At 37.2% G+C, this 72,089-nt stretch overlaps 2 protein-coding genes across 4 annotated transcripts in view; both read right to left on the bottom strand.

The window, feature by feature from the left end:
* Nucleotides 1–24,321: 24,321 nt before the first annotated feature.
* KERA (keratocan) lies at nt 24,322–32,137 on the bottom strand. 2 transcript variants are annotated; one of them, XM_040234429.1, is made up of 4 exons: nt 31,945–32,137; nt 31,726–31,777; nt 29,503–30,396; nt 24,322–25,417 (listed from the first exon to the last, which is right to left on the bottom strand). In XM_040234429.1, exons 3-4 carry the CDS (start codon nt 30,386–30,388, stop codon nt 25,245–25,247), a joined length of 1,059 nt encoding a protein of 352 aa, XP_040090363.1. In that variant the 5' UTR covers nt 30,389–30,396; nt 31,726–31,777; nt 31,945–32,137; the 3' UTR covers nt 24,322–25,244. The 2 variants fall into 2 exon arrangements, with proteins under 2 accessions (XP_040090363.1, XP_040090362.1); XM_040234428.1 differs by lacking the exon at nt 31,945–32,137 and having other exon boundaries at nt 31,726–31,921.
* A 34,716-nt stretch (nt 32,138–66,853) lies between these two features.
* LUM (lumican) overlaps nt 66,854–72,089 on the bottom strand; it is a 9,604-nt gene continuing 4,368 nt past the window's right edge. For both annotated transcript variants that reach the window (XM_040234427.1, XM_040234426.1), the window contains exons 2-3: nt 70,718–71,611; nt 66,854–67,711 (exon numbers count right to left, since the gene is read on the bottom strand). In XM_040234427.1, the coding sequence (XP_040090361.1) occupies nt 67,557–67,711; nt 70,718–71,591 (1,029 nt within the window). In that variant the 5' untranslated portion in view covers nt 71,592–71,611 and the 3' untranslated portion in view covers nt 66,854–67,556. The remainder of the gene's footprint in view (nt 67,712–70,717; nt 71,612–72,089) is intronic.

Raw genomic sequence — 72,089 nt, 5'->3', positions numbered from 1 at the left:
AAGATCCCCTGGAGAAAGAAATGGCAACCCACTCCAGTATTCTTGCCTGGAAAAGTCCATGGACAAAGAAGCCTGGCAGGCTATAGGTCCACTGGGGTCGCAAAGAGTTGAGTGCAACTGAGCAGACACAGAAATATACACAACGTCATTCTTCACTGATCTTTTTACTGACAACTTCAAGCAGAGGTCTTTGGTAAACCTTTTGGGTAATCTCATTCCATTATCTTGAGATGACGATAAATACATGCGTGTGTGCTAAATCGCTTCAGTCTTTTCTGACTCCTTGCAACCTTGTGGACTGTAGCCTGCCAGGCTCTTCTGTCCATGAGATTCTTCAGGCAAGAATAATGGAGTTGGTTGCCATGCCTTCCTCCAGGGGATCTTTCCTGACCCAGGGATCAAACCCATATCTCTTATTTCTCTTGCATTGGCAGGTGGGTTCTTTACCTCCAGTGCGACTTGGGAAGCCCAATGACAGATGTTGTTGTTGTTCAGTGGTCCAGTTGTGTCCGACTTTTTGCGACCCCGTGGACTGCAACATGCCAATCTTCCCTATCCTGTGCCATCTCCCAGAGTTTACCCAAGTTCATGTCCATTGCATCGGTGATGCCATCCAACCATCTCATTCTCTGATGCCCTCTTCTGCCCTCAATCTTTCCCAGTATCAGGAAATTTTCCGATGAGTTGGCTGTTCACATTAAGTGACCAAAATACTGAAGCTTCAGCTTCAGCATCATCTTTCCAGTGAATATTCAGGATTGATTTCCCTTGAGACTGACTGGTTTGATCTCCTTGCTGTCCAAGGGACTCTCAGGAGTCTTTTCCAGCAGCACAGTTTGAAGGTATCAATTCTTTGGTGGTTTGCCTTCTTTACAGTCCAGCTCTCACAACCGTATGTGACCACTGGGAAGACCGTAGCCTTGACTCTATGGACCTGTGTCTGCAGAGTAATGTCTGTGCTTTTCAACACATTGTCTAGGTTTGTCATAGCTTTCCTGCCAAGAAGCAATCATATTCTGATTTCATGGCTGCAGTCACCATCCACAGTGATTTTAGAGCCCATGAAGAGGAAATCTATCAATACTTCCACATTTTCCTCTTCTATTTGCCATGAAGTAATGGGGCCATGATCTTAGTAGGTTTTTTTTTTTAAATATTTAGTATTAAGCTGGCCTTTTCACACTCCTCCTTCACCCTCATCAAGATGCTCTTTAGTTCCTCTTCACTTTCTGCCATTAGAGTGGTATCATCCACATATCTGAGGTTCTCCATGTTTCTCCCACCTATCTTGATTTCAGCTTGTAACCATCCAGCCTGGCATTTCTCATGATGTGCTGTGTACAGGTTAAATAAACAGGGTGACAGAAGACAGCTCTGTTGGACTCCTTTCTCAGTCCTGAGCCCATACAGTGTTCTAACTGTTACTTCTTGACCCACATATAGGATTCTCAAGAGATAGGAACATGGTCTGGTATTCCCATATCTTAAAGAGCTTTCCACAGTTTGTTATGATCCACATAGTCAAAAGCTTTAGTGTAATTGATGAAACAGAGTTAGACATTTTTTCTGGAATTCCCTTACTTTCTCTATGATCCAACAAATGTTGCCAATTTGATCTCTGATTCCTCTGCTTTTCTAAACCCAGTTTGGATGTCTGTAAGTTCTTGGTTCACATAATGCTGAAACCTAGCATGCACGATTTTAAGCCTGACCTTCAGTTCAGTTCAGTTCCATTGCTCAGTCATGTCCAGCTCTTTGCGACCCCATGAACCACAGCACACCAGGGCTCCCTGTCCATCAGCAACTCCCAGAGTTCACCCAAACCCATGTCCATTGAGTCGGCAATGCCATCCAACCATCTCATCCTCTGTCGTCCCCTTCTCCTCCTGCCCTCAATCTTTCCCAGCATCAGGGTCTTTTCAAAAGAGTCAGTTCTTCACATCAGGTGGCCAAAGTATTGGAGTTTCAGCTTCAACATCAGTCCTTCCAATGAACACCCAGGACTGATCTCCTTTATGATGGACGGGTTGGATCTCTTTGCAGTCCAAGGGACTCTCAAGAGTCTTCAACACCACAGTTCAAAAGCATAAATTCTTCTGCACTCAGCTTTCTTTATAGTCCAACTCTCACATCCATACATGACCACTAGAAAAACCATAGCCTTGACTAGATGGACCTTTGTTGGCAAAGTAATGTCTCTGCTTTTTAATATGCTGTCTAGGTTGGTGATAACTTTCCTTCCAAGGAGTAAGTGTCTTTTAATTTCATGGCTGCAGTCACCATCTGCAGTGATTTTGGAGCCCCCCAGAATAAAGTCTGACACTGTTTCCACTGTTTCCCCATCTATTTGCCATGAAGTGATGGGACCAGATGCCATGATCTTCGTTTTCTGAATGTTGAGCTTTAAGCCAACTTTTCCACTCTCCTTTTTCACTTTCATCAAGAGGCTTTTTAGTTCTTCACTTTCTGCCATTAGGGTGGTGTCATCTGCATATCTGAGTTTAGTGATATTTCTCCCGGCAATCTTACTAGAGGATAAATGATATTCAGATAAATAATGTATCCTTTTCAGGGAAGAAGGGAAGTATAGAAGAAAGTATGAGAGAAGCCTCACATGCATTTTCTCAGCAGACATATCTGAGAACAGGTTTAATTAGAAGAATCTGTGCTGAAAGGGAAAAGCATGAAACAAATTAGAAACAAACTAAAAATCCACCTCATGTCTGCCCAGCTTTCTCAAGCCAGCCACTTCCTAAAAAAAATAAAATAAACCAAATTTAAAAATTGATAGCTAATAGGAAGCGGCTATACAGCACAGGTAGCTCAGCTCAGTGCTCTGTGATGACCTAGAGGGGTGGGATGGGGAAATGGGATGGAGGCTCAAGAGGAAGGGGAATATATGTATCCTTACAGCCGACTACCGTTGTTTTACAGCAGAAACCAACACAACATTGTAAAGCACTTATCCTCCAATTTAAAAAAATATTTTAATAAAAGGGAAAACAAACACAAAACCTGCTGTTGTTCAAGAAGATGGGGCTGCATTAAGAGTCCATGTGAGTTCCCATTCTCCAGGCTTGGCCAGTAGACAAGAGATAGCAGGACAGGGGCTCATCAGGGATCTTTAGAGAGAGAAGCTTGGACAAACACTGTCTGGGCAGGTAAGAGATTGAAGTCATTGCAGCTGGAATGATTAAGAAAACATCACCTGATTCCTAATCCACTACTTGTATGGCCCAGTAATATCATGCTTAAATATATGAATCAATACGGTATTTTCCAAACTTCCATATTCCCAGACCCTTAAATGAGTTTTGTCGTATCCCTATAAACCCATTGTTTTAATTATAAAAACTTAATATTTTTTCAAATCAAATGCAACTTGATTTCTTTAAATGTTTAGCCTCATACTATCTTATGATTTCTGTGAAGTTGTGTTTTTGTTAATGTTGTGTGTGTGTATCACATTAAAAATAAATTTTAAAGCTGCCTATGTAAACTGCCAATATATGTGTCTATAAAGCACTTGGAAGTATATCATGCTTTGGGAAAAAATTAGTTTTATGTGGATGAAAAGATAGCTTTTAATAAAATATGTATATATCCTGGACTCCTATTGCTTCAATAAATATTTGTGAATTATAATATCAGGAGCTGTTCTATGCACTACCAATGCAGAAACAATCGAGGCAGTCAAAGTGATATGTGTTATAAAGGAAATAGAACATGTCAAATGAGGAAAGTTCCCAGGAAGGTGAAATTTTTATTTAAATATGGCCAAGTATAATCAGGAGGCACTAGTGGTAAAGAACCTGCCTGCCAGTGCAGGAGATGTAAGAGACGTGGCTTCCATCCTTGGGTCGGGAATATCCCCGGGAGGAGGGCATGGCAACCCACTCCAGTATTCTTGCCTGCAGAATCCCATGGACAGAGGAGCCTGGCAGGCTACTGTCCATAGGGTCGCAAAGAGTCGAACGTGACCGGAGCGACTTAGCACACACACAAGTAAAATCGACATCCCCCTCTTTTTCTTAGTAATCATCCAGAGCTAACAAGGAGGATAAGAAATAGAAGCGGGAAGCCCATTAGCAACTAAATGAAAATAAATGAATAATATCTTAGATGTATCAACGAGCAATCCTGAATTGCTAATTAGGAGAGGATTGTCCAAAAAGTGAAGACCAACAGGGTAATAGAGAGAGAATCTTTGTGGCTGCAGAACTGCATGAAAAAACCACAAACACTGCTTATTCTTAAGTAGGTGGTAGAGTCTTGAAATTCAAAAGCAACATTTTCTTGTTTGCAAAAAAATGGCAACGGGGTACCTGGGGCCCCTGGGGAGTTTCCTTGGAATTGGCCCTATTTTAAGGAAAAGAAGATGGAAAAGGATGTAATCACACAGCTTACATTTCAGGTCAGCCCAAAGAGAGGTGAGAGGCACTTCACATCATTGTGAGCTGCCTGCCAGTTGCTAACCTCAATATTTTTGGATCAGTAAAAGCTAATAAACTTCTCACATACACCAACCTAGAGCATAAAAACTTTCTCAGCAGCCTGGAATATAATATTGGTCCATCCTTCAGGAAAAGCTCACTGAGGTCTTTAGGGGAAGAGGCTTAATTTCTGAGGGCAGCACAGCAAGTCTTCCCATTGCAGTAGGTTCCAAAGTCAGCTAACTACGTAAAAGACTTCATCTTCTCCATTTGCCTGAAGACTGCATGCCTTTGTATCTATAGCCTACACCTCACTGTTATGCATGCAAACAAATGTGTTTGCATCATAAAAATAAATATATAGATAAATGTGTGTGTACTCAGTTGTACCCAACTCTTTGTGACCCCATGGACTGCAGCCCACCAGGCTCCTCTGTCCATGGGATTCTCCAGGCAAGAACACTGGAGTGGGTTGCCGTTTCCTTCTCCAATGGATCTTCCCGACTCAGAGATTGAACCCGCATCTCTTGTGTCTTCTGCATTGGCAGACCAATTCTTCACCACAGTCCAACTGGGAAACCCCAAATAGATAAATAAATAAATAAATAAATAAATAAACAATTGTTTTAAAAGAGATGAATCACTGCCCATAAATACAGCTCTTCAAATGCATCTGGCCTTTGCAGTCACCTGTTTCTGATATAGTTCATACTGCAGGACAGTTTAAAGATACAGATGTCACTTCAGAATTGAAAAGTAAGATTTGAATGCATTAAGGAATTGCCCATCATTTTATGTATATAATCATCAGAGCTGAGTCCTATTCTGGCCTTTGGATACAAGATTCTTCAAATCAAGACTTATTGCCTTTAACACATCACTGAAGTTACAAAAACCCAAATCACTGCACAGTTAGGATTTTTATAAATTATGACCACAGGACAGGACACAGAGTTGGAATATTGGGGTTCAGGGTATAAAACGTTCCCCTACCCACCTACCACTAGTTTTTATACTAAGGTTTCAGTACTAATTGAAAGAAAATCTACAGTCCTTGTTTGTGCACTGTTAAATCATTAATGCAATATAATTTCCCTAGAAAATGTGTATTTGATCTTTCATGGAGGGAATATTTTTTCATTTAGAACAAATTCACTTCTTTAGTAAAAGTCACTTTTGTAAGACGTTTCTTCGCAAAGCATTGGTTTTTAATTAAAAAAGAAAAAAAGAAAATTACCCCCAAATTTGGCAGCTTAAAGCATCAGTTGTTTATTCTCATGGATCTAACGTTGCCTAAAACAACAGACTGCTATAACTGCAATGGCTGTGCTCCACCTGAGACCAACAGGTTAGTTGGAGTCTGTTCATCTGAAGAATGGATATTAGGTGGGTAACTAACAGTATCACAAGGGTTAGGTTAATGACTGAATTTAGCAACAAGGGTGACCCTGGTGACACTAAAAAAAAAAAAAAAAAAAAACTGCTTTAGTGATACTAGTTGGGTTAGGAGACAAATTAGAGAAACTAGAAGTAAAGAGAAAGGAAAAAGAAAGAGTATGAGGACAAAATTTTCATGAAATTTGACTCTAAAAATAGCTAAAGGAAGTTGGTATAGGGTAAGCTTCAAACACTACACAATTATATAGATGTGCAATATTTTATTTTTATTAATTTTCTTTAGATTTACAAAATTTTGAATTAAAATGTCTTTCAAATTTTAAAATGTGTATATATTCCCAAGTATGAAAATGACTCAATATAAATAGTGACTCAGTAGTAAAGAATCCATCTGCAATGCAGGAGACTTGCAAGAGACATGGGTTTGATCCCTGGGTTGGGAAGATTCCCTGGAGAAGGAAATAGTAACCCACTCTAGTAGTCTTGCCTGGGAAATCCCATGGACAGAGGAGCTTTGTGGGCTACAGTCCATGGGGTCACAAAGAGTCAGACACAACTGAGCAACTAAACAACAAATATTTATATGTATAGACTTTCATGACTCTGTTTGCAAGATCTTATATGTCTTAAATTGGACAATTAGAGGAAGAGTCTCATAAAAATGACATGTAATAGCAGATCAAGGTTTAACTGAAAACCAATTTACCACAAATATTACATGGGAGAACTCCAGTTCCACAGTGGTCACTGGCCTACCTGTGGACTTGGAGAAACACGGTCTTTCTTGGAATCCCTTTCTATTCTCATTTGTGGAAGCCTAGTTGAGTACTTTGCAAATATTATACCCAAGAAACCACATGATGAATTTGGCACTAGTGTTGTTATAAAAGACTTGTAGTGAATACAGCAAAATTAAATACTGTGAGGAAAGTTTTTAGTGACAGACTCTTCTGCACTATTTCTTAAAGACGGTAAGGTTGTGGAATATTTCAGACATGTGGAGTGGAACTGGGAATTTGGGTGAACTTTTTTCAATGTTATGGAAAAGTTCTGTTTATACAAGTGTTTATGATAAGTGAGTAGATAAGTACAATCATACCTCTTCCTGTGAGGAATTTTTTGTTGAGGAAAGAGAATTTCCTGTTAATTTCACTGAGAAAGCTTTAGAATTATTGAATTCTAAACTTGAAATTTGCATTTCAAAGTTAAGCCCTTTCCTAGAGATAAAAATGAAAGGAACATTGATTTTCTTGTGTGCTTTGTTTTCTGAATGAAATATTACTTTTTATTCATTTGGTATTCAAACTGCTTATGCCTCAATTATTTTACTGAAAATATTTAAAGATATGAAACATACCTCAACCCAGCTGGTATCCTATTTTATATTAAAACCAGACACTTTTATATGGTGCTTTTTTTCTTTTTTATTTAATTTTTCTATGCATTTTTCCTAGACACAGTTTGCTTTGAACACTTAAATATTAAGTTATAAGAACATTCTGAATTTAAGCACATACTAAGATTTAGTACAAATAATATTATAGACATAATTCTGGATGAAATTTCTTCTACCATTTTCCACCTCTAAATGTTTATTTCTGCACAGACATTATCTTTGGCTTCAATAAAGATTTATAACTCTTGGAATGGTTTAACTTTATAAAATGAATCACAGTCAATCCAGGATTCAAATACTTCCTTAATAAGAGACAATTTGCTGATTATTATAACTCTATTCTTGCCTCTCTAGTCTACCTAAATGTTAAACTTCATCAAATAGGGCATGTGACAATATGTTTACAAAAATGTCAATAATAATGTCAGAATGATAATATTTTCATTTAGTAAGAGTTAAGGCATAGATTTATAGACTTGTTTGTTGGACTTCTTAGATGGAAATTAAAAAAGAATAATACTGAAGTTTGTTGTTTTTAAATGTAATGTAACCAACTGACATTCCTCATCTGAAATAATAGTTAAATGACTATTGTGATATCTTCCAAGCCCACAAACATTTTTAAGGGAAAAACAATTCCACTCTGAGCTTTTATCACTGATATGCTCTGTACACCTGGTTTTGTACAGTGTGATATTACTGAGAAGCACCTGTGAATAGACGATGACTGAACGCTGCATCCGAGAAGTATATCCATGCCAGACTATGAGAGTCGACCTTGGAAAAATGCCCTGAATGGCAACGTCATCGTTGTCAGAAATCTGAACTAGGAAATATGGAGTATGCTAGCCTTCTTTGTGTTTATGTCCAGTAATTCTTTCTACATTTCTTCTAGGGCTATAATAATTTTACTGTTAAAAACTTACTGGATATGGTCCAGGAGGAGCTGACATTCTCCTTGTTTCTACTGCCATAGGTATGAAACAAATATTGATTTAGAGATGGGCACTTAATATGTTATATTAATTAGAGTCTATCAGAGTATGCCTACTAGCTATTATGTTAAAGCTGTTGGGATATACACTGTTTTTCATCCAGGTCACTAAGAAAATATGATATAACTTACTCTAGAAGGGCTAATGTCAATATGGCCATCCCATGGAGCAATCTTGTCTTATCTCTATCTATCAACCTACCTATCTATCTACCTATCCAGAGAGAGAGAGAAAGATTGAGAAAGATTTTAATCTCTGCATCAATCATTCCTAAATGCAGTGGTAAGCCTTTACTTATATGTTATATACAGCAATAAATCATTTTATATTAATGGTAATTTGCTTTGCATTTTTATTAATTGCAATTGAAAGTAACCCAACTAATAGAGAGAAAATATATACAAAGGCCAAGAAATCTGAAATTTAAAGGAAACAGAGATAGAAGCCACTTGTAAGGCATAGAAAACGAGTCATAACAAAATAAATCAAAGTTTTGAGGAAGCAAAAGCTAAAGGAAAATGATTGGTAGGGGGAAAAGAATGAAGAGCCGATGTTTCTAAAAATTCACTAAGGCTAGTCACTGCTGAATCACCTAGAGCTGCTTAGAATCCAGTTCTGGCCTTTGTGATACCAGGCACTGCAATGATTTCCATTATACCTCAAGTCAAGTTGCATACCTGAGTGTAATATTTCCTTATATTAACTTGTATCCTTACAGTAAGCCCCCATTATTTGGTGATAACATAAAAAATTCTGTTTTACTTGCATTCACAAGGGACTAAATAATTTTAAACTTTTTAATGAAATAGTAGAAACTTTCACACTCCTTTTTTACCTACCATAGATTGATACCAGTTATGAAAACATTGGAAATTGAAATGAGGAAAAGTTAATTTTCATCTGTAAGATTTTATATGATGGCAATGTAAAATAAAGTTCATTTTTAACATAAAGTTTCTGGATCTTGGCAATTTCATATCAGTCTTTATTCTTACTCTATTCTTAGTCAAGATGCTCTCAGATAAAAATGTGAATTAAATTTATGTTGTTATTAGGTAATATGATATAATCAACAACTCAAAATCCAGAGACAAATTAGGCACCAGACTTTATGGAATATCACTCAATAATATAAATGAAAGACTCAGGATTTCTGCCAGTAAATTTCACAAAACCATATGAAATAAATGGTTACTTAGAAAAGACAAATTGTTAAAGGTGACCAAAAGAGAGAACACAAAAAAGTATTAAAAAAAAATCTGATGTGTTGAATAGCTATGTTTAAAATTAAACTATTATTGAAAACCCCCCTGTAAATTTGTATCCCAATAATGTTAAAGTAGCTGAAATATGATTAACCCTAATTCAGGTAAAAGTATAAAAGCTGAGTAAAATATTAATATTTGAAGAAATAATGAACAAAGTAGATAAAAACTAGAAAGAGTTGACCCATGAAAGAAGGAAACTCCACTAAATTTTTTCATGAGGGCCCTCTCAAATTAGTGTACTAGCAAACTTTGACTGGGTTGAGGAAAGTAAGGAGAAAGATCCAATAAAGGAGGGATTAACAGAAGAGAGAGCCAAATCTGTATATAAACTTTATCCAGATTCTTTGCTAACCACTGAAGCTCACATGTTCTGAGAATAGTTCAGATTTCTCAGTGAAAAGCACAACCAGAAGACTGAGATAAATGAGTAGTTGCATTGACTCCCCCTTCAGCGGAGCCAAAACCTTGAGTTTGGATCAAATCAATTTAATTGCCTACTAGAATAATAATAAATAATTTTTAGAGCAAGATAACAGAATCCAGTTTCTACAACGTGTCATTCACAATGTCCACTATCCAATAAAAAATTAGTTGACAATGAGAAGAAATTATGGGGGATTATGGAGGGTAGATGACAGTGAAGTGACATCTTTAAAATGCTGAAAGAAGGTCTACCATAAAGTTCATTCTCGGAAAAAAAAGTTTAAAAAGTAAAATATTAACACTGTCAATAATTGAAACCTAAGAGTATTTGTATCCAGTGGAACTGAATAAATGAATAAATGCTTTTATGGGAACCATGAGATATGTAGATGCTTTATGTATATGCATATATATGTTATTACATTAGAGAAAAACAGTACAAGGATGAGAGGTAAATGAAACTGTACTCTTTGAAATATGAATCTAAATTTTAGACACGCTACACTTTGTTTTTTTCATTTGCCTCTTTTTTTTTTTTTTTGACTTGGATTATGCTGTGCCACTGCCTTTCTTTGTACCTTGGAAAATATAACTCAACATTCAAGACTCAAGTTAAGTGACTTTCTCTGAGGTAACTTCTTAGCAATTGCTGAGGAAAGAAGTGTTCAGGGCTTCATTAAAGCAACTCTAGCATTACTTTATTTTATTATAACCATTTTGTGCAATATTGCCCTGCTGGACCATTCAGCAGCAGGCAGTGTGTTTTATTGTTCTTTGTGTCTGCCTTAGCTCCTACCAACATATCTCTTGTTTGTTGAATGAAGGGATAATAAATAAATGAAACAATGCTTGGAGGAAAGGATGCTTTGTTGAAGGAATGGGAAATCAGCAGAAGGAAAGAACTTTTAGGGCATATTAAGTTTGTGGTGCTAAAGTAGCCATCAGCTAAAGATGTTACAAAAGCTGTGGAATGTGGGTTTGGATGATAAGAGAAAGGCAGGATTTGAAGACATAGCTAGTGACCATAAATGAGACTAAACCCATTGTAGAAAAATAAAATACAAAAAAAAAAAAAAAAGATGAAAATGTCTCCCAAATCTCTCAAGTTATAACATTTTGTGCATTTATCACATAGCCAGTAATCTTTACAAGTCTAAGGCATTTATCCAAAAATTTAGGTATTTTTGTCCTGTAAAAATGATTTTGAGTATACAAACTATGGTTCACGGAAATATATTTTAATATTTTACAGAGTCTTATTGGATAATCAGACTTGCCCTGACTCATTACTTCCATAAGTTAATGTCCTACTGTTTAAAATAGAACTTTCTCCCTGTATAAGTTCTCTATCTTCTGTTTTCATGATGAACATCTGGCATCAATAGTATGATAGTTTAGGAAAAAATTTTAATCATAAGGGTTTTTTTGAGGATTTAGTTTGTTTGGGATTCTAGCTTTATTACTTACACATGGTATCTTTCTCTTTAAAATTCAGAATTAAAAACTAATTTTTTTTCAACTCTTGAAGTAAAATTGCTTGTACTACATGGACTATTATAAAAATTTGTGTGAACTACGTCCAGTCACTTTAATAGATAATTTGGCTTCTCCTGCAAAAAGATTTTGTTTTAGACACATTAATTTATTCATATTACAGAGGGCTTTCTGATAATGCAAATGCATTCTATTTTCTATTTAGTGAAAAAACAGTAAGGGTGGCAATGAAAATTTTTAGGCCTGATAAAGAAAAGAGTAAAGTTATTGTAAAAATCATAAAAGTGCATTTAATTCTTTTGATACGTAAACTGGAAAAGTAATTAGTTTCATCGGCAATCCAAGCTTATCATTTCTCAACAGGATTCTAAGGCCCAGACAGAGAGGCCACTCCATTTTGTTATCAGCAAAGCCAGAAGGAGATAAAATTCAGGTCTTCTGATCAAATTCTGTACTTTTCTCCTACCAAGACAAATTTGCAGTATTGCACAAGCACATGATTTTAAGATGACTTTTTAAAACTGTGCCTACATGTCCAGTTACTCATGGTGCAGTCATGTTGAATTGTCTATTTTAGAGAGATGGAAAGTTGAATTGGTAAAAAAAAAAAAAAAAAGAGTAGTTATACCAGAATCCCCAGCTTTCTCACCCTTCACTGGATAATTCTGGGAGGACTTCTCCACAATTTCCCTGCATCCCCATAGTGTCTGATCACTAGTTGTCTCCATGGTGATTGCACCCTTTATTGGCTTTTCTATTACACATCCCTCTAAATTATTTTCTTTCTATCCAAATCTTTGTCTCAGAATCTGCTTTGAGGATAACTGAAGAGAAGACAAAGGGAGAATTAGAAACTAAATGTTTAGCCTTTCCAGTCTCTGTAGAGAAGTGGTAAACAAAAAATGGGAATCAGCAGCCAGTGTTGACATAAATGACCAACCATTTTGTTGCAGCACCTATTATTGATCTCACTAACAAATAAGAAAATTAAAGTCTAGATATGTTGTAGTTGCATGAAACAATACAAGAAGTCAGTGGTGTGTCAGTATAATCTGACAAATATAATCTGCTATTTACTTGCACCAATTGCAGGATGTGAGAGCATGTTCCCTGTGGTTGGAGTCAACCAGAATAGAAATGGGCTGAACTTCTTTTGCTTTAGTTGATCCTGCCACCTCTTTCCTTTGCTTTCCAGATTGAGAAATAGTATCTTTGATTTTTGAGTTAGTATAAATTTGTTAATTTGTTTGTGTGAATTGTGCAAGTTGAAACTTCTATTTATTAGTTTGTATTTGATACTGAGTATTCATAACATTATCAATATATATTTAGCAATTTATTTTTGGTGGTTCAAAACAGCAGCCATTTGGGGGGTTTTTATGTGTATTTTTCTTCTTCTTCTCAGCCTAAATGTCAGAACTAGATTATATTCGCTTAGACAACAGGCTAATTATAAGAAGGCTGATTATAAGAAACAAATTCTATCAGGAACCAGGACTCTGGTAGGACTTTTAATTCTACTTTCTAATTAAAATAAAATCTCAAAAAAACATAGCATAATATTTTTGACACATTATTTTCCATTCAGATCAGATGGATTAGTTTCTTTGCTATGTAAAGTGTGTTAGCTTTTTTTTTATTTTAGCTACTACACTGCATAGCCCTTCAGACTTCTCTAGACAAAGGTACATAGATCAAGAAATGCTTTTACAAAGAATCATTAGTAAAAACTAACTCTTTACTTGGAAAGAATAATTAGGGATGTCTCAAGCTTCCTTGCTTTTCAAAGATACTGTTATCTCTTGCGAAAGAAGCAAGAGGATAAAAAAAGAGAAACAACAAAGAAACTTTAGAACAGTTACTTTTTTGCATAAGAGTTTTATGTGCTTGGAATCACATAACTTTTGATGAATGGTATTGTGCAATATGTACCATCTGGAATTAAAATAGTTATCATTTAGTAAAGTAGATAAAGAAAGAACATTTGGACATTTTTGCAATATGTTCATAGAATAAGCAATCATTTGATTGCAACAAAAATATATAGAAACCGTGTTTTTTTTTTACCATCATGTATTTCTTCTTGTGTGCATGAAATATGAGAAATTAAATGTAAGACTAGTTTTCTTGTGAACTTTTTCTTTGGATTTGCCAATAAAGAGATGATATAATTATTTCCAGATTTGCACTGGTTTAATTCTGTTCTGTATGTATCTATGTGTGTGTGTGAAAATGTTAAATGAACTATCATATTGGAATATTGATTCTCATTTACAACTGTGCACAGTTTAAATTTAGAAGAATTACAACATACTTTTGGCATGAAATCTCTAAACTAATTATGTGATATTTAATTGCAAAGTGGATCAGTATATATTTATAAGGCATCTGTAAAGATCATTTCAAATGGGTGTGAGCTTATTTTCTTATGAACGTGTTCAAATTCATAACTCCAATTCAGAGAGATAACAGAATATTAATTCATTGCCTTCAACCACAGCTGTTTTCTGTTATATAAACACAGAAGCTTTGATTTAGCAATTCTCATTTTATTCTGTTGAGATCTTTCTCCAAATATTTGGAGAAATATTGGAATATTTGGAATTATTACTTTGGACCAAAAGATTATGTTAGATAACTTAGGAATTGTTGACTGATCTTGGCCATTTAATATTGTTGTTAATTTATATTAACATTCATTCTTCGTAAAGTCTATTTGCTTAGATTCTAGGAGTATCAATTTTCATTTTCCTAAGCAATGAACTATTATTAGTTTTAGAGACCACTTCACTAATTAGTTGTATTTCTATCAGAAATTATGCATTCTGTATTTAAAATTTGATATATTTTGTAGGATTGATAACTGAAGGTTGAATTTAGTAGTATCAATGTATTTTCCTTTTTCTGGGCTCTATTGTATGCAAAGATTTTTATAGCAATAGCTACCAATTCTGTCAGATTTTCCTTTAAGCACTAAAAGCACCTAGCAGATATACCTATATATATTAATGAATGGTAATGATTAGTATGATACAATGTGTGGAAAACACTCAAACTATTTTAATGTACCTTTATTAGTCATTCAATACAACACTTAAACAATTAAGAAAACATTAAGTTTTCTGATGACTACTATTATAGACTGCATTGTGTCCTCCAAAATTTGCATGTTAAAGCCATAACCCCTAGTACCTCAAATTGGACTGTATTTGGAGATAACATCTTTTAAAAGGTGAGCTTTTAGAGTATTTTAAAAATAAAGATGCATTAAATTGCTCAGTTGCTCAGTCATGTCCGACTCTTTGTGATACCATGGACTGTAGCCCACCAGGATCCTGTGTCCGTGGAATTCTCCAGGCAAAAATATTGGGGTGGGTTTCCATTTCCTACTACAGGGGCTCTTTCCAACCCAGAGATTGAACCTGCATTTCTTGTGTCTCTTGCATTGGCAGGCGAATTCTTTACCACTAAGGCCACATGGGAAGTCCATTTTTGGGGTAGATTCTTATCTAATCTGACTGATATACTTTAATGATGAGGGAATTTGAACATCCTGAATGACAATAGGGTTCCAAGTGCACAGAGGAAGGACTCTGTGAAGACACAGGGACAAAGTGGCTACCTACAAGCCAAGGACAGAGGCTTTGGGAGAAACCAAACCTGAAAACACCTTGCTTTTGAACTTCAGCTTTCAAAACTGTGAGAAAAGAAATTTTTGCTATCTACGCTGCCTAGTATGTGGTATTTTACTTTGGCAGTCCTAAGAAACTAATATAACTACCAATTATAGAAATATAAAGATTTTAATGTTTTGAAAAAAAGTACATTTAACTACAAATTTTAAAAGAAGGATAAGTTGTTTCGAGTTCCATAAACTAAAGGTCAAAGATCATTCAGATTCAGTCACTGTGGTCATGTGACCCAGGTACCAGGCATAATTCCATTCCCTTTTTTCTGTGGCTCTTTATGACTCCCAACTCTATAGACCTTTACCTATCACTACCCTCACATCCTGCCACTTTCCCTAAAACTTCTCTTTCCTGCTTCATTTTTTTCATCCCAAGATTCATATGGAGCTTCGACAGTGGCTTAGTGGCAAAGAATTCACCTGCAACGTAGGAGCCGCAGGAGACGCAGGTCCGATCTCTGAATCAGGAAGACCCCCTGGAGGAGGGCATGGCAACCCACTCCAGTATTCTTGCCTGGAGAATCCCATGGACAGAGGCGCCTGGTGGGCTACAGTCCACGGGGTCTCAAAGAGTCAGTCGGACATGACTGAAGCGACTTAACACACATGCGCGACTCCTGAACGCACTCCGGGTAGAAGATTTCAAACAGCAACATGACGTTAAATCTTTAGTAGCATAGCAATGGACCAAGAAGATGCTATCTAAGCATATTTGTCTCATGTTTTCCCAGAATCCCATTGAAATCATTGCACAGAACTTTTATACAGACGAAATCTATCATGGGCTTCCCTGGTGGCTCAGAGGTTAAAGCGTCTGCCTGCAATGCAGGTGGACCTGGGTTCGATCCCTGGGTCGGGAAGATCCCCTGGAGAAGGAAATGGCAATCCACTCCAATATTTTTGCCTGGAGAATCCCATGGACAGAAGAGCCTGGTGGGCTACAGTCCACGGGGTCGCAAAGAGTCAAACACGACTGAGCGACTTCAATTTCACTTTCACTTTCACTTTTAAATCTATCATAGCAAAAAGAATTGAGGTCAACTGTGGGTGGCAGATTTCAACATCTCTTTGGATGATAGTGGAAATAAATTGTATGTGTGTCAATTGGTGTGTTAGGACAAAATTCCATTTCAGTATTTGCTGAAGACAGATATGGAAAAGCAGAAGCATCTCTTATCCTAACCTTGGAAAAAAAGATATTTGTAAATCACTATACTCTAAACTATCTTTATGATAGCAAAGAGAGGGAAGGATTTTCTTCTCACATAAAGTTGAAATAATTTTCTAGAGTTGTTGAAGCTATAAATAGAACTATAGGTTTTTATTCACGTTTTTTACCCAAATTGAGAAATACAGATAATAAGATAGCTATCAAAATACAGAAATAAGGGAGTAAGCAGACATGAGTATGCTAAATGGTCTTCTATATCAGAATCAATAAAGAATGCTTAAACACCCTAAATCAAGAGAGATAAAAACATGTTACCAGCAGTATAAATAAAACTACAAAAAATTAAGCCACTAAATATTTAAAATGTCATTTCTAGAGAATTGGACTGGGTTGAAAGAGTGGGGCAGGAAATCATTGAATTTTATTTATTGAAAACTTTTCTTAGCTATTTTTTTTTTACCAAGGTTATGTAGCACTTGAAAATAAAATTTAAATTGAAAATATTATATTGATTATATAGCACTGTATTCAAGATGTAACAGTTTACATCACTGAAAAGATATACAGAATATGAATGAATTATTAAGGATAGGCTGTAATGCCATAAAAACAAATATCACAAGTTTCAGTGTCTTAACACCCTCCCCCAAAGATACTTTTCCTCAATGCTGTCTGTCCTATAGCAGTTAGCGGAGCAGCTCAGTCCCACAGAAGCCCCCAGAGAACTACAGAGAGAGCTGACTGAGTGGCAGAGAAGATCTACGAACATGGGAACCTGTTGGGATTGGAAGGAGGCTTGCACCTCAGTGTGAAATCCTTTGACCTGGAAGTGATACCTGTCACTTCCACTCATTGCCCAGTGGCCAGGCTTATCAAATGGCTTCTTTCTTTCAAGGAGACGGGAAAGTTTAATCTTTCAACCTACCAAGAAAGAGAAGGTAATAATTAACATGATTCTTCATTACAATAAAGAACTTTGCATCTAAGATTTTGATACCTGCAATATTATAATTAGCATTTTGGAGCCTCAATTCGATATATTTGCTTTATCACATTTTCTTCCTGATATATTAGTCTAAAACTTCTTCAGCATATTTTTGCTCAAGAACTTCAAATAATATTAAAATACCAGTAATACTAATGATAATAATATTCATTGAATAACCAACAAGGACATACTGTATAGCATAGGGAACTATACTCAGTATTTTGTAACAAACTCTAAAGGAAGAGAATCTGAATAAAAACATATGTGTATATGTGTATGTATGTATATGTACATACATATATATACGGGGGGGCAGGAAATCATTGTTTTTTGACTGAATCATTGTACTGTACATCTGAAGCTAGCATAGTATTGTAAACCAATTATACTTCAATTAAAAAATATTGTTGAGGACCTACTATAGACATCTTGCTGCTGCTGCTGCTAAGTCGCTTCAGTCGTGTCCGACCCTGTGCGACCCCATAGATGGAAGCCCACCAGGCTCCCCCATCCCTGGGATTCTCCAAGCAAGAACACTGGAGGGTTGCCATTTCCTCCTCCAATGTGTGAAAGTGAAAAGTAAAAGTGAAGTTGCTCAGTCGTGTCCGACTCTTAGTGACCCCATGGACTGCAGCCCACCAGGCTCCTCCGTCCATGGGATTTTCCAGGCAAGAGTACTGGAGTGGGTTGCCATTGCCTTCTCCTATAGACATCTTAAATATTTCTTATCCTCGGAGGACTATCCTGTAAAGTACCTTTGATTCTCTGCCTACTTTAATTAAAGCCTTCCCAGGTGGCACTAGTAGTAAAGAATCCACCTTCCAATGCAGATGTAAGAGATTCAGATTCCATCCCTGGGTCTGGAAGATCCCTTGGAGGAGAAAATGGCACCCCACTCCAGTATTCTTGCCAGAAGAATCCCATAGACAGAGAAGCCTGAAGGAGCCTGTCAGGTTACAGTCCATGGGGTCTGAAAGAGTCAGACATGACTGAGTGTCCAAACACTTGAATTAAAGAGCTGATGATCAAAGAGTTTGAGTAACTTCCTCAGGTTCCTTTAGCAGATCTAGGATTCAGATTTATTTGTATGTGACTCTACATTTTTAATGCTCTTACCACTGTATCTCACCATCCTTGATTTTAACATCAGTGACTACCGAGTCACCCAAATCACTTTCTGACTTTCCTCCAAACTATATAAAGACTGTGTGTTTTATCTAAATTTGCTAATCTCATACAGAAAATATAATTGCTCCATATATCTTTCCATCCCTCTGAAGGCAATGTTTCTACTTCTCAACTTGGATAGTGTTCCTAGTCTATATTCCCACTAACCAATAGCTTTGTTACGGCACATTCAAGGAAGATTGAAGGCCAGCAAATGGAATATATGGCAGGGCTCTTGCCCTATTGGAAAAACAAACCCTGGCATCATTACATACACTATAGATAGCTTTTCCTATGAGTTTTGCAAAAGGCATTCCTGAAAGTCATTGTACTCTTCTGATCATTTTTCCAGGACAATCTTAAGTTGTCTTAAGAAATCTTTAAGAACTGACAATGAGTCTTTTTTATGCTTGAATTGTGTTTACTCAGCTGAATGTCACAAAGAAAGTGATATTTTCCCAAAGGTAGAACAATAAATTCAAAATTGAAGGTAATAGTCCTGTGATTTTACAAATTATGTGCTATATTTACTTAACACTTTTGAATTATACAATATGCTCACACTATATCTTTTTCCTACTTTTCCTGTACAGAAATATACTGAGCAAAGTATTCCTGAGATCTGTCTCAGATATATAAAGAACAAAAATTTCCTACAGTTTTTTAGTGAACATGACATTTTTTTGTTGTGCTAAATTATAAGTTGCCTTCGATATATGCAATGCTTCAGATATTATGCAAAACATCATTCCACAGAATACAAACTTTTGAACTGGTATTTAATAATCAATTACTATAAGTATATATATATGTGTATATATATATATATAATATCTTAGAGTAACTTTGTTAATTTTTTCCAACCATAATTGTATATTTCATCATGAGAGGTAATATAATGATCAAAATCAAGAGCTCTAGAAACGTGGTACAAATGAATCTATTTCAGGGCAGGAGTAGAGACACAGCTATAGAGAATGGACATTTGGACACAGAGTTGGAAGGGGTAGGTGAGACAAATTGGGAAATTCTGATTGACATATATACACTTGTCATTGTGTAGTGGCTAAGTTGTGACCTACTCTTTTGCAACCCCATAAACTGCATAGCCCATCAGGCTCCTCTGTCCATGGGTTCTCCCAGGCAAGAATACTGGAGTGGATTGTCATTTCCTTCTCCAGGGGAGCTTCCTGACCCAGGCATCAAACCCGAGTCTCCCGCTTGGCAGGCAGATTCTTTACCACTGAGGCACCAGGTGGCTAGTGGGAACCCTCTGTGTAGCACAGGGAGCTCACCTGATGCTCTGTGGGGACCTAGAGGGGTGGGATGGGGAAAGGCGTGGGCGATCTAAGAGGGAGGCGATATATATAGCTGATTCACTTCGTTGTACAGCAGAAAGTAATGCAACATTGTAAAGCAATTATACTCTAAAAAGATAAATAAGTAAAAACAAGAGCTATTAAGCAAGATTGCCTGGGTTTAAATCCCATGTCTGCCATTCGGTAGCTCCATGATGCCGAACAAAATTATTTAAACTACTTATATTGCTCAACATTTTTGTCATTTTGCTTTGAATCTTCTCTGATTCCAGGATGCTAAAATAGACTGGAAACCCTTGCCTCTGAGATTCCTACAAATTCATAGTTTCTTGGCCTTTTTGACCTCTGTGACATATACTTCCTCTTTATTTTAGCAGTTCCGTCCTATAGCCACACCCAGAATCTCATTTCTTAGCCCTGGGACTTGGGTTATTCTAAGGTGTAGTCTCCAACTTAGCACTTACAACTTGAATCAGTTCAATCATTTTTCTCAGTTCCTTGTTTATAAAATGGTCTGGTTTGAAGAAAATATGTGCCGTTTTATGTATTAGAGTCCTTGCTAGTAACAAAATTTCTACCTGTCAGTTACTGGGTACTTTTTACATGTCAAGTGACACAAACTACATATCTGTTCTCTCTCTTATCTTCATAGCAAAAGTGGAAGGTAGTTGATATTGTTCCCTATTTTGCAGATGAGCATCCAATGTTTAGAAATGTTAAGACATTTTCCAAAGATCAAAGAGTTACTAAACAGCACAGGCAGAATTTGAAACTCAATCTTTTCCCTCCAAAGCACAAGTTCCTAACCAGTGTTCCATGTCATTACCAATATACAAGGCTTCAAATATACCATTTTATTAGGTGCTGTCTACTTGCCCTTTTTTTTTTTTTCAAACTTTTGTCCTTGCCTTCTTTTGGCCTTAGTAAATACTCTTTGTCATTCTATTTTTCTCTGTATTAGTTTAAAAGTGTACATGCTTTACCTACATATTGTGGTTAAGTTTATTTAAAAATTCATTCCTTATATATTATGTACAATTCTTACTTTAATCAATAAATTTTATACTTCTCCTTGGCGACATATGATTCTTAGGACATTTTAAGTATCTACATATATTCATCTGTCTTCTGTCTACCTATCTATCAATATCTATACACGCACACATTTACATTCGACAATTTGGGGGAATGCATTGTAAGGAAATGGCCACCCACTCCAGTATTCTTGTCTGGAGTATTCCATGGACAGAGGAGCCTGGCAGGCTACAGTCCATGGGGTCGCAGAGAGTCAGACATGACTGAGGAACTAACATAACATTGCATTCTTTGACACCAGTTTTTTCAAAGATGTCATCCACCATGTCAGTTGTTCTATCTAGGTTGTTTTTTGGGTTTTTTTTTTTAAGGCAAATCAAATAAGCAATTCTATTATAAAATTGTTGCTAGCAAAAGTCATCTTTATTTTTTTTTAACATTATTGCTTGCAAATACGGTGCTCACTGTCATTGGACACTGCCTTTTTCTTTTCCTTTTTTTGCGTATGAGATAATTCATGATATTTACATGGAGAGGTCATAATAACATTGGTTTGTTTTGTTCTGTGTTTTAGTTAGGGCCGAAGTGAGGGATTGAGCATTTATTGTTGTTGTTTAGTCACTCAGCTCTGACCGACTCTTTTGAGACCCTATGAACTGTAGCCCACCAGGCTTCTCTGTCCATGAGATTTTCCAAGCAAGAATACTGAAGTGAGCTGCCATTTCCTTCTCTGGGAGATCTTCCCAACCCAGGGATCAAATCCTCGTCTCCTGCATTGGCAGGTGGATTCTTTACCACTAAGCCACCAGGTAAGCCCCTGAACATTTATTATGATCCCATAATTTAAAAAATGACTTGGGTTCTTCTAGTTACTCTTCTTGCTTTTTAAAAATAATAACAATATATACACCAAGAAGGAGAGCAGCAGGTTTTTCACAAATTTTAGAGTCATTCTAGTAATCTTGTGTGTATAACTAAAAACATTAAAAGTGAAAGAATTACTGGTAGAAAGCTCATTCTACTCCTCATAGCTTCATTTATCAATGCTTACAGTTATGTGTGTATTCTCCTAATACAGCCTTTGTCCCTGACTCAGTCTTACCTCAAAGGAGGATATCTAAATGCAGAATTCTTCCAAAATTATTGGAAGTATCAATAAAACTTAGAAAATTTTCACCTATATGTTTACATATATATTCAGGCCTCTCATAGTCCTCATTCAACAACTTACATGATATGTAAGTTGAAATTACAAACTAACCACATCTAAAAGCAAACTCTCAATCTTCTCTTCTAAAGATGTACTCCTTAAAAAAGGTTCTGCCATCTATTCAGTTATGTATGCCAGAAAACTTATCCCCTCCTTGCTCTCATTCCCATCTGTTCAGTTAACTATCAAATCCTGACAGTTTTACCTCCTGATTCTATCACATTTGTCCCCTTCCCTTTAACACCATGATCAGTGACCTTACACTTCAAGATACCATGTTTTTTTCTAGTTTGTATTAAAATCCTAACTGAGCTGATCTCCTCACATTTAGTGTTAGAAGTGAAACTTTGGAGTTTCCTCCAAATTGTTTCACTCTGCGCCAAGAAAGTGTATGTGCATAAATTTATTGTGTATGTGTATAAACTTTTTGTATATATCTACTATATATCTCTGTATAGTATACATATGTACCCAATGATAATAATAAACATTTATTTATCACTTTCCCTATGACATGCACTGTTCAAGGCACTTTACCTTTTCTAACTCATTTAATTCTCACCATTAGGTAGGTACTATTATTTGTCCTCATTTTATTGGTTAGAAAAAACTTTACAAATTCTGCCCAGGACCACAGAACCGTGAAGCTGAAATTTTAACTCCGCAATTTTAGCTTCGGTATTCATATTCCTTACCACCGCATGATATTACCTCAATGAACAACAGAGGATGAGATGGCTGGATGGCATCACTGACTCGATGGACATGAGTCTGAGTGAGCTCCAGGAGTTGATGATGGACCAGGAAGCCTGGCATGCTGCAGTCCAGTAGGATTGCAAAGAGTCAGACATGACTGAGTGACTGAACTGAACTGAACATAGTCCCTTATGACTTAAAACTCTTCAATTACGTCCAAATTGTCACTTCAGCTTGACTACAGACTCTTTAACGTTGCGTGGAATTTTCTTCCTTTTTACGCTGTGTTTAAATACTTGTCACCTTTTATGTGTTTTCTTAACCATTATTTCTTCAGGGAATCCTCCTTTCAAATTCCTTTGTACCGTGCAGCTCTCCATTAATATCTTTTACCACAGAAGAAATTTTACATATTTTTATGATTATTTGGCTAATTTGTGTCTCACCCACTATAGTATACACAGTCCCTGTGTACACACACTAGTTCCTGTGTACTAGTCTAGTTTCATATATTTATGGCACTCAATATATAGTTTATGAAATAAAAAAGACAGGAAGGAAGGAAGCATGGGAAAGATAAAATTTCTTAGAGTTGAAAAAGTCTAAAAGGAACATTTTACAACTTTTCTTTCAGATCAGAAATTCTTTTCATATCCTTTCTCCCATTTTTAAAATAGAAGTATAGTTGATTTTACAACATTGTATGAGTTTCAGGCGTACAGCATAGTGATTAGGTATTTTTGCACATTATATTCCATTATAGATCATTACAAGATAGTGGGTATAATTCCCTGTGCTGTATCTCTTGAATCATCTATCTATTTGAACAATTTCAAATAGGTAACACTACCTCAGGAAAAGCTGCTTCCATCCCTGGATGACTCTGATCAAACATTAGAAAGTTCTTCCTTGGCTAACGGTGAAATACAGCACCTTATAAATTTCACTCGTGTTCTACTTTTCATTTTGGAGCTTCCTGGAAAATGTGTTATCCTCTTTTTCACATGGCAGATTTTCAAATATTTAAAGTTATATGTTTCTCTCGACAAATTCTTTTTCCCCAGCCTAATGAGATCTGATTTCCTGTATCTTTATGACATAATTTATATGAAATAATTTTCTTTATGTGCTTTGAAGCTTTGTAAGTTATTCTTTCTTAATATCTTACCTTCAGCCAGCATTAAAAACTGTTCAATGTATGTTCATTGTTCTTTTCTCCCACCCCTAAATAAACTTCGGTATGAAAATGCAGGGGCAATACTGTACCTTATATTTTCTTCTTGGGAATTCACATAACAAAATAACATATTAAGTTTCTGAGAAACCTTTGATTAAAGTTACACATTGAACTTTCATTAATGTAGTGGTTCACAAATGTATATGATCCTTTTTCTAAGGAAATATATCATATTTATAGGATTTTTCAGAATAATGTCTGCAAAATAATATATAAATAAATGTATTAATCTATATGGGATGCTTATTGTTAATAACATGTATTTAACATAGTCAGAAATATAAGAAAACTATACTTTGTTACTTAACAAAATCTTGTTTTGTTTTTTGACACATGAGAAACAGGTATGTCTAGTGATCAGAATATAATTTTTTTCTTATGTTCATTGAATAAAAAAGGAAAATGGGAAATATATATTTTAATATATGCATGCTAGAAAAGTGGAAATAATTGTTATCATAAGACTTTTTATTAAAAATATATTCTTTATAAAACTTGTGAATAAGCCTCCTAAAATAAGTATTTTACTTCTGTTTTGTTAGAAAGCATTCATTCTTTTTATTTAAAAAAATCCAAAAAACACTGGCAAATAAAAGAACTGAAGGATTTGCAATTAAGTGGATTTCAAGTGTTAAAACACTAAAATTCTCTCAGAAATGTGTTAAAATAAATGTAGGACTTTAATTGCAAGAGTACGCTATACTATACCTAAGCACAGCAGGTATAAGAAATAATAATGAACTAAAAATTCCTATTGCTTTGTTATTTAGTATTAAATAGCTAAAATTTTCTTGCTATAAAGTATTCAATGCATTTCATAACAATTCTTGAGCTAAATATCAAAATGATACTTACAAAAGCTACTTAACAATATGAATCTATTTCTTTATAATTATGATAAAGAAATATCTCATTTTTTTTCTCTTTCTCTAGAAATTTCTACCTCTTGTTAGATTGTTGTGTTGTACCATGATTATAGAATCTGCATAAGCAATTTTGAACGTTTGCAAACAAATACATCATTTCTATTGCATAACAATGTATTTGCATTAATTGGCATTAGTAAGCTGTGAGAGAGACAAAAAGGAACTATCTTTGAGTTGATAAACTATCATGACTCTGTGTCTTGTTTTATTAAAGAAAAGCAGGCGGTGCTATATATGGGGAAAAGCAACTTTGATTAGAAAAAATAAGTTGTACAAATAAAAATAATGGCCAGGTAAGCAGTTAGAAAAGTGATTTTTATCTTACACCTATGAATGGTAACCAAATTTCATGTCAGAAATCTGGACTCATTAAATGAATTTTAGATTATTGAAGACACATTTAAATAATGACAGCCTGAAGGAGCCTAAAGCAGGTCATTAAATCCATAGGGATTGGTGGTTTGATTTCATTTCCATCCAGACGGAGGTAGCGAAGATGAGGTCCATAACTGAAGGAATCTTCCACAGGCAGTGTGGTAGGAGTTGAAGGACATATTACAGAAACGTTCACATCTATGGAGACAAAGATAGTATGAATGAATGAAGCAGAATGCAAGAGACTAAGGATGGGAAGACCAAGATGCTATTAAACAGTCCTATGGAGGGCATGGTGGCTTGATCTATGAAGGTGGCAGAGAGACATTCTTTTTGTCTAAGTTGGAAGTTATGCACAGAAAAAAAAAATGCAACGTACATATACTAATGTCAGTCCATATTTTGCTATAGAAAAAAACATATAGTTAAGAGCTGTGATGGAAACAAAAATGTATCACTTGTCTTCTTCCTTTGACAGGCCAGAAAAGGTGTGATTTGATTACTGTAGAGCGAGAAACGTAGTACTGGGGCATCAGAGGTAGAAACAGTGGTTCAGAGCTGGTACTAAATTAATGGGTAGGTATGGGGGCAGATGGATAAATAGATGGATGTGAAGGCAGAGAGTCAGTCTATTATTAGAGAAAATGCTTGAAAGCTACATTTAAAATGCAAACACAGACTAATCATACATGATGATGTTTTTTCTTTTAAAGTACAATTAAAATAACTTTGTATACATGATACTTGCCGAAAACAACCTTGAATCTCCATACTTAAGTGTATATAATTGGGAAAAAACATTTGCCAAGAATTGAATTACAAAAATTCAAGCCAGGAAATATCCCGTCAGCCTTTTCACATTGTTAGGATGTGAGAAATCGCACACCTGCCTTGGATCAGAGCCCTTGGCAGCAGCGTCTTTACTGAGATTTAGGAGCATTTAGCAGAGAAAGGTGTGTTAAACCAGCAAAATTCTGATGGGTGTGCTTAATAACTGATCTCAAATGAATCCTTATACTCCCTTTATCCCATTTTGCAATTGTGTTGAGCAAGAGATCTTCCCTTAGAAGATAAGACCCGCCTAACTTTGGCAATGACCTTCCTTTTGCGTCCTGTGGTGCACACTGCCTCATATTGTATTGAAGGGTTTTATGCTTACTGCAAAGGTGCTTTGCTCTGATTGTATACCATTTTGTAAATTTAACTTGCTAAAAGTAATGACTTGCATTTTATAGCAGATTTGTGTTCCTCAAGGTATTTTTCTTCACATATATTATCACCTTATCGTGATGCAACTTTTATTGGGCAACGTTCCCTACCTGGGTATTGCTTAAATAGTGACTCAGGTGGGTAAGGTCTTGTGCACCAGGTATTTCATTAAGTAAGTAGCTGAGTCCCACCCTTTTCCAACTGCACAGGGTCACTTGCCTACTGGGGAGATTATATCCTTTCTGATACATTATCTCTTGTCTTTATTACCCTTATTACCCATAATCCATGCATGTCTGAATAACGAGAATGTAAAAAACAAGTGTTCTAAATGTAATTATATTTTCATGAAATAATTTTAAAGTTTCTGAGAGAGTACCAAGAAGCAACTTGTTTGAATAGGTAACATTATTGCCACATTTAAAGTCCCCTAAAGTTTTCAGAAGAAATAAACATTTCTATCATTTTGGATAAATGTTTGCTGTCCTATAAACTCTTCATATAAAAGTTATGTCTCTGGGAAACCAATTTATTAACAACTAGAGTAGATTATGTGGTAAGAAGAACTAAGTACTTTAGCAGTCACTATAACGCAGTGTGATATAATCGTGAGCCAAGAACTCTTGCCAGGGAAATTCTTCTTTTCCATTTATTTTCTTGGAATATAGAAATGACTGTGCTTGATATCTACATTAAGAAACAAGTAAATCAATTTCTCTATGTAGACTTTGCAGCTGTGAAAATGATTTTTACCTCTGTTGCTAGAAATTTGTCTTCAGTCTTATACTCTAGAGATTGAAGAAAACGTCCTATGATTATACTGTTGGACCGAGAAAGATCACCTAAGGGAAACCTTGGATTCAGGTCCTGTCTATCATACTTACCCTTTGTCCTTGGCAAAATACCCTCAACTAGTTGAGCCTCAGTTTTTCTATCTTCAGAAATTCGTAATAGCACACAAGATTCCTTTGAGGGTTCATTTATGCTTCTCAAAGTGTGGACCAGCAGTATCCATACTACCTGAGAACTAAATCCTTAGACCCCACCCAGACTTACTGGGTCAGAAACACAGAGACTGGAGCCCAGAAATCTTTTATAAGCCTTCCAGATGATTCTGATGCCCATTAAGATGGAATGTGGGAAAACAGAGACATGAGACAACTTCGATGAAAAAAAACACTCAGAGTAGAAGAACATAGTCCTTCTCTTCTTTGGGTAACCTTGTATAGCTATGTAATTACCTTGCATGGGTGCCCCACCATGTGTGGAATTTTACTACCTCACTCCTGAACACTCTCATGCTCATAGTCCCAGTTCAGGCAAATCCCCAATTCACAAACAGGGATCTATGTGGAATCCCTTTATAAATTGACTTCCTACCTCAAATGTCTATGAGACTTTTGTTGTCAGGTAAGGAATGCACCTGTAGAAGCCTAGAACTTTTGTCAGGAAAAATTACATTTATTTAGGTTGATATTGGGCTTTCTGGGTGGGTCATATGGTAAAGAATCTACCTGCAGTGCGGGAGACCAGGGTTCAATCCCTGGGTCAGGAAGATCCCCTCGGGAAGGGCATGGCAACCCACTCCAGTATTCTTTCCTGGAGAGTTCCATAGACGGGGAACTTGGTGGGCTACGGTCCATGGGGTCACAAAGAGTCGACGTGACTGAGCAACTAACACACACACACACACACACACACACACACACGCACGCACATACACAGGTTAATATTGGCTGTCGTACTATTTGGTTCAGTACAACAGATTCAGCTATTAAGATATTTTCCTGTTGCATCTTTTGCTTTAACTACAAGATTAAACAACGTGTCTCATCACCATGGCAAAAAAAATCACTGCTGTGGCAGCAGCCTGCTCATTAGTTCCTGGATTTTATGCTAAAGTGTGCTGTTAGGAAAAATATATATATATCAAATAAATGAAGAATACACAGTGCAAAAATGGTCTGTTCTTACAAGTGGGATATTTATGTAATTATTTGCTTAAATAAAAGTTTAGTGAGTGATAAGCAGGCAGCACAACCTTCTGACAATAATCTGTGTTACTTTCCTACAAACCATCCAACTGATTCTCACTTTAGGAATGTATTTTATAAAGTTGTTCAGAAGCCCCCCTCAAGATTATCTTCCTTAAGGGCCTGTTCAAGAATAGAGCATTCCTGGATACTTGACAGGCTGATAGCATAGCCTGTAACTGGACCAAGACATTGTCCACTTCTACACCAAAGTCAGCCTCGTCTCAGGCATAATTGTGAAGATGCCAAGTTTGCCTTTAATGTCTCCAGCTTCTTCCCTTCACACCATCTCTGCCTCCAAGGCACACTGCACTCATCTCTCTCTTATCAAAGCTATTTTCAGGAAAGGAGTGAGTATCCTACCTTGTTGATGCCATTAGTCTTAAGGAATTGCCACCTTCCAGGGACATTTGTTTTAATTTCAAATGAACAAAACCTTAAGTCACAATATTGGTTCCCAATGGATGGTCCCTGAAACAGTAATCTCAGCATCTCTAGGATACTTGCTAGCTATGAAAAGTCTCAGGTGAGAAACTCTGGAATGAGGCCACCCATCTACATACTCCAAAGTTTGAGAAACCCACTGATCTAAATCAGAAACTCTATTTAGGGTGACTGTAGGCATCAGCTCTCTGTAGCCTTTAAGACTAGGGTCCCTTCCTGATACCTCCTAAATCATATTCTGTCTCTTACTATCCATGAGATTGTTTGTGCCTGGTACACTTTCTTCAGTAAGTCTGCCCACTGAGGCAGGAATATCAGAATCTACTCAGAGTAAAAGAAGATAGAGATATTTAGTTTATCCAACAGGTAATATACCTCTGTAGATTACTAAAATCAACTTTTCAATCTAAGATTTCAACCTCTTGAATCACTGACACTATGAATAGACAAAACTTGAAAATAGGCTTTAAAAAAATCTAAAAATACAAGTGTTGGAAGAAAACACCAACATTATTGAAACAACAACAACTACAAAAAGAGATATAGAGTTAACTTAATGAGTATCTTAGTCAATGACACACCCTGATGGTTACTTACTTCTAATTTTGTTGTGATCAAGATGAAGGTGCTGCAGATGAGCACTGATTTTGGGGACCTTTGTGAGTTGATTGTGAGACAGTTGAAGATCTAGAATCGATGATACATTAAAACCACTAGAAGGAAGGCCAGCATCAGATAATTTGTTGTGGTTGAGTCTCAGGAAGGCCACTTTAGGAATCACATTAAAATAATTTTCTGGTATTCCTTCAATGGAATTGTTGTCTAAGAACAGCTGCATTGTATTGGCTGGTAATCTTGGTGGCATATTCCTCAGGGCATTCTTAGCCATGTTTAGCTGCATGAGGTTCTTGAGTCCCTTAAAGGTGTCTCTTTGAAAGGCATTGTCTAATAGCTTATTGTGCTGCAGGTCAAGAAGGGTCAGGTTCTCCAGATTGCTGAAAGTCCCTTGAGGAATTCTGGACACCTTGTTTCTAGCTAATTGTAATTGTTCTAAGCTTCTTGGCAATGGAGAAGGTACCTCCTCTAGCTCATTATCTTCCAGAAACAAGAAAAGCAGCTTCTTCAGTTGGCTCAGGGCTCCCTTTTCAATTCCATAGTTGGTTATTTTGTTCTTGTTTAGGTTTATCCATCTCAGCTGGGTGGCATTCTCAAATGGCTTCTCAGGAATGGTTTCTATCAGGTTGTTCTCAAGATAAAGGTACCGGATCCTTGATGGTATAGCGGGGATTTCTTTGAGACCTCGGTTTTCACAGTACAAAGCAGTAGGGAAACTGGGGGGACAGAAACATTCCCTGGGACAATCGAAATCATACATTGTCCAGTCCTCTGGATCACTTGCCTCATAAACCTGTCTCACACTTCGAGTCCACACCGTATCTGTTACGAATAACACCCAGATGATGAAGCAGATTGTGGTTGCCATTATAGTATCTAGAGTAAGGGATACAATAATCAGAGATTTAAAGAGTCTGACCTTTAGGTAACTGCGTGCACCAAAATGATCGGTAAACATAGCTTCTTTGGTGAGTGGGGAGGGAGGGAGGTAAAGACTTAACAGCATTCGATGCATAGTTATCCATCATTACCCATCTATTTCGTGAGCACTATCTGCAAAGCATTTTCCAAAAGTGAAACTGACTCACCAACTTATAACTTTCCAGTTTTAACACAATCACGATGAAAACTGAGTAAGAAAAAGCAAATTTTAGGAACTCTAAGTGCTTTTCCATTTCAAGCTATTTAATACAAGGAAGTTAACTGAAACCCCGAGTTGAACACACAAGTACCAAAAAGTGACCTTTTAATAACTCAAATTTAGAGTCTACATTGTTCCTAAGAAATAGGCATATGCTTTTACTTTTGCTCCTAAATGAGCAGAACATCTGGATGAGATTTCCCAGGCTCTTTGGCCCTTGAACCAAAGAAATCGCAAGATCAAAGAACATTTTAGCAGTTTTGTGTGTGTGTGAAGGAAGGTTTTAGGATTTGAAGAAAAGTATGTGATTAATCGCTTGCTCTGTTGCCCAGCTTCTCAGGTAAGTTTTATTTTGGGGGTTTAGGAAAATATTTCTAATATTTTAATACAAGATCAGGCTGTTTAGCCAAGAAATCTGGATTATGAAACTCTCTCTGGATAGATATAGGTATAGACACAGATACAGATAGAATCACACTTATATAAGTGGCATTACTATGGTCAGTAAGAAAGAAAACAAAAGAACATGTTTAGGGTACAGGTGATCTCCATGGTTTCAGTATGGCTGCTAACAAGCATAGGTTAACACTTACTGATATGTGAGACATTTAAAAGACAGAAATCCTCCCAGCTGAGTATCAGCAAAGCTATGGGAACAAAGAACTATCCTAATGTGAAAAATATATATATATGTGTGTGTGTGTGTGTGTGTATCTATATAACAGTAATATTCTGACCAAGGTACTTTTAGTTCAAACCCTCGGTAATGAAGACCAAATAAATTTTACTGCTTCCTTAGGAAAAGACAAAATGAGCATCATTTAGAAATGCTGATCTTTTGATTTTGCCCCTAAATCAAGGCAAGCACAGAGCTGCTTCCTCGAGCTGTCAAATTTCTTGTGATTGCGGAATGCTCCTCTGGTCATCTTCCAGAAACATTAAAATATTATTTTTTTCAGAATAGGGATTTGCTTTAGTTACTGACGCTGTAACCCTGCCTCAGATGAATTATAACTTTGAATTCTTAACTTTAAGAGTTACGAAAATTGTAAAAAATAATTTACCTTGCTGTCCAGGAATGTATCGCTTGAGTCCTGTGTCTGGAGCTGAAGTTTGCTAAAATCAGTTAAGGAAAAAAAAGAAAACTTTGACTAAGGGAATTTGTTTTTATTTTATGCTGTCAAGCCCCCTGTGAGGAAAAAATACAACCTCCTCTGACCGGCCACCATGAACACCTTTGATCTATTGTTTCCACTTTGACAGAGCCTCAGAACACCGCTTACCTCAGTTCTTGGATCTTCTTCTTCCCTTTCTATTGGTCACTGCTCACTCATAGTAATGGATTGACCCAGGCTCCACGCTTGTGTTTTTATAAATCCTCCCTAATATATATGCATCCATGGCTCCAGCTTTAACCCCTCCAGCAACCACAGCACTTCCGTACCTAGGCAGCCCAGCATAGAAAATTCTAACTTTAATCTCAAGAACCCATAACAAAAATTCAGTGTCATTTTCAAACTCTGAGTTCACAGTCCCAAAGATATCGTAATGCGGTGATCTGGAGTAACAGCAAGAAACTAAAAGCAGTTTTAATTTCAAGTACAACAAAAAAGAGATTTTAAAGCATTTTTCTTTTTTTAATTGGATACAAAGAAATAAGGGCCAATGTCCTCTTTATATGGAAATATTTTACTCATTTTTTCTTGTATAAAACAGTTGCTGAAATTCTATTTATTAGATATATTGATTTTGATAAGGGAAAAAGAGATAGAAAATATATTTGAGAAATTTAAAAATGAAATCTGAAAAGCTCTACCTGATGTTGGCACTAAATTTGCTGTTATGCTTTGTTTTATAGAAGTAATTCTTCTGTCTCTATTTCAAATTGGGAGCTTTATTCCAAATAGCTATTAAAATGATATTTTTTTCTCTTTATAACAGATGTTTTGCATTTAGGGCATTATAGGACCTTATGCTGCACTCTTTTGTTTCTTTAGCATATAAGTTTAGGATAATGTTTCTTCTAGTTCTTGTATTTGAGAAAAAAAAGTTATGCCTCTTAAGGAAAGACAAAAATTTTTGAAAATCTCATTTTCAGATGTTATCCTGTTGATTGATTATAATCATTGTGTTTTCTAAACCTGTCTCATTCTGAGAAAAGAAATGTGTACTGATATGACTTATTTGACACTACTCAGGCAAGTATTATCAGAGAGGGAACACAGTGAAGAGCAGAGAGCACTGGACTCACAAAACTTCTTCTGAACCACTTACTTCCTTTCTCTTAAACACAGTCTTGTCAGCTACAACACAGGGCTGGACCCCCTCACAAGTTTGTTGTAAAGGATAGGAAACGTTAGCCTTTTTGGAGCATAAACTCTACACTCTCAAATGGAAAATACTTCAATTTAAGGGCTTTTATAGCCCAAGCTCTAAATCAGACATGATCTCTTAGTAGCCCACAGGCACATTTATATCTTAAAAAAAAAAAAAAAATTAAGGGTTATTTGCTTTTCTCACAGGGCTTCCCTTGCGACTCAGCTGATAAAGAATCCACCTGCAATGAGGGAGACCTGGGTGCTATCCCTGGGTTGGGAAGATCCCCTGGAGAGGGGAAAGGCTACCCACTCCAGTATTCTGGCCTGGAGAATTCCATGGACTGCATAGTCCATGGGTTCACAAAGAATCCAACACAACTTTTTCTCACAACAATGATCTCCTCTCTTTACTGCATTTTTCCGTTTCTCTTTCTTCTTTTTCTAAACCCTCATGACATAGACAATAGATAATCTCTAAACTGCATGACCCCCTTCAGCTATTCTCTTATTTAATTTTCTTTTTTAGCCAACCTTATTTCAGTCACTTTTTAATTCTATTATAAAAATGTTGCTACATGTCCATTGTAGGAAAATTAGAGTCGTACATTGGCTGCCTCTAATCTCCATTTCTAGTCACCATCCCATCCACGATTCAGCCAACAAAATAGAGTTTCTAACCCCTCCATTTCCCTCACATTTCTCTGACCAAAAAAAAAAACAAAACCCAGCAATGATCTTCGTATTTACTAATCTACTGACGTCTTTTAGTTTTAGCCTACTTGACTTGTGACTTCTAGCAATGCCGACCCACCCCTTTAATGAAATGTTTCTCTCCTAGTTATTCCTCCTCTTTCCTTGTGACTTCTCTTTATCTGTATTCTGAAGCTTGGTGTTTCCTGTATCATTTTTTTTTAATTGTTTCTAGCATTTAAAGCTCTTTAGAGTCAAAGATCTCAAAATTTTTAAACGATTCCAAAGTTTTAACCATTCCCTCCGTTATGATGACTCCTGAGGCTCTTTCTTCACTCCAGCCTCTGGAAGCAAACCTGAACTCCAATGTGTGTATCCACGTACTATATAGACATCTCCTGTTGTAGGTCTCACAGCCGTGTATCTTTTACTGCTCTTGTCACTATACTTTTGAGTGACACTATCAGCTTATTCAGTCTCCTAAACTAGAAATCTGGAAATCATTCTCAACTCTTCCTTCTTATTTTGTGAGCATGTGATAACATTTTAAGGACCCTGGGAGACGTGATATAAATAAAAAGGATCATCGGCAATGCTTGCCAGGTTTGGTATCATTGTTTCCAGACCAAAACATAGGGTGTTTGCCATCATTACTGTAATCTCTCTCTGCCTATGTCTTGGTTTTTCCCATAACAATTCAATCTACCCTTCTTGGATTGCTGATTCTTAGATGACTCTAACTCTTCTTTAGAACTACTTATGTGGAAGTTCAGTAAATTAAATGAAAATAATGGTAAGAATATCTGAATCAAGCTACTTGATACAAGAATTAATGAAAGACTGCTGAGTCATACCTCATTCTGGTAAGAGGAGAAAAGAACTCTAGTGTTTAATGATGAGGCTTTGGAATTGTCTTTCTCATGAAAGACTCAGTTCAGTTCAGTTCAGTCCCTCAGTCATGTCCAACTCTTTGCGACCCCATGGACTGCAGCATGCAAGTCTTCCCTGTTCAACACTAACTCTCGGTTTACTCATGTCCACCGAGGTGGTGATGCCATCCAACCATCTCATCCTCTATTTTCCCCTTCTCCTCCCTCCTTCAATCTTTCCCAGCATCAGGGTCTTTTCCAATGAGTCGGTTCTTCGCATCAGGTGGCCAAAGTATTGGAGTTTCACCTTCAGCATCAGTCCTTCCATTGAAAATTCAGGACTGATTTCCTTTAGGATGGACTGGTTGGATCACCTTGCCTGTCCAAGAGACTCTCAAGAGTCTTCTCCAACACAACAGTTCAAAAGCATCAATTCTTTGGCACTCAGCTTTCTTTATAGTCCAACTCTCACATCCATACATGACTACTGGAAAAACCATAGCTTTGACTAGACAGACCTTTGTTGGCAAAGTAACGTCTCTGCTTTTTAATATTCTGTCTAGGCTGGTCATAACTTTTCTTCCAAGGAGCAAGCATCTTTTAATTTCATGGCTTCAGTCATCATCTGCAGTGATTTTGGAGCCCAAGATAATAAAGTCTGTCACTGTTTTCACTGTTTCCCCATCTATTTGCCATGAATTGATGGGACCCAATGCCATGATCTTCATTTTCTGAATGTTGAGTTTTGAGCCAACTTTTTCACTCTCCTCTTTCACTTTCATCAAGAGGTTCTTTAGTTCTTCTTCACTTTCTGCCATAAGTGTGGTGTCATCTGCATATCTGAGGTTATTAATATTTCTCCCAGCAATCTTGATTCCAGCTTGTGCTTCATTCAGTCCAGCATTTCTCATGATGTACTCTACAACAAAGGTCCGTCTAGTCAAGGCTATGGTTTTTCCAGTGGTCATGTGAGAGTTGGATTATAAAAAAAGCTGAGCACTGAAGAATTGATGCTTTTGAACTTTGATGTTGGAGAAGACTCTTGAGAGTCCCTTGGACTGCAAGGAGATCCAACCAGTCCATTCTAAAGGAGATCAGTCCTGGGTGTGCATTGGAAGGACTGATGTTGAAGCTAAAACTCCAATACTTTGGCCACCTGATGCGAAGAGCTGACTCATTTGAAAAGACCCTGATGCTGGGAAAGATTGAGGGTGGGAAGAGAAGGAGACGACAGAGGATGAGATGGTTGGATGGCATTGCCGACTGGATGGACATGGGTTTGGGTGGACTCTGGGAGTTGGTGATGGACAGGGAGGCCTGGCATGCTGCAGCTCATGGGGTTGCAAAGAGTAGGACATGACTGAGCAACTGAACTGAACTCTGCATATAAGTTAAGTAAGCAGGGTGAAAATATACAGCCTTGATGTACTCCTTTTCTTATTTGGAACCACTCTGTTCCATGTCCAGTTCTAACTGTTGCTTCTTGACCTGCATACAGATTTCTCAGGAGCCAGGTCAGGTGGTCTGATATTCCCATCTCTTTCAGAATTTTCCACAATTTGCTATAAGCCACACAGTCAAAGGCTTTGGCATAGTCAATAAAGCAGAAGTAAATATTTTTTTGGAACTCTCTTGCTTTTTCGATGATCCAACAGATGTTGGCAATTTGATCTCTGGTTCCTCTGCCTTTTCTAAATCCAGCTTGAACATCTGGAGGTTCACGGTTCATGTACTATTGAAGTCTGGCTTGGAGAATTTTGAGCATTACTTTGCTAGAGCATGAGATGAGTGCAATTGTGCAGTAGTTTGAGCATTTGGGGCATTGCCTTTCTTTTGGATTGGAATGAAAACTGACCTTTTCCAATCCTGTAGTAACTGCTGAGTTTTCCAAATTTGTTGGCATATTGAGTGCAGCACTTTCATAGCATCATCTTTTAGGATTTGAAATAGCTCAACTGGAATTCCATCACCTCCACTAGCTCTGTTTGTAGTGATGCTTCCAAAGGCCCACTTGACTTCACATTCCAGGATGTCTGGCTCTAGGTGAGTGATCACATCATCATACTATTATTGTCCAAAGTCCACGGGACTTGGGACATTGTAGGTTTCCAATAACTATTTACCAAATTATTAAATGAAGAAACAAATGCATAAGGCACCTGTGTCATTTTGATAACTGATTTTTAAAATCAATGTAACTATGTATATTGAAACATAGTGAAGAGCCTTCAAAATATAGTAAAAAGAAAAAAGTGACAAAGTTTTCCCATTGCATCTTACTAGTTATTAAGCTGGCACAGGCTATTTAACAATCATAAGCCTAAGTCTACTCTTAAAGCACCTGCTCTGATTACTATAAAGGGTCAATTGAAAATCAAAGAAAATAATGAAGGTGAACATATCAGTTGGCCCAGAAATTTCTTTCAGCAGAGTGTATGATGGTTGGCATATACTCTTGACTACCTAGGTTGGCATACACTCTTGACTAGCTAGGTTAGCATATACTGTTGTCTAGGACTTAATCTACCTGAGAGAAGTCCTAGAAACTTGAGATGGAGTTAAAATCTTGTTGGTTTACTGCTTTTCCTTTTGTTAGCACATTTCAATGTTTTCTATTTGCTTCTCTTGCTTCTTCTCCTCATTAATAACAATAATAATAATGATAAAAACATACTTTGCTAAACTGTCTTAGACCAGGAAATTAGTCTTGTTGCATTTCTAAAGATCATTGACATTTAAATAGAGAAGGCAGGGACTTCCCTGGTGAGCCAGTGGTTAAGACTTCACCCTTCAGCACAGGGGATGTGGGTTTGATCCCTTGTCAGGAAGCTAAAATCCCACATAGCTCAGGGCCAAAAAAAACAACCAAAGCATGAAACAGAAACAACGTTGTATCAAATTCAATAAAGACTTGGTCCACATGAAAAAACAAATTGATAAAAACAAACGCAATACATGAGGATATAAAACACAAAAAACTCTAGTAGAATTTCAAATTTGTTGGTATACATATCTAATGTGTCTATTGTAGCAAAAGTTGAACTATTAGGTACTCTTAGGACCTATATTTAAGTCTAGTTGATGGTATGTTTGGTAAGAGACATAATTTTCTCTTCACTGATCAATTTTAGGCTATTAAACTAAATTCTGTAAAATAATTTCAAAATATAAAAGGGATCTGCTGACATATATAGCTGACACACACATATATACATGTATATTTTTTTCAAATAATACATTTAAAATATAGTAACAACACATTTAAAAGGTCAAAACTACTACAAAGCTGATCATGAACCAAGCAATCCCCTACTCCGCACTTCAGTCTAAGTCCCTCTCCCAAGAGGCCACTATTTTCAACTTTATTATGGATTTCTTTTAATGTTTACTTTAATATTCTTGCTTGTACTTTTTGTTTAACTTATCTATTTTAAACGTCAATTATTTTCTTATTAGATAAACATTTAGTACATTTGCTTAGTCCTACCCTTACCCCACCTGAAGTCATTATTCCTTTCAATAATTCCTAATGTATGCATAGCACAAACTTAGATTAAATATTTGCTACATATGTTATTACACAATATAAATATTGCTACTGCTGAAAAATAATGCAAAACTATTTTAATTTCTTTATTGCACTGCACTTATTTGCCATGCATCCATGCATGCATACTAAGTCAGTTCAGTTATGTCCAGCTCTGCGACCCCATGGACTGTAGCCCACAAGGCTCCTCTGTCCATAGGATTGTCCAGCCAATTGGAGTGGGTTGCCATTTCCTTCTCCAGAGGATCTTCCCCATACAGGGATCCTCTTTTAAGTCTCCTACATTGACAGGCGGGTTCTTTACCACTAGCACCACCTGGGAAGTCCTTATTTTTTATTTGCCATATATGTATGTATATTTATAATGTTCTCTATACATTCAAAGGGCTTTCCTGGTGGTCAGTGGTAAAGAACTCACCTGCCAATGCAGGAGACAGGGGTTCAAGCCTTAGGTCAGGGAGATCTCTTGGAGAAGGAAATGGTAATCCACTCCAGTTTTCTTGCCAGAGAAATCCCAGGACAGAGAAGCTGGAGGGCTACAGTACATGGGGCTGCAAAAGAGTCATACACGACTTAGAGACTAAACAAAAATACATATAAAACTATTTCAATAATACTTTCCAAAACCAAATTATAAAACCACTTTGGAAGTTTTCTGCACCCAAAGGGTGGGGGTAACATAGTGTGCTGGTTAAATCAGATCTGCTTGGATTTAAATAAATCTCTCTTGTTTACTAGTTATGAAAAATTGAGCAACTATTTGTCTTTGCCTTAGTCTTCTCATCTGTAAATTTTGGGTAATAATAATAATGTAAATAATCATAGTACAAATACCCCCTCATAGGGTTACTATGAACATTGAAAGAGCTACACTGTTTTTAAAGCATTTAGAACATGGTAAGTGTATTCATAAATAAAATCAGAAATACTAATTTCACTTTTTTCCTGCTGGGAGATATTTCTCCTGGAATACCATATCTTCCTACTTTAATCTAGTTTGCTTGCTGTTGTAAACCAACCTAAGCAAATTTGGCAAATACTATTTTTTAGGTTATTTATGGCACATTTCAGTGGTCTCTTGGTTAATGAGGGCTATAGGAGTCTTCCACTACAACCTACAAGAGGTATTCAGTTTAATGAAAATGAGTTCAGTTCAATTGTGTCTTACATAAAGGCTTTTATTTTACACTAAACATATTTAAAATTCATGAAATGAGTCTCCATTATAAGATATCTTCAAATGTTAACTAAGTTAACCTGTGTCAAAACTAATGCCCATTAGGCTCCTCGGTCTATGCAATTCTCCAGACAAGAATACTGGAGTAGGTAGCCATTCCCTTCTCCAGGAGATCTGACCAACCGAGGGATCAAACCCAGGTCTCCTGCATTCCAGGCAGATTCTTTTTACTATCTTAGCCACCAGGGAAGTCCAATTTAACCTGTGTCAAATTAATGCAAATTCAATATCTTGTAATAACCTATAGTGTTAACCTATAATGGAAAATAATCTGAAAAAGAACAGATACATGTATATATGTATAACTGAATCACTTTGCTGTACTTCTGAAAGTAATACAACACTGTAAATAAAAAATATTGAAAAAAAAAGAAAGAAAGAAAACTAACACCAAAATCAGCTGTCTCTGCCAAAGTGCAGTCTTTTAAAGTGCATTTATGAATAAAGAATAGATCGAACCGCGTCTTACATCTCCTGATTGGCAGGCAGGTTCTTTACTACTAGCGTCACCTGGGAAGCTCTTTTGAATAATAGAACTCTTTTTTTCTGAGCTAGTGAGATTGTTGAGGTCCTGGAATTCCTTCACCCATCTCCTGGGTTAGATCCCTTGTTACTTTCTGAATCGTGTGTTCTGTTCTTTTCGTGGTTAACTCCAGAACATTGAGGGAACATAGACTCTGATCGTTTTTTTTTTTTTGTGCACCTGAGTTATTTCTCTCTCACTCTCTTTTTGTGTGTGTGTGTGAACTCACATTTATAAATGTATTTACTCAGTCCTCCACCTTCCCACCCGCCACCCCACTTAACTGGTATTTTGACTAGATGCAATTTTAATTTGAAATAATGTTCCTTAGAAATTTTGAGGATACTCAAGAAAACAATTTTCTTGTTGCTTCTGGAGTTGAGATGGAAGAGGTTGATAAAATTGTAATTTTCAGTCTTCAGAATGTGACTTTTTTTTTTTTGCTTTCAACTTTTGAGATTTTCCTTTCGTCTTCAGTTTCTGAACTTTTACAACTTTACAGCAATATGTCTTGAGAGAGTGTATTTCACTCATTCACTGTTACTCGGGGAGCCCTTTCAATCTGGAAATTCACATTCATATGGTCCATCAACTTTTTTCCTATTTTCTCTTTGTGAGTCTTAGATAGTGCACTTCCTGGTTACATTGTCTAAATCTTTGATTTTTGTTGTTGTTGTTCAGTTGCTCAATCATGTCTGACTCTTTGTGACGCAATGGACTGCAGCTCTCCAGACTTCCCAGTCCTCCACTATCTCTGAGAATTTTTTCAAGTTCATGTCCATTGAGTTGCTGATGCCATCCAACCATCTCATCCTCTGTTGCCCTCTTCTTTTGCCTTCAGTCTTTCCCCACATCAGGGTCTTTTCGTAATGAATTGGCTCTTTGTATCAGCTGGCCAAAGTACTGGAGCTTCAAATGTAATAATCTTATTAGAAGATCGATGAAAATCAATAGCATTTGTCAGCTAATGCTCAGGTATTTTGTCTATGTCTCTCTTTTACTATCTTTGATCTCTTCTATTAATATTTCCATTTTCTAAAAGTTTTTATGCTTTCTAACAGAGTTTTGGCTTCTTTAAAATTTCTGTACCATATGCCATGTATTTACATTGGAAATTTTTTATCTGGTTGTTCCCTCCCTAAAGCATTCTTTTCTCTTCTGTGCTTAACTATCTTCTCTTCTCTTGTTCAAAACAAAATTTAAAACTACAAGGTTTTGATAGCATTGTGAATTTTTTTTTTTTTTGCTCACTCCAAGAACTTTATTTCCCTTTATATCTTTTTCTTTCTTATCTTGACCTATAGCAGTATTTCATATTGGAAACATCCCTGACATATTTGATGGTGCTTTGCTGAACTGATACTTAAGAGGAGGCACTAATAATCTTATTAGAATATCTATGAGAGTTAATAACATTGTTAGCTGATGCTCAGGTATTCTGTCTCTCTCTCACTTTTATATATACCACACACACACATGCTGGGAATAAATTGAAAAAGTCAATGCTTATTTTTAGTGTACTTTTCATAACTTTGATTTTTTTAATACTGCTAATATGCATTTTTTCAGTTGTGAATAGATAGCAAATAACCTTCCATGTATAGTTTAGCCTTTGTATATGAAGCATCCTGAGGCTATGCTATCCAAAGTTTATCTGAAACTAGTAGCAAACTCTGTCACTTATAAGCTATTTATGTTGTGATTCAACTTTGAGATTTATGACTCTCTCTGGTGCTGGTTCTTCCAAGACTCTACAAGAAGACTTTAAAAACCTAATTTAAAAAATAAAAATAAAAGCATCTCTGTGATTCTTGGGTGAGCTCTGTTACCAACTATCCAGAACCACTCAGTTCTAGAATTGTCCTCCTCCAGCTGCTCTGTTCCTACAATGTTCTACCTTAGCACTACCGACTTTCAAAGAATACTAAGATAACAGGAAGTGAACATCTTGAAAGACAATTCATTTAAAGCTCACCTCCAAAGCATTTTGGAAGAGATCTCTTACAAGAAGGCATTGCATCAGAATAGTGAGCGTTATACTCATTAATGTCTCCAGCATGTTGAGGAGATCAATTGAGTCATACGTATTCTTGTTCTCTTTAGCTTCTTATCAAACTGCCCTTTCAGGGCATCCCAATCAGACCTATACTGTTGCAGCATCATACTCTTAATTGGTTCCTGCATGTCGTATGATGTCAATTGCAATTATATTTATACCCTTCTCAGACAGCCGGGCATAGAGAAAGCCCCTGTGAGGTCATAAGCAGGACTGACAGGAAGAGACAGCAAGATCCCGCCACAAGATTATGACCTATTTGGCCCCATTTTCATTTATATCATGTATTTGCTAAGTCAGCACTACAGAGCAATTCGGCTTAGGCTAGAGAGATAGGATAATACTAGATTTATGAGTAGTTAACATCAAATTATTGTTTTCCCTTCCCTTCAGAAGAGACTATTGCTCTTAAAAGATTAATAATTACTTGCTAAATATAAGCATATCCTTGCTTTGGAAATCTAAGAGGTTAATTTTCTTATTAAGCCTTACCACACACTACATATAGCAACCTGACCTGCTGTACACCATTTAAACATCATTTAATTTGATGAGTGATAGTAAGCAGGATCACTGTGACCTCAATTGTCTGGAGAGCCTTCTCTTGTCATGGGACAAACTCAAATCTTACAGGTTTTCAGCACCAGACTCACATGCAGTAACATGTGGCCTCCATAATTTAAAGAGACTGTTCATGTTCCTAGTGCTCACCGAGGACATAGTGCAAACTGTCCTCCCTCTAGAGAGATAGCTCAGCATTCCTTAGACCTCTTCACCTTTATAATAAATCAGTGACTTGACAACTCTATCCTCTTCCATTATATTTGTCTCCAATACTCCGGCATTCACATATCTAATTAATGTATCTAGCTAATAAAGTTTACCCTCTAGGTTGTATCACATAATGTTCCGAGAGATGGTATTTCTGCAGACTATAATGCGGTACAAAGCCAAAGAGTTAACATAATCCAGAAACAGTATGGCAAAATTATATTACTATCCCTGCCTGGTGAAAGAAAACAGACTGCTTCTAGTAATTTTGTTTATTGGAAAAGAGGAGAAAGACATTATTCAGATCAGTTGCTTTATACAAAGTACTAAGAACTATAATGATTGGGACCCCATATGGAACAGCAGTTGCAACAGAAGTTGCCATCTAATTAAACTTTGGAAAATCCATTTTTATCTTCCCAAACTATCCTTCCACTACTAAACACAAATGAAAATCTGCTAAGAATCATTAACCCTGCACTTTTAAGTCATTAAAGATGGCACTGATATTTCTGATTTTCATTGAAGCATCACAGTTATTAAGTTACTGTTTTTGTAGAAGTAGAAGACTCTGCAGTTTTCAACTTGGTGTGTCCAATCAGAATGCTCCTTTTTTATGGGTTACAGACAAATGTGAGAAATCCTTCACTTTTTGAGTTCATCTATTCCAGCTCTATAAGAACTGGGGAAAAAAATATGGGGAGCATATGGGCTGGATGAGGGTAGATTTTCCATTTGTCATTTTAACATCAAAAAACCCTCCCTAGTGGATTGCAAAAGTGTCCTATGTCCCTGGGGATTAGTTGCGTTTCAAAACCATGGTGTCTTCCACAGGGCATGTGTGTGTATGCATACTCAGTTGTTAAGTCATGTTCGACTCTTTGAGACCCCGTGGACTGTAGCCTGCAAGGCCCCTCTGACCAGAAGATCCTCCAGGCGAGAATATTGGAGTGGGTTTCCGTTTCCTCCTCCGGGGATCTTCCCGACCCAGGGGTTAAACCTGAGCGTCCGGCATATGCTGCATCGGCAGGCGGATTCTTGACACTGAGCCAACTGAGACGCGCTCCCCGGGGCACAGTTACATTGTAATGACCTCTGGTTCTTTAAGGGGAATACTAGGTTAAAAAAAAAAATAGTTGGGATCTTCCCTGATGGTCCAGTGGTTAAGACCCTGCACTCCCATTGCAGGGGGCCTGGGTTCGCTCGCTAGTTGGGGTACTAGATGCTAAGTGCCACATCTAAGTATTCACATGCTGGAACTAAAGATCTTGTGTGCTGCAACTAAGGCCTGGTGTAGACAAATCAGTAAATAAAAATAAATATTAAAAAAAACAGGAGCACACACTTGAGATATCAGTGCAAAATACTTATAGTACTTATTTAAGACGCCTTCTCATGAGACTTCCCTGGTAGCTCAGATGATAAAGAACCCATCTATAATGCAGAAGACCCCAGTGTGATCCCTGGGTGGAGAAATCCCCTGTAGAAGGGAAAGGATTCTGGTAGCTCTAGATCCATGATTTAACTAAGCTTTAAAAATTCAATGGAGGGCAGAAATTCCATACTATATGTCATAATGGCTTACCCAAGCCTCTGAACAATGGTTCTGTGGGTTTTTCTTTTTTCTTTTTATTTTTTAACCCCAAAAATGTTTTTTATTGAGGTGTTGTGTGTTAGTCGCTCAGTCATGCCCAACTGTTTGCGACCCCATGTACTGTAGCCCACCGGGCTCCTTTATCCATGGGATTTCCCAGGCAAGAGTACTGGAGTGGCTTGCCATTTCCTTCTCCATTATATTGGGGTATTGCCAATTAAAAACATTGTTATAATTTCAGGTGAACAGTGAAGGGACTCAGCCATACATTACATTTCACAAATCAAATAGCTCCACAGAAGACTTCATATCTCTTTCATTTCTGAAAATCTAAATTTCAACTAAAGTTCTTTTTGGATCAGACATTCTGACTTTGTACTTTGTATTTCTGATCCTGATATTTATTAATGAAAAATGTATTTATTTTACTCATTGGTAGTTAAATGACACTACATTATCTCTTCCACACCAAATTTACCCTTCCTCACTAACATCATGCAATGAATTTTCATTGCTATCCTTTCCACCATCAACCCATGGGCATCACTAAAATCTTCTAAAGACTCTGGTATTTTCATCTCTAATATATGTCTTGATGAAAATGAATGGGTGGATTATTCATGATGAAAATCCATTTTAACATATAAGAATTCCACTTTGTGAAAATTTTGATTTTGTGCTTCTACACTATACCAAGGAATCAATTTCATTCAATATATGCTTCCATTGAGTTCCACTTTGTGGTAAATACTTCAGCAAACTAACAGACCCCCAGGTGCTTACACTATGTTAATGAATCCAGGCTCTGAAAGTACACTCATATTGCTAAATTCAGCTTGATCTAATATTATCCTTCTCCTTGGTTGAATACCCTCAGAATCTATTCATCTTTTCTAATATTTAGTCAATATTAGGCAATTCCTGTGGTTCATTTAGAATAGTATTTCCACCCCAAGATTACACTTTCTAATTGATACCCTTTTGTTCTCCCTTATTAGAGGTGGGAATCATATACAGGCCAAGGGGAATGGAGCATGAAAAGAATGAAATCCCTCTTAAAAGTTATCCCTTTGAGTTGAGGAAGAAGTAGCATCTTCTAAAAGGAAGGAATTGCTTTACAAATCAAGGAGTGTGGGCTTCTTTCAGCAAACAAAGGAAGTTCAGTGGGGCTGGGAATCCCAAGCAGTCATTTTCATCTGTATCTCATTGTCTAATCCCCATGCCAATTCTTGGGCAGCCTTGTTTCCAGATCAGTGTTCTAACTCTTTATAAAGAGGCAAGATGAACAATGCATTAATTCCAATTCAGAATGCCTTTGTTGGTTTTTCCTTTTTTAAAAATATGTTAGTCCTCTCATCCTCCAATGGAAAGAAATAATTAAAAAGTAATTTTATAAAGCCCCTGTATTTCAAGCCCCGAACTTGAACTGAGAATTTTGGGAGTTGAGCTTGCAATTTGTCTCTTGTCCAGTGATTTCATGGGTCTTTAGAAGCAGCCATTTTGCCCTTCCTGTTTCATGTCCTTCATACTTTCCTATGACAATAACTATATGTGGTTTTTTTTCATTGAAGTATAATTGCTTTACAATTGTGTTAGTTTCTGCTGGACAAGGAAGTGAATCAGCTGTATGTATACATATATCCCCTCTCTCTTGGACCTTCCTTCTCACCATCCCATCCATCTAGGTCATCACAGAACACCAAGCTGAGCTCCTGGCACTATACAGCAGGTTCCCACTGGCTATCTGTTTTGCAGATGGTAATGTATATATGTCAACGTCAGTCTCCCAATTCACCCCACCGCCTTCCCTCCCCTGCCCTGCCATGTCCACGTCTGTCCTCTGCATCCGTTTTTGCACAGCAAAAAAACCATAAATGGGATGAACAGACAGCCTTCAGAATGGGAGCAAATAGTTACAAATGAAGCAACTGACAATGGATTAATCTCCAAAATATAAAAGCAGTTCTTGCAGCTCAATATCAAAAAACAAAAGCCCATAAAAAAATGGACAGAAGACCTAAACAGATATTTCTCCAAAGCTATGTGTTTTTTCAAATCCTTACCCTCAGGTGCAGAGAAGGCAATGGCACCCCACTCCAGTACTCTTGCCTGGAAAATCCCATGGACAGAAGAGCCTGGTGGGCTGCAGTCCATGGGGTCGCTAAGGGTCAGACATGACTGAGCGACTTCACTTCCACTTTTCACTTTCATGCATTGGAGAAAGACATGGCAACCCACTCCAGTGTTCTTGCCTGGAGAATCCCAGGGACGGGTAGCCTGGTGGGCTGCCATCTATGGGGTCGCACAGAGTCGGACACGACTGACACGACGCAGCAGCAGCAGCAGCAGCAGCAGCAGTACCCTCAGGTGATGTGTCATTTTCAGTAACTATACAGGGGATATGTCCCAGTTTTGCAGGTCACTGTCTTCCAGATTATAAAGTAACAATCTTTTACCCAGGAATACAATTGCATGATTAAAAGTATGTACAATACTAGACATTTTTTTGCACAGGAACCTTCTCCATGACTGTCCCTTGCTTACTCTAGGACTCTACCTTCATGGGTTCCCCAAACCTGCATCCACAAGCTCTCTGCTGTAGTCTTATCCAGATTTTTGCAGTTTTCTGAATTTGCTATTACATCTTCTTTCCAAGCTTTGCTCATGACACTTCCTGAACCAGAAATCCCCACACCACCCATCTATATGTAGAACACACACTCAAACACAGCATCACTTCCTCTATGAAGGCATTCAGTATTTCCTATGCCACATTTTTAGAAATAAGTACGTGCTCCTGTGAGAAACTAATTACCCACTGTAGACTCAATCCCAGTCAAAACAATTTGTGGTTGTTTCTCTCCCTGTCTTTTAGCCTCCACCTTACTTGATGACAGGCAATTCCTTTTCCACCTTTTTCCCCCATTGACTAACTTCATTGTGCTGATATATCATAGGTGTTCCATGGATGCTTATGTGATGAGGAAGGGAAATTAAATTTGGCCAATAATTCTCATAGCCTTTGTAGTCTAATTTTCACTCCCTAATAGAATAATTTTCAGCTACTGGTCCCTTGATATTTAAGCATTTAATTCTCAACTTTTCTCTCCATTGAGAGACTTGGTTAAAAATATTTAATAATATAAATAATTAGCATATTTATCATTTATCTCAGTAGGAATTTTCAGTTCTACTGAGTCTAACTACTCTCTGGGATTGAATATTCCAATTAATTTCTCCCCATGTATAGACTTTCCCTTTTTTTTCCCTAAATGCTTTCAGTTCAGTTCAGTCACTCAGTCGTGTCTGACTGTTTGCGACACCATGAATTGCAGCACGCCAGGCCTCCCTGTCCATCACCAACTCCCAGAGTTCACTCAAACTCATGTCCATCGAGTCAGTGATGTCATCCAGCCATCTCATCCTCTGTCATCCCCTTTTACTCCTGCCCCCAATCCCTCCCAGCATCAGAGTCTTTTCCAATGAGTCAACTCTTCTCATGAGGTGGCCAAAGTATTGGAGTTTCAGCTTTAGCATCAGTCCTTCCAAAGAACACCCAGGACTGATCTCTAGAATGGACTGATTGGATCTGCTTGCAGTCCAATGGACTCTCAAGAGTCTTCTCCAACACCACAGTTCAAAAGCATCAATTCTACGGCACTCAGCTTTCTTCACAGTCCAACTCTCACATCCATACATGACCACTGGAAAAACCATGGGCTCAACTAGACAGACCTTTGTTGGCAAAGTAATGTCTCTGCTTTTCAATATACTATCTAGGTTGGTCATAACTTTCCTTCCCTGGAGTAAGCATCTTTTAATTTCAAGGCTGCAGTCACCATCTGCAGTGATTTTAGAGCCCCCAAAATAAAGTCTGACACTGTTTCCACTGTTTCCCCATCTATTTCCCATGAAGTGATGGGACCAGATGCCATGATCTTCGTTTTCTGAATGTTAAGCTTTAAGCCAACTTTTTCACTCTCCTCTTTCACTTTCATCAAGAGCCTTTTTAGTTGCTCTTTACTTTCTGCCATAAGGGTGGTGTCACCTGCATATCTGAGGTTATTGATATTTCTCCTGGCAATCTTGATTCCAGCTTGTGCTTCTTCCAGCCCAGAGTTTCTCATGATGTACTCTGCATATAAGTTAAATAGGCATGGTGACAATATACAGCCTTGACGTACTCCTTTTCCTATTTGGAACCAGTCTGTTGTTCCATGTCCACTTCTAACTGTTGCTTCCTGACCTGCATCTAGGTTTCTCAAGAGGCAGGTCAGGTGGTCTGGTATTCCCACCTCTTTCAGAATTTTCCACAGTTTATTGTGATCCACACAGTCAAAGGCTTTGGCATAGTCAGCATATAGTAAAATTTTTAGGACAAAAATTACCTATGAAAATTAACTTTTTGTATTTTCCTCAAATTTTAAAATATATTAAAGTAAAATAGTTTCAAATAAAAACATTGCTGTAGCAGTTTACTCACTGGGAGGTAAATTCTATTTGTGCGTGCCTGCCAAGTAACTTCAGTCACGCCCAACTCTTTTGCAACCCCATGGACTGTAGCCCACCAGGCTCCTCTGTCCATGGGATCCTCCAGGCAAGAAAACTGGAGTGGGTTGTGTTGCCCTTCTCTAGGGATCTTCCCAATCCAGGGATTGGACTCAAGTCTTTTATGTCTCCTGCATTGGCAGGCAGATTCTTCACCACTAGCACCACCAGGAAGGCCAAATTACATGTGTAAAAGATAGTATATAACTATTAGATCCTATACACTGATTTCAACCTTACACAAGATTTCAGTGACAACTGGAGTATAATGACTAAGCCAGGCTCCAGAGTCAGATGCCTAACTAGTTCTGACTTTGGGTCATTCACTTGGCCCTTTCCATTAGTAAAATAGAGGCAATGACACACTTACTTTGTATACAGCAATTTCTTTTAATGATTCAGCCTTAAAATGTGTGTACATTTTGTCCACAACCAACATTTGAAAGCCTGACTTTTTCTTTGGCAGATCTTCTTTTCAAAGCAGCTAGGATGTTGTATAACAATGTTCTTTTCGTGTTCTTTTTGGAATAATCATTCATGTTCCTGGCTAGAAACCACATTCACATTTTCCATATTCATAATTTTGGATAAAATGCTTTTTCTACTAAAAAGATGCCACTCCTAATTACAGCATCAAAAAAGAAATTATCTAAGATTTTCAAAAGAAAAAAAAAGTTTGGTACTATTGTATGACCGCCATAGTTGGAATACTGAAGAAGTGTAACACAAACCTACTTTTCTTGAATTAAACCAAATAAAATATGTGTTTGTTATTCTATGTTTGGTGCCAGTATATAGTAATGGAGATTCCAGAAACCACTGTGAATTTCATTTATCGAATCTGAAGAAATAAACTGTGTTGATGGTAATACACCCAACCTTTCTTCATCCTCTATCTGCTAAATTAAGGAAGCAGAAATAAAGTGATTGTAATTGGGCTGTGAAAGGTTGAAACAGATACCTTTTGTTCTTCATCCAATTTTTTTAAAGGTACTTGCTAGTAGTCTAAATGAAAAGTTATTAGCTATCTTTTTGCATTAAAAAAATCTCATCACTAATCTTGTACCCCTCAAGATCATGCTGTTTTTTTACAATTTTTATGTAGTGTAATTTTGTTTCTTTTCAGGGTGAGAATACAAATGAAGTAGCATTTAAATGAACTAAAGAGAAAGCAGGAAAAATAACTTGTGTAACAAAAAGAATAAAAGGAAAGATTTTTCATGTATTTAAATTTTATTACAAATTCCATCAATGTTCAATGTCACAGAAAGTTCAAGGAGAATAAAGATTTTTAAATGATCGTCGTCTTTGGCCACTTTTCTTGTAAATAATTTAGAATTTCTTGGCAGTATCTAACGACCTTAATGTAAGCTGTGTTTTGTGTATTAAAAAAAAAAAGTGTAAAAGATATGACTAGAAAGTAATATTGGGGACAGTTTTTGACTCCGTGGCCACTAAATCATGTTTTTAAGCCAAAAATGTCACAGTACTTCAGCTTTAGATCAATATCAACTCAGGTTAACATTTACGTTGCTAAATACTATAAAGGATACAAATAATAGAGAAGAGATAGTCTACTCCATCGTTGATAAGAACTGAGATGTCAAACTACTTCCCCATCCATTTATTTGCTATTTATTCAGTCTCCCAAAGACTAATTTGTTATAATCCCATTCAAAATCTCTGTGCCATAATTTGTGTTTGAGGCTATTATGAAATAATTATATGTAGTAAGTACAAACTGTATGCTAGGGTGTTAGAGAAGCTTGGAATAAATCCTCTCTGAGATAGTTCTTACCTTTTATAATAGAAATGTCACAGCTTACAAACTTTTCCTCAAATCTAATTCAAATAGCTATCTTTCCTCAATTTGGCTTTATGAAGATTCTAGGGAATGATATATACCACGTCATTTTAATTGTGTCTGTTGAATTTGACCGATTCCCAGGTGGTTCAGTGGTAAAGAATGTTTCTGCCAATGAAGAAGAAAACACTGGAGACCCAAGTTAGATCCCTGGGTCAGGAAGATCCCCTAGAGAAGGAAAATGGCAACCCGCTAGTATTCTTGCCTGGGAAATCCCACGGACAGAGGAGCCTAAGCTATAGTCCATGGGATTTGAGAGAGTCAGACACGACTGAGTGGCTGAGCACACGAGCACAGCTGATTCTGAAGACCTTATTTCTTGCATAAGGTCTTTTTGTTCATGTGAGAGAGAGTTTGGGCGTGAGATTGATGTTAATGAAGATGGGTTTACATTACTAAACCAGTAAGGAAAGACCATTATCCAATTAAAATTTTGTAAAAACTTATCTTTCTAGTTATACCTGGGAAAACATAATCAGCTGGGCCACCTGAGATAGCACAGGTTCTGATAACAGTCTGAAGCCTTCAGAAATGTCTGTGCAGTCTTTCCATATTGAAATTGGACTTAGCACCTCAGCCAGAGGACGGATAGACTTCAGATTTTCTTTTTTTTTTCAAGAGTTTTTTTTATATGAATCCTTTTTAAAGTCTTTATTAAATTTGTTACAATATTACTTCTGTTTTATGCTTTGGAATTTTGGCCAAGGGGTGTGTGGGATATTAGCTTCCTGATCAGGGATCAAACTCACATCTCCTTCATTGGAAGGTGAAGTTTTAACCACTGGACCACCAGGGAAGTCCCTCAACATTGAGTTTCAAAATATATTTTTCCTTGCCACCTCAAACAAGAAAATAGTTTCTTCACATTCACTTGAAAGTTTATAATGAGCGCAAGCATTGTTTTGTTTATAGAGAGATCTGTATGCAATAAAATAAAGTTTTTAAAAAGTAAAAATGAACAGATTGTAACTCAACCATACTTCAAAAAAAATTTTTTAGTCTGTACCCAAATGACATGATTGTTATTATTCTCACCTCTGTATATTTTCCATCATAGTCAAAGTTGTTCTTACATCTGCTTGGGATTTGGCTAAAGAGAATTGTGAGAGAAAAAGAAAAATCCAAGGGAAAATTGAACAAGCATACACATTTTGTAAAAAACGAATTCTTGTGAAGTAAAGCAAAGTTATTGGAATCTAATGTGACTTGGCTAGGAGTACTTGCCACTAAGCATTTTTCCCCTCAGGTAGGGTATGGCAGATTTTATTTGAAATATTATAAATCTAAAAAAGAACTGGCTACATAATTCACTATACATTTCACAGATTTCTCCCAAGCCAAACAAATTAATTTCAGATAATATTTTCAGCCAAAGGACAATAAATATTTTCACTGTTAAATTCATTTTCAACTACTCAAAAAGCCTCTAAGCTGTTGGTTTCATAAGTTGACAACCTACTCCCTACAATCATTTCTAGGACTTTAACTCAAATCCATAAACTTTATGCAAGTATGTTTGATTTTTTTTTGGCTTTTTAAGTCCTTGAAAGACCACCTAATTGCAATGGTTTTAACTTATTCACTCTACGAGTATTAGGGAATGTATCTCAAAGTAATTTTAAATTCACACTTTACCCTTCTCTAAATTCTCAGAACTGTGATTTAAATTCAATTTTTAATAATAATATCCTCTATAAAGCATCTAAAAAGTTAAAAGGAAGCATATCTTTAAATGAAGATTTTTTCTAGAAACTTTCAATATTCTTTCCACACCCTTACCTAAAAAATTTAGAATCATCCAGGGAACTTGTCCAATTTTCACGTCCCAAAGCTTCCATTTCAGAGACTGTGACTTAATAAATTTGAAATGGAGCCTAGAAATCTGTACTTTTGTCATGATGTCATGGTGACACTGATTCAGACTATTCAAGCAAAACACTCTGCAAATTTTTGTTCTATATTTTTTTAAATTAAAATGTGCTCCCTGATATCAACCACATTTTTTTCCCTTTATGCTTCCAGAAAGACCAGGGCCTGCGGCAGAAGTAGTCAAAGCTGAGGGCATTTCTTTAGCTATAGAATAATCAGTTGTTAAAGAGTTACTTAAGCTTGAGGTAGAGAGAACAGCGTAGAATTTCACTCTGTCACCTCTGAAATATAGCCTTGTTGTCCTTTAAAATTTAGAACTTTCCATAGCTTATGAGAAGGGAGAGAAAAACGAGAAACCTTGAATGTGCCCTCTGCCAATTGGCTGCTATGCCAATGTGGGGACTGTAATGAAAAACCTGCATGGTTTTCTTTCCATTTTCACCAGATGGAATCTATCATGACAATCCATTTTAAAAGCCCCTCGGGCTGGGAAGGTCCGCTGTAGGCAAACTGTCAGCTCCAGCGTTGACAGGATCCCTGTTTCTAGGCATTGCGTCTGTCTCTTAGGAAACTTACAAACATCTTTGCAAAAGATATTAATTGGTCTTTAGTGTTAATTCATTTTGCTGGCTTCTTTGTTATCATGAGCTTGTTCCCTGGGTGTAGAGAAAGGAAACTTTCCTCTTTTCCCACCGTCCAGCACAACAGATGCTTTGGCACTTTTAGCAGATGTCAGTTGCAGGTGTGAAGCCACCTTGTATCTGTCCACAAGCCAAGAACACTTTTTGGTAAAAGTGTTACCTTCAGTAATCATCTGAATAGATGGAGATAAAGACCTCTCCCATAGAACTCATCTTACAAAGAGGTGGAGAAGAGATAAATAAACAAACTTAATGCAAAATTCTAAAGGGTATGTGGCATGAGATTGTGGGGAATGTCATAGGACTCAGATTAAGAAAAGAAAAGAAGAAAGAAAGCAATGGAAGTGTAGGGAGAGGGACAGCTGGAAGGAAAGAATTTCAGGGAAAGAGAATATGATTTGATTTCATGATGGTAGACAATAAAGACTTTATAGAAAAAGTGGTATTTAAATCTCCCCCCACCACCGCCGCCCACCTCCACCAAAGCATTTGGACATGGGCTTGAGAAAGTATAATAAATTAAGAGTATTGAGGGGTCAAACTAGGTCAGCATTAGAATTATTGCTGATAACACCCACTGGATACTACATTCAGTTAATCAGTATTAAGCCAGGGAGGTTCTCCAGGGCATGAAATATGTAAGGGTTGGAGGGAGCTACAGAGCATGAAAATGATTTGCATTAAGCACTTCAGAACTTCTCTTTCTCCTTTAACATTTTAGAGTAGATGGTGATAAGGACTCAAATTTCTTAGCCATGGTAGGATTTTTTTCATGAGATATCAATAATGTTGGTTTTTATTAAAAACATGTAATCTTTATAATATCTGATAATGTCTAGACCACATCACATTTTACAACTTAAGTTGATAATTTCATATGCTTTTATTTTTTTCAGATGTCTTTAAGTGATGATATTTTGTCCCTTCTAGGAAGATTCTACAAGGATCCATTCCTCAGAGACTAGGGAGAGAGCTGGGGTAGAGAATGGAGAGGTGGTGCTAAGGAATCAAAGATTTCAGTCCAGAAGGAGTAAACTAATAAAAAGAAATGCCCTTTAGATTAGAAAGAACTCATTAGAAACGATGGGCCCTTGGTAACACCTGAATATATTTCTGATACTTCTCTTAACTAATCATTAGGATGCAAGATCACAAAATTTTCTTTACTCTCTAGTGAAAACCATAAAAAGCAAGGCCAGTTAATCTCTGCAAAGGTTTTTTAAAGAGATTTTGCAGATGTTCCATTTTTCTCCTATAATCAGTAAAACTGATTAAAATGTCACAATTTACTATTGTGGCTCCTGACAGAAGGGATAAAAAGCACTTTAATGGATCTCCCAGAGCAAAAGAAAAAAGGTTTGTGTCATCTAGACCCTGTGCATGGGTATTTTAAACTAACAATGAACTTACTTCTTTGAATGGAATGTCTTGGTGCATTTTTAAAAATAAGGTGAGAACATCTGATGAATTACAGGTGGAATAAGGAATCTTCATCAAGTTGTTTCTGTTTATTATATTTTCTTAGCATTGATCTTTTCTCTTAACTTTTCAGTTTTCCTGTATCCAAGGAGAAAAAAGACATTAAACGATGGCTAAGACCAAGGGCTCACCCTGTCTCTATGTGTCCTGCATTCCACTGCTCTTCTCCACCTCAGGCATCTGGAGAATAAATGCACAGAAGTCAAGGTCTTACGAATGCAAATTTCTTTGAAATGGGTTTTTAAGCCCAACATTACATTACTGCATGACAATGTTGGCCCAAGTGGAAAATACCTTTTTTCTTGATGAGGATCAGACAACAGAGGCTAACAACACTGAAGACAGCCTGAGTTTTCTCCAAGCCCACACCTAAATCTTATTTTTCTATTCTGTATTGTTAGATAGGTGAGATGGTAAGCCCTAGATACATGTATAGCAGGGAAAATGTTCTTCTGTATCATCTTAAAAATCTGTCAGTTTGCAAAGGTGAACTAACAAGCAGTTTGGCCTTGTGGAAAAAAGGAGAGAGAGAAAGATAAAGAAGAGAAAAGAAGAGAAAGAAAAACAGCTTATTATTAGGAGATTCAATGTCCTAAGTAAGGGATATAAATGATACCCCAATACTTTGGTGCTATAAATGTCTATGCATCCAACAAATATTTACAAAGTGGCTTATATGTGCCAGGAGTATTGTAGACCCTGGAGATAGAGCACTAGAAGTAAAAGACGGAAATATCTGCCTCTGTGAAACATGTATCCTGTTAAGGACAAAACAGTAAGAAGAATATGCAAATAAATTAAATAATACATATTAGAGCCAAAGAATTGATGCTTTTGAATTGTGGTGTTGGAGAAGACTCTTGAGAGTCCCTTGGACAGCAAGGAGATCAAACCAGTCAATCCTAAAGGAAATCAACTCTGAATATTCATTGGAAGGTCTGATGCTAAAGCTGAAGCTCCAATACTTTGGCCACCTGATGCGAAGAGCGGACACACTGGAAAAGTCCCTGATGCTGGGAAAGATAGAGGGCAGAAAAACGGGCAACAGAGGATGAGATGGTTGGATGGAACACCGGCTCAAAGGACATGAGTTTGAGCAAAGCAGGAGATGGTGAAGGACAGGGAAGCCTGGCGTGCTGCAGTCCATGGGATTCCAGTGAGTCAGACAGGATTTAGTGACTGAACAACAATGACAATACAGATTAGCTGATGACAAGTGTGGAAGAACAAGATAAGATGTGTGGAGAGATTTCATAAATTAGTTAAGGGAATCTGAGCAAGGATACATTTTATAAAGATGTGAAGAAGTACACTATCCTGAATCAATTTAGCTTCTTTGAGTTATTACCAAAATCAATTCTGGCTAATTTAAACATAGAAGGAAATTCTTTAGAAGGATACCAGAGTTATTTGCATAGGAAAGGAAGAGAAAACAAATAAGCAAATATGTAACAAACAAACAAAACTTTGGAAGTTTTGTATTTAAAGGAAAGAATATTACAGACTCATCTCAGGGCATAGCAAAATCAGGAATCACCATAGAAGGCAGAGGATGCTTATTACATGGGTGAGAAAGTTCTGTAGGGGTGAGGTCATTGGAAAAGAGTAAGTACAATAGTATGGACTGGTCATTTGAATTAAGGAAAGAGTGAGGCAGGAGATAGATGTGCCCTGGGCCGAACAGTTCCTCCCTTGTGGACAGAAATTCCTTAAGAGCAGAAACTCTATTAAAGCAGGATGATGGGGGGAGGCTGGGCCCTGCCCAGATAAGAGATAAAAGACCACACATTCCTCATTCTCAGGGTTAAGGGGACCTCCCTGACTACGCATGCACAGAAAGGCTCCTTGGAGGTCAAGAAGAGTCATGGCGTCACCTCATGATAAGTCCTGTGCACTACCCATAGGCCTCTTTACTAGAATCCGTTTTGGCTAAGAGACAAACACACTCACATAGGAGGTTCCTGAGAAATAACTAAATATGGACTCAGGACAAGGCAAATAAAAATAGTTTGTCAAAGGAAAACCCAGAAGAAATGCCCCATGAAAGTGATTCAAACTGCCAGGAAGGTAACTCAGTGACTCTGAGCCTGCACATGTATCTATCCACACATACTGTACTCTTTTCCTCCTAGTAAATGCTTTGTTTCACTGCTTTCTGTCTTTGTGGGCATTCACTTCTGCAGAGTCAAAGAACCAGGGGCTGGGTGCTGAGCTCTGGTCTAGTGGCTCGGCCTTGGTGTTCTCACCATCCCAACCTGACTTCAATACCAGGAACCGAAGCCCTGCTTCAGGCTGCGGCAGGGGCGACTCGAGATCTAGAGGAAGTGATTTGTTTGTATCTACAAAGCTGAGTAACCCGTTTCTTCTCAAGAGTATGAGAACTGAGACAAGCCCATGGGTTACTTTCTATCTGCATTTTCCTTTTCAGTTCCTCTGAGCAGCCTTCGGGTAGGATAAGGCTCCTGGAGACTGAATGGACAGTCTGGAAACCATAAGCTGTAGAGAGATAGCAAAAGGGATAACGACCCAGGATGAGCCAGAGTCTACCTTTACCTCCTTTGCAGGCTGGCACATGTCTAGCCCTGCTTCCTGCAATTACCTGGGTTGCCTGTGTCTCTGGTTCCTTCTCATCAAGGGGAACAATAAATAGGAAGAATACTGAGATAGTCAAGTTACCTGGAAATCCCAAAGTCTAGCTCTGTGGCCTTGAATCAGTTAAAAATAACAAAATCTTAGAGCTCCAAAGAACGCAGTGTCATTTATTCCAGTCTTCTTGATTTAGGTATGAAGATAACAAAGATCAAAGAAGTAATCACCCAACCAGATACTTGGTGGCATAACCATGACTATAACCCATTCCCACTGAGTGTTTTTTCTGCTGTATTAAACCACCTACTTAGCCAGGAAACTTTGCTTCATTCTTTTCCTTTCAAAAATGGGTGTGAATATCTACTGAATAGTTCATAGTCTTTTGGATGAGACTGATCTGCGTTTAAACCTCAGCTGCAGATTTCACCATCTGTATGAAACTTGGCTAGTTAATACAAATTTCCTGAGCCTCCAATTCCTGGTGTGTAAAATAAGGACTGGATTTATGTCATGGAAATCTTATGATATTTAAAGAAGGTAATTATATAGGGTTTTAAGTTAACACTATTAATGATTTTTTAAAATAGCCTGTTTGGGTTGAAAATAAATTGAATCATGTATTTTATCAATGCTGTTTATGTTTGTTGCCATAGCTTATATTCTTACATTATATTGTCCTTGGTGAAGAAAAGTAGAAGGAGGAGAAGGGGAGGAGGAAGCGGAAGGAAGGAGGAGCGAGGATGGAGAAAGGAGGAAGGAGAGAAAGAAGAAGAAAAAGAAGACTTTCCTGGTGGCACAGTGGATGAGAATCTGCCTGGCAGTGCAGAAGACACGGGTTCGATCCCTGGTGTGGAAGATTCCACATGCCATGGAGCAACTAAGCTCATGTACCACAAATACTGAGCCTGTGCTCTAGGGCCTGTGAGCTGCAACTACTGAGCTTTTTGTGCTGCAGCTACTGAAACCCACCCACCCTAGAGTCCGCACACAAACTACTGAAGCAGATGGGGCTAGAGTCTGTGCTCTGCAACAGGGGAAGTCACCGTGATAAGAAGCCCTTGCACCTTAATGTAGAGTAGCTTCCACACACTGCAACTAGAGAAAGCCTTCATATAGCACAGCCAAAAACATTAAATAAGTAAATAATAATAACAAAGGAAAGAAAAAGAAGAATAAGAAGAGGAGGGGCAAGAGAGAGGGGAGAGAGCATCACAGCTTTCATTCCAAGAGAATAATCAAACCTTCCAGCTTTGTCCTCACTCTAAACTTGAGGTGGAAAAAGGTACAAGTGAGAGAGGATTCTTTTATCAGAAGTTAAACATTCTCATTCTCTCAAAGAGGGAGATCTTGGACTCATGCTATTGGAATTTGTGCATTTAATACTTCAGTTCAGCAGTTGCTAGATGGGTTTACTTGAGAAACAAAGAAAGCATTTTACTTTTGCAGTGAAAGAATTATTTGGAACCTGGCTGACTGCTGCCTGATACTTCATCTCTGAAGAGAGAATTAGAAACCCTTTGGGGAAAAGTACAAAAATGAAAGACTTCTCTGGTACTGAGTGTTGTGACGTCTATCATGGTTACAAATAAGACTGAAGTCTGTCTCCAGTTGCTTTACCAAGGTCTAAGTGAAATCGAATTCCACTTGTTTCTCATGTCTGGGGAAGGATAAAGAAAGACTAGAGATAAAGGTGAACTTAGAGTGGTCGCCCTGTTTGAAATTGAGAATATTTTAAAATATTCCTATTACAAAAAGATAAGCTAAAATTGCTGTAGAGTTACTTTCTGGCATTCGTTTGGCTTACTTTTAAGGTTTTGTTTTTTTGTTTGTTTGTTTGTTTACAGTATTACCTTTTAGCTATTTTAAAATTGTGGAATAAGATAGAGGGAAAATGCAAGCCTAGAACAGCTAAAACAATGCTAGTAATAGTCAAGGAAACCCCAATCTTAGCAATAGCCGAAAGAGCAATGCAAACGGTGCTAACTAAGAGTTAGAGGTAGTTCTCAAGATTATAGTAGTCAAGAAACTCTCCCCCTCGGGTTTTTCAAAGTACATATCTGGAAAATAATTTAAGTGGGTACATCAGCTTCTCAGTGTGGTGATTTGTTTGCATTGATGGCAATCTTTCCTGCTAAAATTTGGATGTTTATTCGCCAGGCAATATTTCTCACTGAAATGATCTAAATTGTGGTATCTAAGCCATGATCAAAAAGTTTGGCAAATGACATTCGATTTCCAGTTCTTTTAATTTTAAAATAATCTTTTTTAAAGCAAGTCTTGGTTAAGAATTTGGACAATGTCTTGACATTTTCAAAGCTAAGACATTTGAACACCTATTCATACATCCAAATAGCCATGAAGTCATAGTACTTTTAATTTCCATCTTAGACAAATAAAGGTCATTATTTTCTTAGACCAATGAATTTTTAGTAATAAACCTAGAATGAAGATGATTGTACTCAGGATTAAAGGCCATCAAAATAATCTGAAATGGAATCTTCATCCTAGAATTTTCTGGGAAAATGCCAAAAACTAGAAAAGAGAAGTCAGATGGAATTTTTTTTTTTTTTTTTTGGCCAGTGAGTTGACAGATTGAAAAAGTGATTGCAAAATCTTGGAAAGCTTTAGTCTTACTAACTAAAGAGAATAAAAGCCATGTTCCTATCAACAAAATGCTCAGGCCCCATAAAAATGGCCCCAATTTTCAGACTGTGTATTTGTCTGGGGAATAGAATTACTTTAAAAGAATTAACACTGGCCAAGTGTAATTAGAACAAATGATCTCTCCAGTCCTCTCCTTCATCTTTTAACAGCAATATTTTAAACTGAATTGATGTAGAATGGGAATCTATATAACACCCAAAGGAGAAAAAAATACCAGGTAATCTCTGAATAGGTTATTTTAAGCCGAGGAATCTACTAGTTTATGAGGGACTTTAGAATGAAAGTTTCTTTGGGTATTACCCAGCCCAAATCTTTCAGCAATGTTTTGACCCTTGAAGCAAAGAAACTCACACTAGAATTAACTCTGGAAACCTGATAGGAACAGTGCTAGAAGTGGTTGAAAATATAGGCTCTGGACCTCCAAATATGGTTATTCTGAGGCACTAGGGATTAGTATTTCACCATATGAATATTTGGAGGGGCCCAAAGTGAAGAGGAACTAAAAAGCCTCTTGATGAAAGTGAAAGAGAGTGAAAAAGTTGGCTTAAAGCTCAACATTCAGAAAATGAAGATCATGGCATCTGGTCCCATCACTTCATGGCAAATAGATGGGGAAACAGTGGAAACAGTGTCAGACTTTATTTTTTTGGGCTCCAAAATCACTGCAGGTGGTGAATGCAGCCATGAAATTAAAAGATGCTTACTTCTTGGGAGGAAAGTTATGACCAAACTAGACAGCATATTAAAAAGCAGAGACCTTAGTCAACAAAGGTCTGTCTAGTCAAGGCTATGGTTTTTCCAGTGGTCATGTATGGCTGTGAGAGTTGGACTGTGAAGAAAGCTGAGCACCAAAGAATTGATGTGTTTGAACTGTGGTGCTGGAGAAGACTCTTGAGAGTCCCTTGGACTTCTAGGAGATCCAACCAGTCCATTCTGAAGGAGATCAACCCTGGGATTTCTTTGGAGGGAATGATGCTAAAGCTGAAACTCCAGTACTTTGGCCACCTCATGAGAGGAGTTGACTCATTGGAAAAGACCCTGATGTTGGGAGGGATTGGGGGCAGGAGGAGAAGGGGACGACCGAGGATGAGATGGCTGGATGACATCACCGACTCGATGGACATGAGTTTGAGTGAACTCCGGGAGTTGGTGATGGACAGGGAGGCCTGGCGTGCTGCGATTCATGGGGTCACAAAGAGTCGGACACGACTGAGCGACTGAACTGAACTGAACTGAATTCAACCCATAGCAGAAGAGAGGGAGCTGAACGATTAGTTAGAAACACTGCAGTTGTTCAGGCCAGATCAACTGAAGCTTGCACTGTGTTCTTAGTTACTCAGCTATGTCTGACTCTTTGTGACCCCATGGACTGTAGCCCACCAGGCTCCTCTGTCTGTGGGGATTCTCCAGGCAAGAATACTGGAGTGGGTTGCCATGCCCTCCTCCAAGGGATCTTCCTGACCCAGGGATCAAACCCAGGTCTCCCGCATTGCGGGCAGATTCTTTTATTGACTGAGCCAGCAGGAAAGCTCGCAATAGGGAGGTAGAAGTGGAGGTGGGAAGAAATGGAGAGATTTGGTATGCATTTTGGTGGCTTATTCGTTAGAAATTTCTGATGAACGGAATGTGAGGTATAAGAGTAAGAGAAGAAGAAAGGATGCTCTCTAGTTTGCGGTCTTGAGAAATCTCTAGATATCATTTATTATCCTAGCAAATTAGCTTAACTCTTTGTTCCTCAGTTTCTTCACTGTAATTTTATGATATATCAAATATGTAGGAATGTTGAGAGGATAAATCTAAGATATAAAATATGTATTAGTTTCAGTTCAGTCAGTTCAGTCGCTCAGTCATGTCGAACTCTTTGTGACCCCATGGAATGCAAAGCATGCCAGGCCTCCCTGTCCATCACCATCTCCCAGAGTTTACTCAAACTCGCGCCCATTGAGTCGATGATGCCATCCAACCATCTCATCCTCTGTTGTCCCCTTCTCCTTCCACCTTCAATCTTTCCAAGCATCAGGGTCTTTTCAAATTGTCTTTCATACAATGCTATCTAATGGTATATATTAGATATATTTGGTATATATAATGGTATATATTAGATATATAATGGTATATATAATGTATACCATTAGATATTATTGTATGAAGAACCTCCATAGTTTTTTCCATAGTAGTTTTACCAATTTACATTCCCACTGCACAAGTATTTCAACTTCTCAGCATCTTCAACGACTTTTTTTTCTGTTGTTTTGAAAATGACCATCCTAATACTGAAGTAGTATCATTGAGGTTTTCTTTTGTTTTTCTCTAATGAATAGTGATGTTGAGCATCTTTTAGTGTGATTATTGCTTATTTGCATGTCTTCATTGATGAAAGGTCTATTCTTTCAGCCATTATTTTAATTAGACTATTTGGAGATTTGTTGTTGTTACTGTTGAGTTGTAGAAGTTCCTATTGTATTCTGGATATTAACTTCTAATCAAATAAGTGATTGGCAGTTATTTTCTTCCATTCCATAGGTTGCCTTTTCACTCTGCTGCTTGTTTATTTAGACATTCAAAAGCTTTTAAGTTAGATGTAGTCCTTTTGATCTATGTTTTAATTTTGATGTCTGCAATTTTTTTTTCATAATCAAAAATCATTGCCAAAACCTAATTGCCTTGAAACTTTCCCCCTGTTTTTTTCTAGGAGTTTAACAGTTCTATATTTTATATTTAGATCTTTAATCCATTTTGAGTAAAATCTTACGTATGGTATAAGATAAGAGTACAGCTTCATTCTTTAGCATGTTACTATTCAGTTTTTTTTGTTTTTTCTAGCAAACTTTTCTGAAGGGGTTGTTTCTTCCCCCCATTGTGCAGTCTTGGCACCCTTGTCAAAAACCATTTAGCCATTAGTGCAAGGGCTTATTTCTGGGCTGTCTATTCTGTTCAGTTGGGCTGTCCATCTGTTTTTATGCTAGTGCCATGTAGTTTTAACTACACCTACACTGTAAAAGTGGAAAGCAGGGATTTACAACGTGAAATAGAGATACATGGGACCTCACTCATTTTATATTGTCTAAATTTCTACTTTTCCTTCCATGTGTTGCAGTTCAGTTTTTTTATACCTTTTTAGGAAACACAATCTACTGAATGCATGAGTGAGTGAACAAATATACCCAGCAAGATATTAAAAAAAAAATTTCTGTCTATTTCATGTACTTATAGCATGTCTCGGAGAAGGCAATGACACCCCACTCTGGTGCTCTTGCCTGGAAAATCCCATGGACGGAGAAGCCTGGTGGGCTGCTGTCCATGGGGTCGCTAAGGGTCGGACACGAAGAGTGACTTCCCTTTCACTTTTCACTTTCATGCATTGGAGAAGGAAATGGCAACTCACTCCAGTGCTCTTGCCTGGAGAATCCCAGGGACGGGGAAGCCTGGTGGGCTGCCGTCTATCAGGTCACACAGAGTCGGACATGACTGAAGCGACTTAGCAGCAGCAGCAGCAGAGCATGTCTGGGTTTCCCAGGTGGAGCTAGTGGTAAAGCCAGTGCAAGAGACTTAAGAGATGCCGGTTTGATCTCTGGGTTGGGAAGGACCCCTGAAGGAAGCCATGGCAACCCACTCTAGTATTCTTGCCTGGAGAATCGCATGGACAGAGGAGGCTTGTGGGCTACAGTTCATAGAGACTCAAAGAGTCAGACGCAACTTTAGTAACTGAGCCTGCATGCATAGCACATCTACCTTAAATTTGATAACACTGTTATTTTATATACATATTTAGTTCCTGGTAGTAAAGTTCCTTTAGAGTTCACTTTAACTCAAATGAGCATTTACTTTTACTTGTGAGAACAATGTTAAAAAAAGTTTACATGATTGTTGCAAAATTCAACCAAAGAAAAAAATCTAAGGCCATCATTATGATAAAATTACAGCTCTACAAAAAACCGGAACCCAAACCTTAAAAGATCACAAGGAAAAAGATTCATAGTCCTTTATAAAACCAGTCTTTTAAACTCTCCAGTATTTCTGAAAACAGCTATTACCAGTAGAAGAACTTTTAACTAAGAAATCAACATTCCTTTGGCTCATTTAGTGGTCTATCTTCCATCTGTATTTTTGTACTTATTAGGGCATGATAATTCCTCACAAACCTCAAAACCCAAGGACATCATAGTTCTCTTTCACCTTAAAGGCATGACTTAGCATTGATTTTCAAATGGAGATGTTGAAGGGCTTTTCTCATTTTCCTTACTCCCAGTCCCCTCCTACCTGCCCTATTTACAGTCTATCATTAATTCTCCAGCGAATCAGTCTTAATAAAAAATAATAATTCACATGCATAATTGCTTTAATCCATGCATAGGGTTGTTTATCCAGAAGGAGACAGAATCAGAATCACTTTTGTTAGTGAAATAGTCAAGGAAGTTCCTGTTTTAAATTTACCCTGTTTTGACCATTTCCTCTAAGTACCTTCTTCCTCTAGGCACCTTCCTGAACATTTAATCAAACTAAATTCTAAGCCGTCTCTCTTGATAGATACCTTTGCTTAGAGAGAAAGGAGCACAGGTAGGAAAGAAATATCTATGAAGCCACTCGAGTTAGTTTTGAGGCAGAAGTGATGTACATTGTGTTCATGAAGTTACAATTTTTATTCCTTGCTCACAGATGAGGGCTTAAATAAATTAAAATACAGAAAAAATAATATTTTACTCATGTATGTATGCTGCAAATGATATGCTTTCTTCTATTCTGCTTCCCTAGAGAGGATGTTTCTTCTTTCCAACTGTTTCGGATTTCAATGACTGGATCACACTAACTCAGTGTTTTTAAAGATGTGTATTGCTGACCACTAGTATAAGAATCCCTATGCTCCTTAAAAACGTGGAATCCTATGTTGCATGACTTACTGGGTCTGCATATCTGGGGTATTGTGCTGGTAATCTGCATTTAGAAAAGCATCTGAATATGCTGATTATACACTTGAGATGTTGGAAAGCATTACAGAAACTGGTGTGGGAGTTGAGGAAGGGAAGAGAGAAGAGCAAATAAAGAGTCTCCAACATCTTTTCCTCCCTAAGGCTGTCACAATGCATGAAGAGCAAACAGTATCTTCCCTCCTCCAGCTCTGCCCTTGAGAGATGGGGCTTGGCCTCTAGAAAGGGGGGCCGCCTGTCCCCAAACAGGATCTAACTAGTCTCAGATGCTTCTATAAGAAATATCACTTTGTGTTTAATTTGTCCTTGTCAACCACTTTAAGAATTACATAATATACCTGTCTCTGGGTTGGGAAGATACCCTGGAGAAGGAAATGGCAACCCACTCTGGTATTCTTGCTTAGAGAATTCCATGGGCACAGGAGCCTGGTGGGCTACAGTCCATGGGGCTGCAAAGAATCGTCCAGGACTTAGCTACTAAACAACAAAACAATATTCATGTCATACAGCAGTCTGCCAGATAATGATAGTTGATAATGGTCCTTTGATGATAAGCCATTTTACCACAAAATAGAGTTCTCTAAAAATGTTCTGTTAAAATGTATTAATACTTTAGAGAAATGTTGCCTTTGTTTTAGACTCCTTTGAGACTATATATGTGCTTCTCCATGGATGAGTGATCTTTGACTGCACATTTGGCTCCAAACATATGCTTTATTGTTAACTAGGTAAGGTAGAAGTTATAAGATATATGCCTTATGGTTCCCCATTATCCTTTTCTGCATTATAAACTCTTAACTTTATGTTACAAATATATTGGTTTCAAGATAAATTAATCTTTTAAATCTCATATTCATAAACATTTATATATATTCAACATTTTCAGTCCTGGGAGTGATCGGCCATTTTTGCTTACAACCAGTGAGTGATTGCTGAGATCTTATAGCTGCTTTTTATTTAATAGCGTATCACTGTGTATAAATCAGTAAAACCAGCAGAAATGGAAATAATGACAAACATCCAAGGAAGTTGTGAGATTTAAATATTGTAATACTGCGATTAACAAGAAATATACTTTGGTCATTCGTATATATTTGGTTCTTACCCCCAAGGTTTCTGACTCACAACTCTTAAAGACTTTGGAATTTCCTGAATAAGAGCAATAAAGTTATCTTTTGTTATGTTAATAAGTGATTTTGGAAAGCTCTTAGGTAACCTAAGCGTGGGGGAGGCGGACGGGGGGACTGGTTGCTGGGAGACCCAAAAACATCCTGAGAGAGTCTGAACTTTCTGTCCCTCCCCCTCACCTCCTGGGAGGGCAGAGGTGCTAGAGACTGAGTTCAACTGCTAATGTCCAGTGACTATGAAATTAAACCTGCATAAAAACCCAAAAGGACAAAATCGGGACAGCTTTCTGATTGGTGAACCTGTGGAAATTTAGGGAGAGCGGCCTATGCTTGGAGAAGGCATGAAAGCTTAGCACCCTGTCCCCATACCTTGCCTTGCACCTCTTCTATCTAGCTGTTCCTGAATTGTACCATTTTATATTAAATGCATAATCTAGTGAGTAAAGAGCTTTCCTGTTCTGTGAGCCACTCTAGCATATTCCTCAAGTCTAGAAGGGGGTCTTGGGAACCTCTGATTTATAGCCAGTTGGTCAGAAGAAGATGTAACAACTTGGACTTTCAACTGGCATATGAGTGGGGAGGGAAGGCAGTCCTGTAGGACTGAACCTTTAGCCTGGACAATGTGACCCCATCTTTAGGCACATGGTGTCAGAACTGAGTTGTATTATAGGACATACCTGGGATTTGCACACTATCAAGTACATATTGTAAGATGTATTTAAAGACTCTTTACAAGTGGATGCTCTAAGCAGATAATCTAGTTAATGAAAAATTCTATTTAACATAAGCAAAATGTTTCAGGCTAGAGATTTTTAAAATTCTAATCTATTATCTATTTTTACTGGAGAGATATGAATTTCACAAGAAATCAAACACAGTGATGCCATTTGCTATGTTTTATTTTGCTATTGGCTTGTTAAACATAACATGCAAATAATCAAAAAGAAACATACACATGACTTAGGGTGAAACATAATTCTAGAAAAGAAAAGTTTCATTAGGTAAGTATATATATATTCTTAACACTAAAAATACTGCTGTAAGTATATGTAGTTTCACGAATTTTGTCTAGTATTTTGCAGAATCATTGGTCTCAAAATTTACCACCTATTTTTCAGCTAAACAAATTTGAACATTGAAATGTGAACACTTGAGCATTGAGATAATTTACTTCAGGACTGTAAACATCCATATGCATGTAATCCATGCTTTTTGGCACATTAAGTTAAGATTTAGAAATTATAAAACTTGACTGACTTTCATGAAACCAGTAAAGAGCTTTTCACATCATTTGACAGTACAGATGTAAAAAACACTAAATTTACAAATAAAGCATTAAGTTTCTTGTCAAGGTGTGTGTGTGTGTGTGTGTGTCTGTGCTTCTGATGAAATAGGCCTGCCTTTCATCTTCTCTTTTAAAAAAGTAGCAAAATGTTTACAAAACATTTTCCCTTAGAATTAGAAATTTATGAAAGTAATAAACAGCAACAAAAAAATGAATACTATAAAAACTGACACACAAATAAACATAACCATAAACTGCTGTTCCAGGCTACACCTCAATGTAATTGGACTCAGTAGACATTAATTAACAGTGATCTCATTTGCGACACGTAGACACTCATACATATCAGGCGGCAGACTAGTTTGGGTGATGTGATTGCCATCCAAACGCAAATGTTTGATCTTGGAGTAGGATAGGGGTCCCAGGATCTTACAGAAGCTCTTCACATCAAACTCTGGAAAATTAGAGTGAAACATTTCAATCATTTCTTTCAGTACATGAGCTTGAAACCATCATTTAAAAAAAAAAAAGGAAAATCTTTAAGACTATAATAATATCCAATAGCACTTCTTCCCACTTATTTGATGTATCTTTGAATTTAGAACTATTAAAGGAATATTTCAGACTTCAAAAGCCCAATAATATTTAGTAAAGAATACCTATGGTTAAGTCAGAAGATTCAATTAATGTTTGAAGGAACAGAACTTAAGTTCTTAATGAAACATCTTTTTTAGTATTATTTGAGTTCTTGATTTAGAAATACTTTATTATAGAAAGGCATGCAGTGAGCCTATCATGTTATCTAAGCATTATTTTGAAATATTAAGTCAAGCCTGAGGAAATCTAAGATGGGGTGATGTAACATGAACAGTCTCAGCAGAGTAGGGATTTTGAATTTTTGCATCTTAAAATAAAAAGAGTTAAATAGATGAACTCTAGAGAGTTTTCCAACAACCACACTTCATGACAAAGATTCAAAATTCCAAAGCAAAAACCAATCATGGAATATCCACCATCTCAGTCCATGTCCTTTTCTTCTGGGGTCAAAAAGTTGCTACAAATGAACATCTGATTTAGTCTTTAATGGACACCAAGATGGTTGCTAGATAGTGTGACCTGTGTATGTACATTGAAACTGCCTATGGTGGCACAAATCTATTTCAGATTAACCTTATGCTGGTCCTTTATCTTGTTATTTTTCTTTCATTTTTCAACTCTAGCTAACAATGACTTCAGTTGAACTCCAAACACACTGCAGTCTTTCCCTCTAAGATGTTGTCTTAAATTACTCATCTGTCAAATTCCAAGGATTTTGCTTTCAGTACTGCCTCTGAGAAAGTATGGAACAATGTAAAAAACAAGGGTCTAGGCCTATATTAGTTTTCTGTCTCTGCCATTTACCTTCTGAAACATTTATCAGATTCTAAGTATAGCGTATCTATCACACTGTGTGGCATGAAGATTTCATCAGCTACAGTATGTAGGGCACTTCACACAGTGCTAGCACGTTACTATGTACTGAATAGTTATTGGTGTCCCTTTTTTTCCTCTTTTCTAAATTGCTTTATACTAGGAGGATCTGTGACTAGTCTAATGCTTAAAGTTGCAAGTTTGAAAAATAAGAAATCGTTTTTGACTGTACATTTCCTAATATAAGAAAAGCATTAAGGAACTCTCTTTATCTTACAATGTGGGCAACTGGTATGTGTAAATATTATGCAGCAAGATAAACTAAGTTGAAGACACACAGGCAAAGTCACATGACAAGAATCCCTGAAATGTGTATACCTAAGTGTCAAAGATAAGGAAGGGAGAAAACGTTAACTACTCACTTGCAAATGACTAAACGTGCTGGGCACTGGAATTTCAGTCTCAGCTTGGCACTGAGAGGCTGCTGGCATTTCTCTCTTGGTCCATCTGTCCCATCTCCTACTCTGGCTTTCTTTTTCACTCATACAATGAAAACTGATTTTTCCACCTTCGAATGTCCTTGCATTTATATCTTTCTCCTTTCTTGTCTCAGAGTAGGAAGTAGTCTTTCTCCTGCTAACCTCCACCCACCAAATCTAATGTGTTTCTTCAGCCCTCAACCATCTTAAATTCCATTAGCATTTTGGCTTGTCTGAGTATCCTTTTTCCTGACCACAAAAGTTTATAATGTGGGACCATATATTGCCACATAGTGAATTTTCCCCTGGAAACAACTCTAAGGGTTTAGCTCTAATAGCTTGACTGTATTGCATGACAGGCAAGCTTTCCAGATGCAAGAAAGAAGATGAGGCATTGCAGAGCTGGCAGTCACGATTTCCTTCATGAGAACACCCCAACTCTACTAGGAGTTACATGAAACTGTTGCAAAATTGTAAAGTAGCATATTAATAAGGCACAATGCAATTTTTTCTGATAGGAGTGTCAATATCCTTAGCCAGTATGACAAGGGGACCAAGTTTTATAATGTACACATGTTCAATTTCAATAGATTATTTTGCACATAGAATTATTTACTGTGTGAATCAGTGTTTCCTACCTGAGTTTTCATTTTAAAAACTTCATCTGTTAATTACAGGTTTTTTCTTCTGCCAACTTCCATTAAAAAATGAGATTAATATTGGTGAATAGTCAAATTACGATCTAAATCTTTATAGCTTAAATTGAAAAATGTGCCAGGAGGTCAGGAGAGTACATAAACAGCCCGAGTGGATCAGGTCAAACTCCTACCCAGCAGATAAATGAAAAACAAACTACAGAAGTAAGAGAAAGGAAGGAGAAAGGATGGGAAAATCAAATGAGGTGAAGCGTTGTATGTAAGAAAAAGGGGCTCTGTAATTCTAGTAAACTATATTCCAAACACTTGTCATAGTCCTCCTTAAACTTTCTCACAGTCCTCCTAAGAACACTGTGAAGACTGCACACCCCAACCATACCAGGGAAAACAGAGATAGATGGTGGTCATGAAAGTAGAGCAACATGTTGAGACCCAAGTAAAGATGTCAGAGGAGACCATGAGTGTACACAGGCTGCTCTGGGGACAAGCAGGAGAGAGATGTCAAAGTCTCTGATGACTGTGTTCCCCCTGGACTTGGTTTCCCCCTTAGCTACATCTTGTCAAGAAACAAACGCACACACAAATTGAAGTCATGATGGAGGCAAACAATAACAGATGAAAATCAAGAGTTAACACAGCAGAAATAATTAGCCCAGAATATTAAATTTGAAGAAATGAGTGTTTAAATTCTATATGACCTTAATGATTTCTTATCTGGACACTCCAAAGAAAAGCCAGATAATGGATAAACAGCTAAGCTAGAATTCTATATTGTAGAGAAATATTTTGTTGGCATTTTTATTTATTTTATTTTATTTTTTTAATTGGAGCCAATTTAATATTTGTGTCACACAACTTAGGCATTTAAAACCTTGAGGAAGTATCAATCAATTATGGGCACAGTTTTCTACTTACTTTCAAGTTCATTGACCTCCAGGTAATAGTTTTCAAGGTTTTCATTGACCGTCGGTATGCTTTTCAGCTTATTATAGGAGAGATCCAGCTCCAACAAAGATGATACATTAAAAGAATTTCCAGGTACTCCACTATCAGCCAGTTCATTATGAGACAAACGCAGATACTGCAATGCACTGAAACGCTTGAAATACTCGTCAGGGATGTTGCTAATCTTGTTGTTGTCTAAGTAAAGAGTTAGAAGAGATACTGGGAGACCAGAAGGTAGTTTGGTCATCTGATTGAAGCTCAAGTCAAGGTATTCGAGTGACTTCAGACCTTTCAAAGCAGCTGAAACGGCATCCTCTTTCAGCTGATTGTGCTGAAGGTGGATAAAGGTCAGGTTAACCAGTCCATCAAAGGAGCCCAGCTTAGAGATCTTGTTGTGAGTGAGCTGCAGGTCCACCAGAGACTTGGGAAGTGGGCCCACAGATTCTGTCAGATTGTTGTAATTTATGTGCAGCTTCTTCAGTTGCTTCAGTTTAGAGAAAACCTTTCCTTTTATCTTGGAATTTTCTAGAAGGTTGTGGTCGAGAATGAGCCACTGCAGATCAGTTACATTTTCAAAGGCCTTCTCATCAATATGGTCAATCTGGTTATTCCTAAGGTAAAGGTACTTGATTCCAGGAGGCACCATTGGCACGCTCTTCAGTTTCAGCTCATCGCAGTACATGGCTGATGGATAGCTTTCAGGGCAGTTACATTCTGGTGCACAGTTTGGTGATGACCTCCCATATATTGATTGGGGGAAATCGTAATAATCATAGTAATCAGGATAGGTGCTGCTGGCACCGCCAATTAATGCCAAGAGGAGAGGAAACACACCTAGATTCATTTTGGCAAATGCTTTGAATCCTAAATAAAGTGAAAATACGTATTATAAAATAGCATTCTTTCAGGAAAAGTATACTAAGAAGAAAGAAAATGCATTCACAAATGCAAATTTTATTATTTGAGAGTGCTTTTTTACTGCACTAATGATGTCTGTTTAATTTCCTTTTAAGGATTAGGATAAGGATGTAAATTTACAATGTGTGGGGAAGGGAACAGATTCCAGGACAGATTGCATACACTGGCGCCCCCTTCTGGGCGAGCTAGGCCTAATTGTTCCAGTCAACCTCTCTCCAGGTCCTTTCCTTAATTACATGGATTCCTGCAAGAGGTTCTGGGAGGTGCCCTTTAACCACCATTTTAGAACGCAGCTTCAGAATACCTTCAAAACCAGAAGAAACAAAAGGAAGAAGACAGTTGTAAACTGGACCCTCTACCCCACCATTCAACATCATTAAAATATCTCATTAAAAAAATCCTTCCTGAGAACATGGGCAATCTG

The sequence above is a fragment of the Oryx dammah genome, unplaced genomic scaffold (assembly GCF_014754425.2).
Source record: "Oryx dammah isolate SB20612 unplaced genomic scaffold, SCBI_Odam_1.1 HiC_scaffold_29, whole genome shotgun sequence".
Taxonomy (NCBI): Eukaryota; Metazoa; Chordata; class Mammalia; order Artiodactyla; family Bovidae; genus Oryx; species Oryx dammah.
This window is presented reverse-complemented; position numbering and strand designations above follow the sequence as displayed.

Excerpts from the sequence above, each read along its gene's own strand:
- KERA (XM_040234429.1), bottom strand. The coding sequence starts at position 30,388 with ATGGCAACCACAATCTGCTTCATCATCTGGGTGTTATTCGTAACAGAT. Across the intron at positions 25,418-29,502 it reads TGATCACAACAAAATTAGAA|ATGTGAACGTTTCTGTAATA; the intron begins GTAAGTAACCAT and ends TTGTCTCCATAG.